Genomic DNA, 72,089 nt, shown 5'->3' on the forward strand with positions numbered 1-72,089 from the left:
CCCCCTTGGTGCCGGGTCCCTTTACCAGCTACCAGCGGCGCACTGCTCCGGACGGGACTCCCCCCTCCCCCCCCTGCCTATCAGAAAGCGTGCGTCCAGAATAAAATAAAAGGAGCGCTCTCATTCATCTATGCTCTGGAGGCGCCGGGACATACTCAGGGGTGCGGGTCCCCATTAAGCGACAGACGAAGTCCCCCCCTCACTCACCTCATCAGTGCACACCGAATTTACCTGTGGATACTGGGAGAACCTGTGTGTCCCCGACCCCTCTGCGGATACACCCACGGCTGTGGGTGGCCCATTAGAGGGAACAGGAGGGAGAAGCAGAGTCCTGCGACCCACGGGTCCCTCATATTAGATCCTGGAGCTGTGCAGAGAGTGCTCAGGAAGCACGGCAGTAGGGGCAACTAAATCAGACCAAACCTTACAATACAGCTCAGCAGACGAATCCCCCATCTAACGGGACCTCTCTTTTGCAGCAGTGCCACACTCCTGGCCCTACACTTGGTGCCACCAAGAACCTTCCCTCGGCAAGGTAGTATTATCCGTCCGGGTGGCCTTGGGCTTTATCCTGACCCTCTGCAAATTGCGTCCTAACCCTAAGTGTACCTGGGCGACCTGGAGTGCGGGACAGAAGTTCCCCCCAACGACACATAGGCACAAAGAAGAGGATGGCTAGTTACATAGCCTTGCAAGCCTTGCTCATGCCAATGTAAAGCGAGCAGTACCCCCTACCCTTGCCAATATCTACATGACATCCTGGTAATACCAGAGACAGCGGAGCCTCAACTTTCCATATCTTACGTGATCAGAACTGCCGAGCTCTCTTACCCTGGCCTTAGCATGCCTTCCAGACGCAGCAAGCCGTCTAAGCCCGCGCAGCAGCTTTCATTTTTCAAGTCATCCCCTAAGTTGCCGGGCCCTAAACCCACTGGATCCTCTGTTACAGAAACAGTACCGCAAACTCCCCCCTCTCGGGAGATACCTCCGCTTGCTTCCATAGCCGCTACAAGCCTGGATAAAGTTGGAGATGGAGATGCTCTGACTGTGGGCACTATGAAACTCCTTCTATCTCGCTTTAAAGACGAAGTGGCAGCGGAGTTCCGTACCACTTTAACAGCGTGTCAACAATCCATAGATGACCTAGGGGGACGTACTGACCATTTGGAAAATAAAATTAAAGAGGTCGTGGGGTCCCATAACGGCCTACTAGACTCCCATGACGCCTTGGAGGCAGAAGTGAAGCTTCTGCGAGACAAAGTCACAGAGCTGGAGGACAGATCACGACGCAGCAACCTTAAATTGCGGGGAGTCCCCGAATCTGTGTCACATAGCAGTCTACACGATTACGCTGTGGCCCTATTCAAAGCTCTATTACCCCAGTCCCCTTCGGCAGATTTCATTATTGACCGAATACACCGATTGCCAAAGGCGAGAGCGGCCCCAGGAGACGCGCCTAGAGATGTCCTGATGAAAATGCACTACTTTCACGTAAAGGAGGCATTACTGAAAGCATCAAGACCGACGTCGGACAACTCTTCAGCCCTTAAGGGACTTCAGCTTTTCGGGGACTTGTCAGCAGCTACTCTTTACAAACGGCGCTCCTTTCACCCCATTACGGCAGCTCTCAGGAAGGCGGATATCCCTTACCGCTGGGGCTTCCCCACCAAGCTACTGATCCATCGAGATGGCTCCACTGTCTCTATTTCTACAGCGGATGAAGGAGCAAAATTGCTCAAATCCTGGAACATTGCGGAACCCTCAGCGGACTCCTCACCCCGTCGACTTCAGCAGGACTGGTCCGCGGTGAAGTGAGGTGGCATGCTCGGAATCGGACACCGTCCGCAGAGGCTATCTCGGTAACGTAATGACTCTAGTGACTCTCCAGTTATGGGTATTGGAGTTTGAGGTATAAGATGAGTTGCTGGAGAGATCCTAACGACACTTCTGACGGCGGTGCCAGTCTATGTGCCTTGTGTCCAGACTGGACAGTTTTTGTTAAGTAATGTTTGTTCCTCATGTTCTATTTACATGCATAAGTCCCTATATGCCTTAATATTACCGGGATGATTATGTTTCTGTTTATGTTTCGGTTTATGTGTTCAGTATAGAATGCAGTATAAAATATGGCAGCGGGTAGGCGCTACGCCACTAACCCCCCCCTTAGCCTACACAGCCGCCTTATCATGGCGACTGGTTATGATCTCAAGGGAGATCAATTCAGTTTTGTTTTTTTTGTTTTTTGTCTGTCTGTCCTCCCACCCCCGGAAATGTTTCCCTTCCCCTATCAGGTATATCAGCTTAAGCACGGAAATCGGTCATCGGAACTTTTAGCTCTTTTTGTAAAGGACTATGGTTAACATAGTTTCTATCAATGCCAAAGGGCTCAATTCCCCTCACAAACGAAGAGTTGCCCTAAACTGTTTTTATAAACTTAAAGCACATGTGGTGGCGGTGCAGGAGACACACTTCCAGAGCCAAAATCCCCCCTTATTTACTAACACACGTTACCCCCTCTGTTACATGGCAAATGGGCCCGCCAAGAAAGCTGGCGTGGCTCTCCTTATAGCACAACATTGCTCGTTTGTTCTGTCCGATAAATATGAAGACCCAGACGGGAGATATTTAATCTTAGTGGGTAAATTGGATAATGTAGAGACTACCTTGGTCTCCTGTTATGCGCCTAACGCCAAACAAATCCCATTCCTTAGAACCTTCTGTAGAACTCTCAAAGAACGTATGAAGGGAGCCCTTTTGATTTTAGGGGACTTCAATATGGTACTGGATCCCGTTGTTGACCGCTCCCGTCCGACCCGGGCCCTCCGTAACAGCCCGCCTCAGGACCCCTCAGGCAAATTTGGCCAACTATTGGCTGAGTACGCGCTGTATGATGTCTGGAGGGCTAAACACCCACGAGAACGAGATTACACTTTTTATTCCCATGTCCATAGTTCATACTCTCGTATAGACTTAGCATTAGCGGATAGATGGACATTAGCGTCTATTAGCAAAATAGACATATTACCTACGTCTTGGTCTGACCACTCTCCGATCATTGTTGTTTGGGATATTAGTAAGAGGGTGGTTCCCCACGGCCCATGGAGAATGGGCCAACACCTGTTGGCTCACCCTGAGGCTCACCAGGCCATTCAGCAATATCTGGACCTATATTTGACCACCAATTGCCCCGGAGACACGTCTGTTTTTACCCATTGGTGTTCCCTGAAGGCCGTGATTAGAGGCTCTGCAATTCAAATCGCAGCTAGACTTAAGCGCGAATACAGGAGGAGACACGAATCAGCCGACAGAGAGGCTGCGCGGTTGGAAGCGGCACATAAAATAAACCCCGACAATAAATCTCTTTATAAGCAACTCCTTATTGCTCGAGACAAGGTAAACGCCTTTGCCTTAACCGAAGTACATCGCAACCTGCAGCGGCTAAATCAAAATTATTATAGGCTTGGTAATAGAGCAGGAAGGTTATTGGCGCGCAAATTAAGAGGACGCAGAGCCAAGGAACGCATACATGCTGTCCATACATCTTCAGGAGTCAAAGTAACTGACCCGGTCGAGATAGCGAACGCGTTTGCTGAATACTACTCGCAGCTGTATAACCTCAAAGATGACCCTGACACCCCCCAGCCCACGTTAGCAGACATCAAAGGTTTCTTAGACGGGCTATCGCTCCCCACTATAGACGCCCAGACCCGTGAATCCCTTAGCGCCCCCTGGTTAATTGACGAAGTCATAGCAGCCATAGATTCCTGTCCAATAAATAAGGCCCCTGGCCCAGATGGGTATCCCTCCAACTTCTACAAAACATTTAAACTAACCCTTGCTCCACTCTTATTGTCAGTATACAATGAAGCCTCTGATTCCACATGCTTCCCGAGAGAGATGTTGGAGGCCAGAATAGTCACCATCCCTAAACCAGGAAAATCCCCTACAGTGGTTCAGAACTACCGCCCTATAGCATTGCTGAACACTGACCTTAAATTGTTCGCCAAGATGGTTGCAAATAGGATCGCCCCTCTCCTGCCAAGTTTGATTAACTCAGACCAGGTAGGTTTTGTTCTGGGCAGACAAGCGTCGGATAACACACGTAGAGTTATTAACTTAATTGACCGCTGCCAGGCCCGGAACGAGCCTCTCCTGCTTCTATCTCTGGATGCAGAAAAAGCATTCGATAGGATCCATTGGGACTACCTAAGGGTTACCCTGGGTCATTTTGGATTTGCGGGTAGAATACTCGATTCTATATTGGCTTTGTACTCCTCACCCTCGGCTTCGGTTTTCACCAATGGGTACAACTCCTCCACATTTAATATTACTAATGGGACCCGGCAGGGTTGCCCATTATCACCCCTTATTTTTGTGCTAGCGGTGGAGCCCCTGGCGGAGCAAATTAGGATGTCAGATTCAATTATAGGCCCAGAAGTGGGGGGGATGCCGCATAAAATCTGTCTTTTTGCGGATGATATTCTGGTATGTCTTAGAGAGCCTGAAGCGTCCTTACCCCATCTACATACTCTATTAGACTCATATGCAGCGGTTTCCTACTACAAACTAAACACTACTAAGACCGAGGCCCTCCCCTTGAATATCTCCGACAGCACTCTTAGTCGTCTAAAGAATGATTATAAGTATGCGTGGCAACTTAGATCACTTAAATATCTGGGTGTTCATATATCTAGGGGGCGGGACTTAATAGGATGCAACTATGACCCTCTTTATCGTACGTTTGAATTGATGATTAAAGATTGGATGATGCAGGAGGTCTCCTGGGTCGGACGGGTGGCGGCGGCAAAGATGGTCCTTTTGCCAAAGTTGATGTACCTGTTTCGCACCATCCCAAGAGCTTTCCCCAAAGATGTTTGTAACAGATTCAACCGGCTTTTGACTAAATATATATGGGGGGGCTCGAAGCCGAGAATAGCGAAATCCACATTGACGGCACCTAAATGGGACGGGGGTGTCGCGTATCCAGATCTAGAGAGATACCATATCGCTTGTTTACTTACACAGGCTAAAGACTGGTTCACTCAGAGCAAGTCTAAACCATGGGTGTCCCTGGAGCAAGACACGATATCCCCCTTCACATTATCAGATTTGTTGTGGTTGCCCACCAACTCAGTTCCAACCAGAGTTGCTGAATGCCCAGCAGTACACACAACCCTGATGGCATGGAAAGAAGTAATTAGATCTCTCCCTCCTGGTGCTATCCCCTCCCCCCAGTTGTCCCTCCACACTATAGCCCTACTGATACCAGATATGCAATTATACCATTGGCAGGACTTAGGTCTCACTACTCTAAAGGATGTCCTCCGGGACGGCACCTTAGTTTCCTTCTCCCTGCTCCAAGAACAGTTTCAGATTCCCAAACAGGACTTTCATAAATATCTACAACTGCGACATTGGCTTCAAAGTTGCTTGCCACATCGAGTTCCACATACTGAGTTCCCTAAACTACTGATGTCACTCATTACACCCAGCGGCAACAGAGGAGGCATATCACGATGGTACCAGTTTCTTGTGACAGAGGCCCATCATGGAGTTTTCCCTGCACAGACCAAATGGGAAAGGGATCTCCCTGCAGCCTTCACTGAAGATGTATGGAGAGATATCTTTAAATCTTGTTTTAGAATTTCTAAATGCGTGAATCATTGTGAAATGTATTACAAATTGGTCCATAGGGTATATCTAACGCCAGATCGCCTGCACAAAATTTGGCCTGATGTCTCCGCTAGTTGCTGGAGAAACTGCGGGATGGTGGGGGATATCCTACATATATTTTGGTTGTGCCCAATAATTCGGGCGCTATGGAGGGAAGTGTTTCTACTTATTTCCCACGTACTGGGAGTGGTACTTTTGCCCGAACCTCTCTTGGCGCTTTTCCATTACTATGGGAAGGAAATGTCCAGCGGAGATAGATACCTATTAGGCCATATCCTTATAGCCTCTAAGGCCGCCATCGCCTCCAAATGGAAATCAGCAGCTGTCCCCACTATTTCTATGATAGAAAATAAAGTCCATCAACACTATGTTTTCGAAACAGCACAGGCCAAGTATTCCTCAGGAAATACCTCTATTAGCAAGAAATGGATTAAATGGTCCCTTTACAAGGAGGGTTCGGGCCAGATAGGTGCCCCTTGGGCTTCGATTTCTACTCCAGACCTCTCCGTACTTCGCTCCCCCAGTCCATTCCAGACATTAACAGGGTAAAGTGAAGTAGACCTTTTGTTTTACACTCTACTGTGTTCTCATTGTTACATTATGATACCCCTGATATGTACTTCCCCCCCCAATGTCTTTAATGTCTTTATTAGTTTTGTATTATGTATGTCTCTTCACCCTCATCCAGATTGTTTATACCAATTTACATATACATATTTATGTAATCTGTGTGAAAATTCAATAAAAATTTAATATTAAAAAAAAAACTGGAGCAGAAATGGTATTCTGAACCGAATCCACAAAACATACGGTACATGTGGTAGATCCATCCGGTAACACACTGCTACAGACTTTGCAATTATGCTTTTTAGTTTTTGCTGGTGCCTTACTCATTATGGCGACAGACAGTACAATACACAAAAAACAGACACTTGCACGACTCGGTAAAATAGTACGAAGGTGTCTCATATATATATATATATATATATATATATATATATATATATATATATATATATATATATATATATCTGGCCAAGTGCAGTACACGTGGCCAGTACTATGAAATGTGATCCCAAATTCCCACTAACACCCCCTGCGCCTCCGGTGGAGTAGAGATGTAGTACTGGAACGTTCTGGAATCACAGCAGGAAGACAGGAAACATGTTAAAATTGCCCCCATGCTAAGCTTACACATATAATCATAGTGCTGGTTACAAACTTACAACTGATTATAACCCTGCAAATAACCCTGCAGCCTAACATCTGCTGTTGCTGCAGTATTTTCTTATGCCGCTGTATTGCCCCCTTATTTATTGCCCCCCCCCCCCTCCGTGAGGTAATGCCTGCATGCTCTTTGAGATGCAGAGCAGCGGGCAGCGTGTGAGGCCGCCAGCGGGTATCGGCGAGCGGATCGCTGTGCTGTGAGCCGCGGGAGCCGGGTGAACAGCGGGTAAAACAGCGGTGGGACCCGGAGCAGTGCGAGCGGCCAGAGCAGCAGCGGCGGCCGGCGCAGTGAGCGGGAGAGCAGCGGCGGCCGGAGCCGTGTGAGCGGGAGAGCAGCGGCGGCCGGAGCCGTGTGAGCGGGAGAGCAGCGGCGGCCGGAGCCGTGTGAGCGGGAGAGCAGCGGCGTCCGGAGCCGTGTGAGTGAGGAGAGCAGCGGCGGCCGGAGCCGTGTGCGGCGGCGGCCGGAGGCAGTCTGCAGAGTCCCCAGTCCCCCCACCTCGGGGCGGCAGCGGGAGCTGACCGCCCCGTTCACATACCTTCACTCCTGCAGCTTGTGAGGAGGCTCCGACGGGGCTTCTGTACAAGCGCCGGCCAGCCTGAGCAGGAGGATCTGTGTGTGGCTGTGAGGAAGCTCTTTCAGAGAGGCCCGACACGCCCCTGCTGCTATCAGCAGCTGCACTATCCCTGACCCTGCCTTTTGGAAGGGGGAAAGGGATGTATAGAATAGAAAAAATAAGAATTTACTTACCGATAATTCTATTTCTCGTAGTCCGTAGTGGATGCTGGGAACTCCGTAAGGACCATGGGGAATAGCGGCTCCGCAGGAGACTGGGCACAAAAGTAAAGCTTTAGGACTACCTGGTGTGCACTGGCTCCTCCCCCTATGACCCTCCTCCAAGCCTCAGTTAGGATACTGTGCCCGGACGAGCGTACACAATAAGGAAGGATTTTGAATCCCGGGTAAGACTCATACCAGCCACACCAATCACACCGTACAACCTGTGATCTGAACCCAGTTAACAGCATGATAACAGAGGAGCCTCTGAAAAGATGGCTCACAACAATAATAACCCGATTTTTGTAACAACAACTATGTACAAGTATTGCAGACAATCCGCACTTGGGATGGGCGCCCAGCATCCACTACGGACTACGAGAAATAGAATTATCGGTAAGTAATTTCTTATTTTCTCTGACGTCCTAGTGGATGCTGGGAACTCCGTAAGGACCATGGGGATTATACCAAAGCTCCCAAACGGGCGGGAGAGTGCGGATGACTCTGCAGCACCGAATGAGAGAACTCAAGGTCCTCCTCAGCCAGGGTATCAAATTTGTAGAATTTAGCAAACGTGTTTGCCCCTGACCAAGTAGCTGCTCGGCAAAGTTGTAAAGCAGAGACCCCCTCGGGCAGCCGCCCAAGATGAGCCCACCTTCCTTGTGGAATGGGCTTTTACAGATTTTGGCTGTGGCAGGCCTGCCACAGAATGTGCAAGCTGAATTGTACTACAAATCCAACGAGCAATGGTCTGCTTAGAAGCAGGAGCACCCAGCTTGTTGGGTGCATACAGGATAAACAGCGAGTCAGATTTTCTGACTCCAGCCGTCCTGGAAACATATTTTCAGGGCCCTGACTACGTCCAGCAACTTGGAGTCCTCCAAGTCCCTAGTAGCCGCAGGTACCACAATAGGCTGGTTCAAGTGAAACGCTGAAACCACCTTAGGGAGAAATTGAGGACGAGTCCTCAATTCTGCCCTGTCCGTATGAAAAATTAGGTAAGGGCTTTTATAGGATAAATCCGCTAATTCTGAGACACGCCTGGCTGAAGCCAGGGCCAACAGCATTACCACTTTCCATGTGAGATATTTTAAGTCCACAGTGGTGAGTGGTTCAAACCAATGTGATTTTAGGAACCCCAAAACTACATTGAGATCCCAAGGTGCCACTGGAGGTACAAAAGGAGGCTGTATATGCAGTACCCCCTTGACAAACGTCTGAACTTCAGGAACTGAAGCCAGTTCTTTCTGGAAGAAAATCGACAGGGCCGAAATTTGAACCTTAATGGACCCTAATTTTAGGCCCATAGACAGTCCTGTTTGCAGGAAATGCAGGAAACGACCCAGTTGAAATTCCTCTGTAGGGGCCTTCCTGGCCTCGCACCACGCAACATATTTACGCCAAATACGGTGATAATGCTGTACGGTTACATCCTTCCTGGCTTTGATCTGGGTAGGGATGACTTCATCCGGAATGCCTTTTTCCTTCAGGATCCGGCGTTCAACCGCCATGCCGTCAAACGCAGTCGCGGTAAGTCTTGGAACAGACAGGGTCCCTGCTGGAGCAGGTCCTTTCTTAGAGGTAGAGGCCACGGGTCCTCTGTGAGCATCTCCTGAAGTTCCGGGTACCAAGTCCTTCTTGGCAAATCCAGAGCCACGAGTATAGTCCTTACTCCTCTCCTTCTTATGATTCTCAGTACCTTGGGTATGAGAGGCAGAGGAGGGAACACATACACTGACTGGTACACCCACGGCGTTACCAGAGCGTCCACAGCTATTGCCTGAGGGTCCCTTGACCTGGCGCAATACCTGTCTAGTTTCTTGTTGAGGCGGGACGCCATCATGTCCACCTTTGGTTTTTCCCAACGGTTCACAATCATGTGGAAGACTTCTGGGTGAAGTCCCCACTCTCCCGGGTGGAGGTCGTGTCTGCTGAGGAAGTCTGCTTCCCAGTTGTCCACTCCCGGAATGAACACTGCTGACAGTGCTATCACATGATTTTCCGCCCAGCGAAGAATCCTTGCAACTTCTGCCATTGCCCTCCTGCTTCTTGTGCCGCCCTGTCTGTTTACGTGGGCGACTGCCGTGATGTTGTCTGACTGGATCAGCACCGGCTGACCTTGAAGCAGAGGTCTTGCTAGGCTTAGAGCATTGTAGATGGCCCTTAGCTCCAGGATATTTATGTGAAGTGATGTCTCCAGGCTTGACCACAAGCCCTGGAAATTTCTTCCCTGTGTGACTGCTCCCCAGCCTCTCAGGCTGGCATCCGTGGTCACCAGGACCCAGTCCTGAATGCCGAATCTGCGGCCCTCTAGAAGATGAGCACTCTGCAACCACCACAGGAGATACACCCTTGTCCTTGGTGACAAGATTATCCGCTGATGCATCTGAAGATGCGACCCGGACCATTTGTCTAGCAGATCCCACTGGAAGGTTCTTGCGTGGAATCTGCAGAATGGGATTGCTTCGTAAGAAGCCACCATCTTTCCCAGGACTCTTGTGCATTGATGCACTGAGACTTGGCCTGGTTTTAGGAGATTTCTGACTAGTTCGGATAACTCCCTGGCTTTCTCCTCCGGGAGAAACACCTTTTTCTGGACTGTGTCCAGGATCATCCCTAGGAATAGAAGTCGTGTCGTCGGGATCAGCTGCGATTTTGGAAAATTGAGAATCCAACCGTGCTGGCGCAGCACTATCTGAGATAGTGCTACTCCGACTTCCAACTGTTCCCTGGATCTTGCCCTTATCAGGAGATCGTCCAAGTAAGGGATAACTAAAACTCCCTTCCTTCGAAGGAGTATCATCATTTCGGCCATTACCTTGGTAAAGACCCGGGGTGCCGTGGACAATCCAAATGGCAGCGTCTGAAACTGATAGTGACAGTTCTGTACCACAAACCTGAGGTACCCTTGGTGAGAAGGGTAAATTGGGACATGTAGGTAAGCATCTTTGATGTCCAGAGACACCATATAGTCCCCTTCTTCTCGGTTTGCAATCACTGCTCTGAGTGACTCCATCTTGAATTTGAACCTTTGTATGTAAGTGTTCAAGGATTTTAGGTTTAAAATTGGTCTCACCGAGCCGTCCGGCTTCGGTACCACAAATAGTGTGGAATAGTACCCCTTTCCCTGTTGTAGGAGGGGTACCTTGATTATCACCTGCTGGGAATATAGCTTGTGAATGGCTTCCAATACTGCCTCCCTGTCTGAGGGAGACGTCGGTAAAGCAGACTTTAGAAAACGGCGAGGGGGAGACGTCTCGAATTCCAATTTGTACCCCTGAGATACCACCTGAAGGATCCAGGGGTCCACTTGCGAGTGGGCCCACTGCACACTGAACTTCTTGAGACGGGCCCCCACCGTGACTGAGTCCGCTTGTAAAGCCCCAGCGTCATGCTGAGGACTTTGCGGAGGCGGGAGAGGGCTTTTGTTCCTGGGAACTGGCTGTTTGTTGCAGCCTTTTTCCTCTCCCTCTGCCACGGGGCATAAATGAGGCGCCTTTTGCCCGCTTGCCCTTATGGGGCCGAAAGGACTGCGCCTGATAATACGGCGTCTTCTTAGGTTGAGAAGCTACCTGGGGTAAAAATGTGGATTTTCCAGCAGTTGCCGTGGCTACCAGGTCTGATAGACCTACCCCAAATAACTCCTCCCCCTTATAAGGCAATACTTCCATGTGCCTTTTAGAATCCGCATCACCTGACCACTGCCGCGTCCATAAACCTCTTCTTGCAGAAATGGACAGCACGCTAACTCTTGATGCCAGTCGGCAAATATCCCTCTGTGCATCACGCATATATAGAAATGCATCCTTCAAATGCTCTATAGTCAGTAATATACTGTCCCTATCTAGGGTATCAATATTTTCAGTCAGGGAATCCGACCACGCCAGGCCCGCACTGCACATCCAGGCTGAGGCGATTGCTGGTCGCAGTATAACACCCGTGTGAGTGTATATACATTTTAGGATACTCTCCAGCTTTCTATCGGCAGGTTCCTTTAGGGCGGCCGTATCAGGAGAGGGTAGTGCTACCTGTTTAGACAAGCGTGTGAGCGCTTTATCCACCCTAGGGGGTGTTTCCCAACGTGCCCTATCCTCTGGCGGGAAAGGGTACGATGCCAATAACCTTTTAGGAATTATCAGTTTTTTATCGGGGGAAACCCACGCCTCATCACACACTTCATTTAATTCCTCGGATACAGGAAAAACTACAGGCAGTTTTTTCTCACCAAACATAATACCCTTTTTAGTGGTACTTGTATTATCAGAGATATGCAATACATTTTTCATTGCTTCAATCATGTAACGTGTGGCCCTAGTGGAAGTCACGTTTGTCTCCTCATCATCGACACTGGAGTCAGTATCCGTGTCTGTGTCTACCATTTGAGGTAACGGGCGTTTTAAAGCCCCTGATGGCGTTTGAGACCCCTGAACAGGCACAAGCTGAGTAGCCGGCTTTCTCATGTCGTCAACTGTCTGTCGTAAAGAGCTGACACCGTCACGCAATTCCTTCCATAAGCTCATCCACTCAGGTGTCGACTCCCTAGGGGGTGACAACTCTATAATAGGCAATTGCTCCGCCTCCATCTCATATTCCTCCTCAAACATGTCGACACAATCGTACCGACACACCGCACACACACAGGGAATGCTCTGATAGAGGACAGGACCCCACTAGCCCTTTGGGGAGACAGAGGGAGAGTATGCCAGCACACACCAGAGCGCTATATATAGACAGGAATACCACTATAAAATGTGCTTTTCCATTTATAGCTGCTGTTAGTATTAAAACTGCGCCAAATTAGTGCCCCCCTCTCTTTTTTACCCTTTTCTGTAGTGCAGGACTGCAGGGGAGAGTCAGGGAGACGTCCTTCCAGCGGAGCTGTGATGGAAAATGGCGCCCGTGTGCTGAGGAGATAGGCTCCGCCCCCTTCTCGGCGGCCTTTTCTCCCGCTTTTTGGTGAGTTCTGGCAGGGGTTAAAATACATCCATATAACCCTGGGGGTTATATGTGGTGTATTTATGCCAGCCAAGGTGTTTACATTGCTGCTCAGGGCGCCCCCCCCCCCCTAGCGCCCTGCACCCTCAGTGACTGAAGTGTGCCTGAGTAACAATGGCGCACAGCTGCAGTGCTGTGCGCTACCTTGTTGAAGACTGATGTCTTCTGCCGCTGATTTTTCCGGACCTCTTCTTGCTTCTGGCTCTGTAAGGGGGCCGGCGGCGCGGCTCTGGGACCGAGCTCCGAGGCTGGGCCTGTGTTCGGTCCCTCTGGAGCTAATGGTGTCCAGTAGCCTAAGAAGCCCAAGCTACCACCACTTAGGTAGGTTCGCTTCTTCTCCCCTTAGTCCCTCGATGCAGTGAGCCTGTTGCCAGCAGGTCTCACTGAAAATAAAAAACCTAAAACTAAACTTTCACTAAGAAGCTCAGGAGAGCCCCTAGTGTGCACCCTTCTCGGCCGGGCACAAAAATCTAACTGAGGCTTGGAGGAGGGTCATAGGGGGAGGAGCCAGTGCACACCAGGTAGTCCTAAAGCTTTACTTTTGTGCCCAGTCTCCTGCGGAGCCGCTATTCCCCATGGTCCTTACGGAGTTCCCAGCATCCACTAGGACGTCAGAGAAATATAAAAATAAAAATTCAAAGTAATTGTGACTCTTAGCCACAGAGCTGTTACTACTTCGAGCACAGAAAAAACACTGAGGTACTCTGGGATATGGAGGGGTGGAGTGTTCTAAATTTAAATATTCAGTGCTGTTCCTACGGAAGCCCGTCCATATCCCAAGAGTACTCCAGTGACCCCTAGTGGATGATAAAGAAAGGACTGTACCTGATAATACGGTGCTTTCTTTGGCTGTGAGGGAACATGGGGTAAAAATGTAGACTTCCCAGCTGTTGCTGTGGAAACGAGGTCCGAGAGACCATCCCCGAACAACTCCTCACCCTTATAAGGCAAAACTTCCATGTGCCTTTTAGAATCTGCATCTCCTATCCACTGCAGAGTCCATAACCCTCTCCTGGCAGAAATGGACATTGCACTTATTTTAGATGCCAGCCGGCAAATATCCCTCTGTGCATCTCTCATGTATAAGAGTGCGTCTTTAATATGCTCTACGGTTAGCAATATAGTGTCCCTGTCTAGGGTATCAATATTTTCCGACAGGGAATCTGACCACGCAGCTGCAGCACTGCACATCCATGCTGAAGCAATAGCTGGTCTCAGTAGAACACCTGTGTGTGTATATACAGACTTCAGGATAGCCTCCTGCTTTCTATCAGCAGGTTCCTTCAGGGCGGCCGTATCCGGAGACGGTAGTGCCACCTTCTTTGACAAGCGTGTGAGCGCTTTATCCACCCTAGGGGATGTTTCCCAACGTGACCTATCCTCTGGCGGGAAAGGGTACGCCATAAGTAACCTCTTAGAAATTACCAGTTTCTTATCGGGGGAAGCCCACGCTTCTTCATACACTTCATTTAATTCCTCAGATGGAGGAAAAACAACTGGTAGTTTTTTCTCTCCAAACATAATACCCTTTTTTGTGGTACCTGGGGTAACATCAGAAATATGCAACACATTTTTCATTGCCTCAATCATATAACGTGTGGCCCTATTGGAAGTTACATTAGTCTCATCGTCGTCGACACTGGAGTCAGTATCCGTGTCAACATCCGTGTCTGCCATCTGAGGTAGCGGGCGTTTTAGAGCCCCTGATGGCTTTTGAGATGCCTGGGCAGGCACAGGCTGAGAAGCCGGCTGTCCCATATTTGGTATGTCGTCAAACCTTTTATGCAAGGAGTCGACACTGTCGCGTAATTCCTTCCACAGAACCATCCACTCAGGTGTCGACCCCGCAGGGGGTGACATCCCATTTATCGGCATCTGCTCCGCCTCCACATAAGCCTCCTCATCAAACATGTCGACACAGCCGTACCGACACACCGCACACACACAGGGAATGCTCTGACTGAGGACAGGACCCCACAAAGCCCTTTGGGGGGACAGAGAGTATGCCAACACACACCAGAGTGCTATAATACAGGGATTAACTGAATTATTTCCCCTTATAGCTGCTATATAAGTTATACTGCGCCTAAATTTAGTGCCCCCCTCTCTTTTTTACCCTTTGTAGCTTGATACTGCAGGGGAGAGCCAGGGAGCGATCCTTCCAGCGGAGCTGTGAGGGAAAAATGGCGCCAGTGTGCTGAGGGAGTTAGCCCTGCCCCTTTTCCGGCAGACTTCTCCCGCTTTTTTCAGGAATTCTGGCAGGGGTAATTTATCACATATATAGCCTCTGGGACTATATATTGTGATGATTTGCCAGCCAAGGTGTTTATATTGCTGCTCAGGGCGCCCCCCCCCCCAGCACCCATCAGTGACCGGAGTGTGAGGTGTACATGAGGAGCAATGGCGCACAGCTGCAGTGCTGTGCGCTACCTTGTTGAAGACCGAGGTCTTCTGCCGCCGATTTTCCGGACCACTTCTTGCTTCTGGCTCTGTAAGGGGGACGGCGGCGCGGCTCCGGGACCGAACGATCGAGGTCGGGTCCTGTGTTCGATCCCTCTGGAGCTAATGGAGTCCAGTAGCCTAAGAAGCCCAAACTATCTCCAGTCAGGTAGGTTCGCTTCTTCTCCCCTTAGTCCCTCGTAGCAGTGAGTCTGTTGCCAGCAGATCTCACTGAAAATAAAAAACCTAAAATATACTTTCTTTCTAGGAGCTCAGGAGAGCCCCTAGTGTGCATCCAGCTCAGCCGGGCACAAGATTATAACTGAAGTCTGGAGGAGGGTCATAGTGGGAGGAGCCAGTGCACACCAGTTAGACCTAAAGCTTTCTTTATAGTTGTGCCCAGTCTCCTGCGGAGCAGCTATTCCCCATGGTCCTTACGGAGTCCCAGCATCCACTTAGGACGTCAGAGAAAATACGGTGCTTTCTTAGGCTGTGAGGGAACCTGAGGTAAAAAAGTCGACTTCCCAGCTGTTGCTGTGGATACGAGGTCCGAAAGACAGTCTCCAAACAATTCCTCACCCTTATAAGGCAAAATTTCCATGTGCCTTTTAGAATCAGCATCACCCGTCCACTGCCGAGTCCATAATACTCTCCTGGCAGAAATGGACATCGCATTAATTCTAGATGCCAGCCGGCAAATGTCCCTCTGTGCATCTCTCATATATAAGACTAAGTCTTTAATATGCTCTATGGTTAGCAATATAGTGTCCCTGTCAAGGGAATCAATGTTATCAGACAGGGAATCAGACCACGCTGCTGCAGCACTGCACATCCATGCTGAAGCAATAGCAGGTCTCAGTATAGTACCTGAGTGTGTATACACAGACTTCAGGATAGCCTCCTGCTTTCTATCTGCAGGCTCCTTCAAGGCGGCCGTATCCTGAGACGGCAGTGCCACCTTTTTTGATAAGCGTGTGAGCGCCTTGTCCACCTTAGGGGATGTCTCCCAGCGCAACCTATCCGTTGGCGGGAAAGGGTACGCCATTAGTAACCGCTTAGAAATTACTAGTTTCTTATCTGGGGAACCCCACGCTTCTTCACACAATTCATTTAACTCATCAGATGGGGGAAAAGTCACTGGCTGCTTTTTCTCCCCAAACATAATACCCTTTTTTGTGGTAACCGGGTTAATGTCAGAAATGTGCAACACATTTTTCATTTCCGTAATCATGCATCGGATGGCCCTAGTGGATTGTATATTTGTCTCATCCTCGTCGACACTGGAGTCAGACTCCGTGTCGACATCTGTGTCTGCCACCTGAGGTAGCGAGCGTTTTTGAGCCCCTGACGGCCTCTGAGATGCCTGGGCAGACGCGGGCTGAGATGCCGGCTGTCCCAAAGCTGCGTCATCGAACCTTTTATGTAAGGAGTTGACACTGTCGGTTAATACCTTCCACATATCCATCCACTCAGGTGTCGGCCCCGCAGGGGGCGACATCACACTTATCGGCACCTGCTCCGCATCCACGTAAGCGTCCTCATCAAACATGTCGACACAGCCGTACCGACACCGCACACACACATAGGGAATGCTCTGACTGAGGACAGGACCCCACAAAGTCCTTTGGGGAGACAGAGAGAGAGTATGCCAGCACACACCACAGCGCTATATAATCAGGGATTTACACTAACAAAAGCGATTTTCCCTATAGCTGTTTTTATATATAGTTTTGTGCCTAAATTTAGTGCCCCCCCTCTCTTTTTTACCCTTGATGTCTGGAAACTGCAGGGGAGAGCCTGGGGAGCTGTCTTCCAGCGGAGCTGCCATAGTGACCCCCACTGCTCGGGGGTGCACCTGGGTGACCGCTCTATCTGCCCTCTTCTAAATCCAGCGCTGCCAGAATAGGACACTTTCCTGCTGCTTCGGGTAATTACCGTCCCACAAACACTTCTCCAGCCGCAGATTGAAGACTGTGGTGACTCCACTTTCAAATGTTTGTGGTTACCAAAAGCTATATCATAAAAACTTCCTAGCAGAATCCTGGGGGAAGAGGTGGTGGTGATGGGGAGATGGGGGGGGGGGGGGGTTGTAGTTCACCATTTTTAACTTACATAGACCACAGCTGATATTATATTGCAGTATTAGTGTAGGCACGGGATTAGACCAACCTGCAGCCGATCAGAACATTAGCGCACTCACAGGACTAGACCAACCTGCAGCCAGAGCATTAGAGCAGTCACGGGACTAGACCAACCTGCAGCCAGAGCATTAGCGCAATCAGAGCATTAACGCGCTCACAGGACTATGAAAATGAACAGTTAAAAAAAACAGTTAAACATTGAACAGCATCAAGAAAGAAATCTGGAACATTATGTGGCCTCTCCTCACCTCTGCCATGAGAACACCAGGACCAATGCCTACTACTTCTGTGTCCAAGAACATCATGACTGCCCCCGGGACTACCCCTCAAGCTCAGCAGGGAACTGAGGGACGTGCGCATCAGGACCAGACTTTGCTGGGTCAGTTCCATTGGACATTAGTGTGCACCCCACATTCTCACACCCACCCGCACTGCTCTCATGAGACCAGGACATTTATCTTTTTCACAAAATAATGTTAGTACAGTTTTCCTGCAAATGTGTTTTTCTCTTCTCTTTCTTCTTACACGGTACTACCACCCCACTGTGTGCTATTCCCGTAATGTGTACCGCCATTGGTTGCACACCCTGCCAGCAGTAACCTATGCAGTGCGCCCCACATGGCTGCCTCGGATGGTTCCTCCGTGGGCGGGGTGTGCTTCATTTGGATCTTTCCATGCAGGGTATAGCATACTCCTACACACGTGTCAGTTCTCCCATACATGCATTTGGCCCCTGTATGGCTCATCTCCCACTGTGTAATCTTGTAGTGCGCCCAACATGGCTGCCTTATCTGGTGCGCTTGTGGATGGGATGAAAAATGCGTGGACCTGATGTTTTTATTGGAACCCTACTCTGAACTTAAGGACTCTGCAATCTCCCCATTTTGTGTTCTCTTCTAGGGGTGGACTATTCCACCCTGGGTAATCCTACGCAGTGCGCCTAAGATGGCTGCCGCACCTGGTGCCTTGTGATGGTGGAATACACAACCCCTGGAGGTTATTACTCAAAATGCCTACACCAATCATGCATTATTCTTTCTGTGTCTTTGTCTGTGTGGTTTATCTTTTGATGTAATACTTAAATCTTCTGTATTATGTGCATTGTGTGAGTTCTAGTTGGCGCCGCGGATGGCTGCCTCGGTGCTGCTCTGCCAAGCAGCCTTAGTTTTTAGTCTTAAATGTATAATATGTCTACTGTACAGTTGCATATGTGCAGTATGAACTCATATGTGTAATGTTTGTAATGTATGCTACGTTTTTTTCCTCCATGTTGCTGCTTGGCGATGCATTGTACCACAAAGAATTCCTAGTGTACTTGAGTACACCTGGCCAATAAAGCTGATTCTGAAGAGAAAATGGCGCCGGTGTGCTGAGGAAGATAGCCCCGCCCCCTTCTCCCGCTTTTTTATCTGTATAATGGCGGGGGATTATGCACATATACAGCTTAAAAGCTGTATTGTGTGTCAATTAGCCATGTATGGTACTCTAATTGCTGCCCAGGGCGCCCCCCCCCCCAGCGCCCTGCACCGATCAGTGACCGGAGTGTGTGGTGTGCATAGGGAGCAATGGCGCACAGCTGCAGTGCTGTGCGCTACCTTAATGAAGACCGAAGTCTTCAGCCGCCGATTTCCTCCGGTTTCTTCCGTCTTCTGGCTCTGCAAGGGGGACGGCGGCGCGGCTCCGGGAACGGACGATCGAGGTCGGGCCCTGTGTTCTATCCCTCTGGAGCTAATGGTGTCCAGTAGCCTAGAAGCACAAGCTAGCTGCAAGCAGGTAAGTTTGCTCCCCTCCCCTAAGTCCCACGTAGCAGTGAGTCAGTTGCCAGCAGATCTCACTGAAAATAAAAAACCTAACAAATACTTTTCTTTCTAGGAAGCTCAGGAGAGCCCCTAGAGTGCATCCAGCTCTGGCCGGGCACAGATTCTAACTGAGGTCTGGAGGAGGGGCATAGAGGGAGGAGCCAGTGCACACCAGATATAGTGCCTAATCTTTTCTTTAGAGTGCCCATTCTCCTGCGGAGCCCGTCTATTCCCCATGGTCCTTACGGAGTACCCAGCATCCACTAGGACGTCAGAGAAAATTTTTAAATACCTTTTCTGTCTTGGTTCACATTTATCCAACAAGCATGGCCATACTGCAAGTCTAATCTCTTACTGTGGTGTCGGCATTCCCCGCATATTGTGACTGCAGCTGTTTTGCTATTATCCAACATCACTTTCTTTAGCGTGCTTCTTACCATTTATTTACTTGATAACTGCTTTTCAAATGACCTAGCATAACATATACTATACCCAGGATCGAGGAAAGATCAAAACTACACCGTTATGTGCTAAGCAATATCCGGTACATGGTTACTATTCACCATAGGTTACGATCGGTCTTGCTTCTTTTACTTAATACAAAATCACCTGTTCACATTTAAAATAAATAATATTCTAAAAGTTAAGAAACATGAATATCTGGAATAATTTATTTCTTTAATAATCGCATTCATTTATTGTAGAAAGGAGTCATAACAATGGTTTAAATAATTTAAGCCATACATTACAATACAGAGTGATAAATTCCCTTAAAAAAAAATAAAAAAAAAAATTCTACCGAGTTCATCATAAGTGATAAAGCACTGGGAGGCTATGAAATGCACATATCTTCTATCTATGGAAGGCCAAGATACAATTTCCAGTGAACGTTTAAGTTTTAAACATCCAATTACACTTTTGCAGTATGTTATAGTGGAACAGGTCAGAAGAGGTCTATGTCCAAGGTTAATTTAAATACAAAAAGTACTTCCTGAAATTCACTAGCTTCGATTCTACAAACTATAAGCGTAGAAAGAACAAAAACATTTTTTTTTTTTTTTGCTCAAACAGAAGATGGATAAACTGTCTTGCAAAAACACCTCCAAGTTAAAAAAGCAAAAATCTATAGAAAAAATAAAAATTCACATTGAAGTTTGGCAAAATGCTAAGAGATCTATGCAGATGAGCAGAATATTTAATTTACATTTATATTGTAAACTAGCCTTATGAAGCCCCATTTAGTAGATTAAAAGAAAAAAAAAAAAAAACTACTAAATTTTTAGGTAATAACCCACAAAACTGATAACCATGCATCAATGCAAAACTAAATTAATCTTAAATTCTGATAGAAAATGGCAAAGTGTCAAAAGCCCATAAAACGACATTATAGGATTAGACGCCAATTTGTTATCGGCGCCCAATGTTGGCCATAATCCCCAATGGTTCCCTCAGCATGCACGAGCCAAAATGTAAGGCCAAAAAAAAACCCAACAAAATTTTGCAAGAAAGTCAATTTTTGATATTTCAACATTCTTGTTAAAAAATAAAAAATCACCTGCATGGTTGACAATTTTACAGAAACTGTTGTGCCCTAGTATACAAAGAATATAAAAATAACTTAATGTATTCAGCCTGTGTACTACAGTCAAAGTATATCAAATGACTAAAAACGGAAATTTGAAATGATACAAGGTGGATTCGCAGCAGGGTCACTTGGGTCCTTCCTAGTAGAATTCACATGTTGGGTTGTAATGCCATTCTTCATTATTAGACTGGCGGCTGGAAATTCAGATGGACATAGTGCACTGCAAGAACTTCATGAGGAAAGAAACAAAAACCAAAAACACATTATTGCTTTTATAAAAGACAGGGAGGCCTGGTTTACAAAAACATATACTGAAAAAGTTAATAAACTGCAGTTATCAGCACTGGAGTCCAGTGGCTAGAAAAGGGATTTGGGAGCAAAGCAAAAATAACTTTGGACCTGGACCACCATGTTGCACTACTAGGGAAGCAAATACATTTTGCCATATTGCATGCAGAGTAGATACTGGCTGTTTTTGCATGCAGTCCACAAATAACAGACAGCATTATTTTTACTCTAATTTAGACACGCCCCTCCCAAATCTAAATCTTTCTGCACATCTTAAACCACTCTTCCCCTGTCGGGTTTTGAAGTGCCCGGGATCCCGACGTCGGTTATGTGAGCAGCGGGATCACATAACTACATCCCTCTGTCAGAAACAGTGATGTGTACAGGCAGACAGCTTCTGGTTTTATAATGGAGACATTCCAACTGCTCTACAAATACAACACACATCGTGTACTGCATACAGAGAACGCAACGCACTCCCAGCAGCCTGTAACAGGCTGTTCTAGTAGAAAGGGTGTAATCTGGATGGGAAAGTCTACTAGAAACTCTTCCTCTATCTAGTCTATCAAGTAAGAAAGAGTTTCAGGACAAGGCTGCAGATTAATCTAATCAGACATTCCTAGGGGTCGATTCAAGTATCTCGACCCTGTACTTGCAGGCTGCATACAATACTCAGCAAGTCCTGGGTGAAATCCGGCTGCGAGATGAGGTGCCGTTGCAACAGATCAGAAACGTGCTTGTGCGAAATTCTTTTTCCAGCAATCCTCTCTCACAGAGCAGCTACCCAATAACCTTACAGTAGCCCACGGAGAGTGAAATCTCCCAGATTCTGTCTCTGGAGCAAACTAAGCATAGTTCAGTGACCTGTAAATATCTAGAAGTCTCAAACATTTTATTAAAACTGTCCTGCAAGTTTAAGCGTTGCCAGTAACTTTGCTGGTAGATACTTACATCATCATACACAAAGTTGACATATCCTTGCTGCATGCCATCTCTTCGCCGAAAGGCATCTGTATTAAAAAAGACAGAGAAAAAAAATTGCAAATATTCTGCTTTCACTGCACATAAAAACAAGACGACTAGAGACTATGCACTGGGTCACGCAGTTCTCTCAATCAAGCCAGGCTGTGGCTGCGAGTGGCACTTCAGCTGCTGCAAAATATAGATCCCGGCATGACATGCAACAGTTGCCGTTAGGGCAGACTAATCCTGTTGGGAACATATTAGGATGTTTAGTTCAACAGCAGCTAAAGAGCCACATGTACTAGGTTGCTGAAAGCAGAGCTAGGCAACGAAACATTTTTACTGGAAGGTTGAGAACAAGTAATTTCTGCACAGGATTATTTCCATATACCAACTACTGAATCTACTGGGACATCTGAATGGCTCAGACTTGTCTGGATGCTGAAATACCAACTAATTACCAATATTCTAAGCTTGAAGTTTGTTTTTAAATAAGACAGAATACTTGAGTAACTCCAGTTGGAAGAAGCTTTTTCCAATTCCGCCGGTTTCTACTGGAAAGCTGAACTGAACCCAATCTCGGGAGCTACAGAAGACAGCATCAGGGCTCTTCATGGAGGTTGTTGCATTACCAAGAACACTAGCATCAGCATTAAAGAGGATGCCTCACATTACATTATCTAAAAAGCCTATACTATCTGCTGTCATAAAGGCAGTGTCACATGATTCAGTGGGTTCATTCACATCCTGCTGTGAGGATGAAATCTGAATACCTGTCGCATAAGGTGTATAGCAGAAATGGGGACAGGCTCAACTGATCGGCTGAATAGAAAATACTGTAAGTTTTACTACATTACAGAACTGCACCAGGTGCGTGTTTTGGATACATGGTACTGTACAATGTGGGAGGTAAATGCCTGCAGAAAGGGCAGCGTCATTGGTACTGCATAAAACTGCAGTGAGAAATGTATTCCATATACTTATGTTCTATCAGCTATAATGGAACACATTTTAGGATTTTCCAGTTTAACACATTACACTGAGTATGTTTTGGAATTTAGCATGCAATTTTAATGTTAGTAGGTGCACTTTATATTTAATTCATAAAGCTACTACGTATTGAAAGTTTAAAATACAAACCGTGACATTGCCAAAAGAGGAATAAACCAATCCCACACGTTTCTGTGCGACAGATTTGAAACCACTATTGTTCAGTATATATAAATACTAACAATGGCTTCTCACACCTGTAGCTTCCGTCTAGTGACCGGGAGCTACTCTATGGTTTTGGGTTCCCATCACTGACCATGGATTTCTGTTAGTACCCTCCTGAGGTTCGAGCAGAACTCCCAGGAAGCAGGGCTTGTGACCTGGGCGCAAGGGCCGGCACACCTTAACTGCCGCACGCCAGGCACTTAGTACGTGAAATGCCACTTCAATCCCATTGCTTTTGGGTGCGAGAATGCGGCAGTCACAGCCAATGCAGGGCTGGCTGGCCAAACAATTAAATAGCTCCCAGACACTTTAGATGAGAGCTACAGGTGCGAAAAATAACTCTGAATCCTAATACACTTGTTATGATTCCCAGAAACTGTTTGACTTGTCAATGTAGGTTTCCTTTGAACCACACAAATTAATATTACCTGTTAAAGCACGAAGCTTCACACAGCATGCAACATAGTCGTCAAAATATATCCTGCCGTTCTTACTGTAACGCTTCATTACTGCATTCAAAGTCTGTGGGTTTAGTCTGTAACCTAGAAGAGATTGAAAAGGAAACAAAATCATATGCAGACTTCTAAAAACAACCATGGACATTACACAGGTTAACAAGTCTCAATGCTCTGCACATCAGCTGGCATCACAAGTTGGGTATGTGTTACCGGCAGCCCAGAGCCTGGCAGTCAGTATCCAGACGCTGAGATCCCGGACGCAAAATGCCGGCGGGGGCGAGCGCAGCGAACCCCCTTGCAGGCTCGGTGGTAAGCAACCCTCACCACCGGTTCTATTCCCACTCTATAGGTGTCGTGGACACCCACGAGTGAGAATTGTCCCTTTTAGTCAGCATGCGGACTTTCTGGATTGTCAGTGTTCGGGATGCAGGGGGAGGTATTGTGACCGGCGGTCTATTTTCCCCATTGAGCAAAAACAAGAAAAGCGTAAGAAAGGAAGCTACATTTTATGCTTTGGACAACAGGTGTTTTGCTTAAAATGGGACAGCAAGAATACTACTGGACACCAAATTTCCTAGGCCGTAGAAACGCTCTGACAGATGATTATCACACATTACTTCTTACAGACGTTTCCACAACCCCATCTTCCCACAGACAAGTGTACATGGGAGGCCCTTTTGCTTGTGACCCATGCAGTGCACATAAAGGGACGCTCCCTACTGCAGTGTTTACCATCCTCCTGATATGCCATGTGGAGCACTATGGGGTTGCTCCAAGGTAGGTAGCTCTTAGCTTAGATAACTAAGGAGCCATTATCATGTGGCTCCTTGCTGGATAATCATAGACTCAGATTGAGGTAATGCGAGTTGTGGGTTGCGGTGCCCATGGATTGGCTGGGCTAGATGGCTCTGATGTGGTATACCTTTACATTCTATTAACACTTATCACTAACAATCTTTATTTTAATTACAATTACATTAATTTTTGTATTAACTTTCTGTATATAGCTTTGGCTTCCGAACACTAATTTATTAACACTAGTTTTTTCACTGGTATACTGCCCTGGGCTTACTGGCTTATGCCGATTTTTGGGGTGCTACACCATGCACCTAGATATAGCGCTAGGGACCCCCAATATACAGAGTCCTTGACACGGCTTGGGGGCTTATTCATACATTTGTGCAAATATATGTAACCAAGATCTCTGAATTCTAATATTGTGCAGGATGTAAATCTGGTTACTCTTATCATTGAGGGTGCTGGGGGAAACTAAATGCTTTTTTTAGCGCTTAGAAATACCACTCCCGTGCAAGCACCTGGGTGATATCACTAAGCTAATTGAGCATCTACCACTATATGCCATGCAGTGCACATAAAGGGACGCTCCCTACTGCAGTGTTTCCCATCGTTGGCCCTCATGGAACACTAAGAACACTAGAACAATCTCAGCATGACAGGTAATTTACTGCCAAGTCAGTAAGACATTGTCCAGATCATTCAGTATGTACCTGCGATTGCACACTCCCGTGGCTCACGTGACATCTTCTGGTTGACTGTACTGCACGGCAGGCCATGCTAATTTTGCACTGCACCGTTTTGTCCTGCATTTTTCAAGTGTGTATGCATGGTACGTTGTAAGGCCCTGTCACGTCAGATCAGCCGGGAACACATCACTCCAGGTTTTAATGCTAACATGCTTGAGTACAGATGGTTAAATCAAAACAAAAACGAAGTACTAGTTACATCATCTGTGCTCAAGTATAGCTATCCTTAAAACATGGACTGTTATTGTGCTTTGAGGGTCGTGGATGGGAACCCTGACCTACTGCATAAAGCAGAGGTTCTCAAACGCAGTCCTCAAGGCACCCCAACAGTGCAGGTTTTAATTATATCCATGCTTGTCCACAGGTGACTTAATTAGTAACTCATTCAATTGGATTTAACCATCTGTGCTAAGCAATGTATATATTTAAAACCTGGACCGCTGGGGTGCCTTGAGGACTGCGTTTGAGAACCTCTGGCATAATGATTTGTATTGAAAAATCGCTGTACAAAGGCTTCCCGATACAATATATCAGGATTTTGGTACTTACCGATAAATCCCTTTCTCCGATTCCACAGGGGCCACTGGAGTGTAGTTACAATGGGGAAATAGTAGGTAGTAATTGGGAGCTGGCACTTTAAAAATTCTCACATTGTGGCTAGCTCCTCCCCTACTATCTCCCCTCCAAGCCAGTCTACGTAAAACTGTGCCCGAGGAGAGCTGTAATGAACAAACCTTAAGGTAGAGGAGGTTAGCGACGCCCTGTAAACCAGGCGAACACAAACTAAACCTGGAACAGAACCTGACAAAAACCAGGCTAGCCTGAACTCAACAAGCAGTCATGTGGTGATCTGCAAACCGTTAAGCAAAAAAACAGGAGGAACAGCGCTGGGCGGGCATCCAGTGGCCCCTGTGGAATCGGAGAAAGGGATTTATCGGTAAGTACCAAAATCCTGATTTCTCCTTCATCCACTAGGGGCCACTGGAGTGTAGTTACAATGGGGACGTCCCAGAGCTCCCAAAAACGGGTGGGAAAGCGCTGAGAGTCCTGTAAAAACTGCTCGGCCAAACAGTGATGCAGAGGCCGTAAAAGTGTCAAACTTGTAGAATTTGACAAAACGAATGTCGGTTTGACCAAGTAGCCGTCCGACAAAATATTCATGGAGACCCCGCGGGCAGCTGCCCACGAAGGTCTTACAATGCGCGTAAAGTGCGCTGAAATGGAAAAATGGAGGCTCCCTAGTAACCGCCAAGAAGACTGTCTGATGGTCAAATGTATCCAACTGCCCAGCGTATGCTGGGACCCGGGCTATTTAGTACAGGAGCATCGTACAGAACAAAGAAGAAAAACACTTCATCGAATAGCCTGAGACCTCTGTAGAGAGAGTTGGCGAGCCCTGACAACATTCAGAGAGGACTGAAAAACACTAGTGTCAGGTTTATATGAAAAATGGACATCCCCTCTGGAAGAAACGACCGCTGAGGCCGAAGCACAGCCAGGGGAGTTGCCAATAGAGTACTCCCTGAAAAAGAGGCCGAACTTACGGCCGCTAGGCTAATCTCATTTGGAAGAAAACCGAAAAAGGCAGAGACCTAAAATTCCGGTCAGTGTGGTTTGAAGCGCAGCGGAGCAAAACCTCCCAGAGAAACCAAAGATGAATGGTAACTGGAAGAAGGGGGAAAAACCCCTTTTATCCTTATTATGTCCCATAAAGTTTTCCAAAAGTGGCAAAAGCGAGAAGAGGTAACAGACTTCTGAAATCGGGGCCCAGTAGGCCTAACCGAACTAGGGAACTCCTCCCTTCTGAGGTCTCGTGAACAGTCACACGGGTAAACGAAACCAGTGTAAGATTGAACAAGGAGAAAAAAAAAAGGAGCCTGTTGAAGTAGACAGTCCAGTCGAGGTAGGAGCCAAGGCTCCTCTACTGACAACAGGCGTATCTGTATCTTCAAGTCATGCGTGACCCAACCAGCGCCTCCACGAGTACTAGCACGCATAATCCCCTCCTGTGTTACTGAACATGAGGTAGATATAGAAAAGGAGGCAGGATAGAATATCCAGAAAACTCCCCGGAGCCCTGAGGGCCTCCTCGCCTACTGCCGCCGGACGAGAGTAATAAAGGGTTAAAGAGTCAGTCAGAACGCCCTGAGGTCGATCCGAAATTTCCGCCCACAGCGGACCAGCTGACAAAACTCCGGGGAGTGTTCCCTCACCCAGGAGTCTGACCTGGTCGCTTGACCTGGAAAGAAGATTGTTGTCCCCCGCTCAGAGAGGAATGGAGGCGACCGACCACTCATTGCGTCGCAACTTGACTGAAGGAATAGAGTACCTGGTGCCGAGGAATGAAAAATCCTCTGACGGACCGTGTTGAGAAACGTCTATGCGGAGCATAAAGTGGATCTGTGTCGAATCAGAAGCTCCTGGATCCTCCGGATATTCAGAAGCCACCTAATGTACAGAGTGGGATAGTAGCAGTAAATTGTCCCATTAGGGAACCAACGTCACTCACTGCCCTTGAAAAAGAGTTATTCTGTGATCTTCCTAAATTCTGTGGGAGCGGAAGAGAGACCGAGAGGAAAGGACTGACAGTGAAAATGAGAATCCTTTAATGCGAATCTGAGAAAAGCCTGTCCAACGGAAATTAGTAAACAGGCATCTCTGAAGACAAGGGACACGTAAAACTCCCTTTCTTGTTCAAACTAGCAATCACAGACTAAAAGGATTGTAAGGCCAGAATAGGCCTGTCCGAGCCACTTGGCTTCGGAACGTGAAAAGAAAACAAAGGCCTGAAAACTGTCCTAATTCAAATGATATGTGAAAAACAGGGATCAATACCCTTTGCGGTTAGAAACCTATGGAGCGCAGCCTGCAGTATGACTCTCTTGTCATCGTAAATTGACCGACCCATGCCGAGGGACTCCTGAGACGGTTGTAACCGCCCAAGCCTTCTCCCATCGGCCTGCGCCTACCCTGGGACCCTCCAGGTGGTAGGAAAGTCTGTATAATGGGTGTATAGGATGACATAAAATCAGACTGGACCGAGGATGTTGAACCTCTGCTTCAGCCTTTTAACCCTGAAAACCCCTGGCGACGAAGATATCACCCGTGTGGAGTCGAAAGCCTGAAAGGGCACGGAAAAATCTAAAGGAAAGACCAGTAAAGGTCGGTCTTGGAGCTGGGGCAGTAGTAGGAGAAAGCAAAGTGGACTTACCTCCAATGGTTCAAGAAATCCTGCAGAAAGTTCCTTCCCCAGAACCATCTGCCCCGTAGGATTTCATGTTCACCTGTCACTGTCGCAGCCCCAGAGGTCGTCGGGTTAAGACAGCCAAGCGAAGATGCAGGGTCCGAGTCTGCAGACGTGGAGACCTCCAAAGAACGTAAAGCAGAATCGTGATTCTGACCTGTACCAAAGTATCAATTGTTCCTGATGCGAAGCATCCTGTAACCTAGAGGGCAATTGTTCCCCAACCTACCTGCTCCGGACACGGTAGAACCGCGCTGCCGCATATGTCGATGAATCCCTGAGCAAGGTTGCCTCAGGAAAACGGCGGCTTGTTGGACTGGCGATACATCGAGGGGTATACCCTAGAGAGGTTCTGATACCATCTCCTGCCATTTGCGGGGAAAGGATAGGAAAACAAACATTGTTTGATACCTGATATTGTGTATTCGGGTGTCTGTCGGCCGCCTACCGGAGCCTGCCCAGCTCATCCGAAACTGGACCAGTCGCTGTCATTTCGTCATTGGCGTGGAACCCTGATGGACTTGACGTGTCCGCCTCCTTTACCTGCAGTATCAGATGAACTGCTGTATAATGCACCTGGATATTCTGAGACAATGGTTCAGATCCACAGAAAACAGACATCATCAGTAATGCATGGAATGTTAGCAAGGTTCCCTTTGGAAAGGTGAAATGACGTACAAGGTCTCTGGTTAACAGTGACATTACCTGCATAATCTGAGCTGTTCAAACAGGAGTGTCCTGCAGGTGTGTGGAGGGCTAAGCAGATGGCTCCACCGCATACTTCACACCTAAGAGGGAATTCTTTGACTATCCCAGGCGAGACAAACGAAAGGAGAAAATAAGAATTTACTTACCGATAATTCTATTTCTCATAGTCCGTAGTGGATGCTGGGACTCCGTAAGGACCATGGGGAATAGCGGCTCCGCAGGAGACTGGGCACAAAAGTAAAAGCTTGAACTAGCTGGTGTGCACTGGCTCCTCCCCCTATGACCCTCCTCCAAGCCTCAGTTAGGATACTGTGCCCGGACGAGCGTACATAATAAGGAAGGATATTGAATCCCGGGTAAGACTCATACCAGCCACACCAATCACACCGTACAACCTGTGATCTGAACCCAGTTAACAGTATGATAAACGAAGGAGCCTCTGAAAAGATGGCTCACAACAATAATAACCCGAATTTTGTAACAATAACTATATACAAGTATTGCAGACAATCCGCACTTGGGATGGGCGCCCAGCATCCACTACGGACTATGAGAAATAGAATTATCGGTAAGTAAATTCTTATTTTCTCTAACGTCCTAAGTGGATGCTGGGACTCCGTAAGGACCATGGGGATTATACCAAAGCTCCCAAACGGGCGGGAGAGTGCGGATGACTCTGCAGCACCGAATGAGAGAACTCCAGGTCCTCCTCAGCCAGGGTATCAAATTTGTAGAATTTAGCAAACGTGTTTGCCCCTGACCAAGTAGCTGCTCGGCAAAGTTGTAAAGCCGAGACCCCTCGGGCAGCCGCCCAAGATGAGCCCACCTTCCTTGTGGAATGGGCTTTTACAGATTTTGGCTGTGGCAGGCCTGCCACAGAATGTGCAAGCTGAATTGTACTACAAATCCAACGAGCAATCGTCTGCTTAGAAGCAGGAGCACCCAGCTTGTTGGGTGCATACAGGATAAACAGCGAGTCAGATTTCCTGACTCCAGCCGTCCTGGAAATATATATTTTCAGGGCCCTGACTACGTCCAGTAACTTGGAGTCCTCCAAGTCCCTAGTAGCCGCAGGCACCACAATAGGCTGGTTCACGTGAAACGCTGAGACCACCTTTGGGAGAAATTGAGGACGAGTCCTCAATTCTGCCTTATCCGTGTGAAAAATCAGGTAAGGGCTTTTATAAGATAAAGCCGCCAATTCTGAGACACGCCTGGCTGAAGCCAGGGCTAACAGCATTACCACCTTCCATGTGAGATATTTTAATTCCACAGTGGTGAGTGGTTCAAACCAATGTGATTTTAGGAACCCCAAAACCACATTGAGATCCCAAGGTGCCACTGGGGGCACAAAAGGAGGCTGTATATGCAGTACCCCTTTGACAAACGTCTGGACTTCAGGCAGAGAAGCCAGTTCTTTTTGGAAGAAAATCGACAGGGCCGAAATTTGAACCTTAATGGACCCTAATTTTAGGCCCATAGACAGTCCTGTTTGCAGGAAATGTAGGAAGCGACCCAGTTGAAATTCCTCTGTAGGGGCCTCTTTGGCCTCACACCACGCAACATATTTTCGCCAAATGCGGTGATAATGTTTCGCGGTTACATCCTTCCTGGCCTTTATCAGGGTAGGGATGACTTCTTCCGGAATGCCTTTTTCCTTCAGGATCCGGCATTCAACCGCCATGCCGTCAAACGCAGCCGCGGTAAGTCTTGGAACAGACAAGGTCCCTGCTGGAGCAGGTCCTTTCTTAGAGGTAGAGGCCACGGGTCCTCCGTGAGCATCTCTTGAAGTTCCGGGTACCAAGTCCTTCTTGGCCAATCCGGAACCACGAGTATAGTTCTTACTCCTCTCCTTTTTATGATTCTCAGTACTTTTGGTATGAGAGGTAGAGGAGGGAACACATACACTGACTGGTACACCCATGGTGTTACCAGAGCGTCCACCGCTATTGCCTGAGGGTCCCTTGACCTGGCGCAATATCTGTCTAGTTTTTTGTTGAGACGGGACGCCATCATGTCCACCTTTGGTTTTTCCCAACGGTTTACCATCTCTTGGAAGACTTCTGGATGAAGTCCCCACTCCCCCGGGTGAAGGTCGTGTCTGCTGAGGAAGTCCGCTTCCCAGTTGTCCACTCCCGGAATGAACACTGCTGACAGTGCTATCACATGATTCTCCGCCCAGCGAAGAATCCTTGCAGCTTCTGCCATCGCCCTCCTGCTTCTCGTGCCGCCCTGTCTGTTTACGTGGGCGACTGACGTGATGTTGTCCGATTGGATCAATACCGCCTGACCCTGAAGCAAGGGTTTTGCTTGAGTTAGGGCATTGTAAATGGCCCTTAGTTCCAGAATGTTTATATGAAGAGATGTTTCCATGCTTGACCACAAGCCCTGGAAATTTTGTCCCTGTGTGACTGCTCCCCAGCCTCTCAGGCTGGCATCTGTGGTCAACAGGATCCAATCCTGAATGCCGAATCTGCAGCCCTCTAGTAGATGAGCACTCTGCAGCCACCACAGAAGAGACACCCTTGTCCTTGGCGACAGGGTTATCCGCTGATGCATCTGAAGATGCGATCCGGACCATTTGTCCAGAAGATCCCACTGAAACGTTCTTGCATGGAATCTTCCGAATGGAATCGCTTCGTAAGAAGCCACCATTTTTCCCAGGACCCTCGTGCACTGATGCACTGACACCTGGCCTAGTTTTAGGAGATTCCTGACTAGCTCGGATAACTCCCTGGCCTTCTCCTCTGGGAGAAACACCTTTTTCTGGACTGTGTCCAGAATCATTCCTAGGAACAGGAGACGTGTCGTTGGAATCAGCTGCGATTTTGGAATATTTAGAATCCACCCGTGCTGACGTAACACTACCTGAGATAGTGCTACTCCGACTTCTAACTGTTCCCTGGACCTTGCCCTTATCAGGAGATCGTCCAAGTAAGGGATAATTAAAACGCCTTTTCTTGGAAGAAGATTCATCATTTCGGCCATTACCTTGGTAAAGACCCGAGGTGCCGTGGACAATCCAAACGGCAGCGTCTGAAACTGATAATGACAGTTTTGTACTACAAACCTGAGGTACCCTTGGTGAGAAGGGTAGATTGGGACGTGGAGATAAGCATCTTCGATGTCCAGAGACACCATATAGTCCCCTTCTTCCAGGTTTGCTATCACTGCTCTGAGTGACTCCATCTTGAATTTGAACCTCTTTATGTAAGTGTTCAAGGATTTTAGATTTAAAATTGGTCTCACCGAGCCGTCCGGCTTCGGTACCACAAACAGCGTGGAATAATACCCCTTTCCCTGTTGTAGGAGAGGTACCTTGATTATCACCTGCTGGGAATACAGCTTGTGAATGGCTTCCAAAACTGCCTCCCTGTCGGAGGGAGACTTTGGTAGAGCAGACTTCAGGAACCGGCGAGGGGGAGACGTCTCGAATTCCAGTTTGTAACCCTGTGATACTACCTGCAGAATCCAGGGGTCCACTTGCGAGTGAGCCCACTGCGCGTTGAAATTTTTGAGACGGGCCCCCACCGTGTCCGAGTCCGCTTGTAAAGCCCCAGCGTCATGCTGAAGACTTGGCAGAAGCAGAGGAGGGCTTCTGCTCCTGTGAAGAGGTTGCCTGGTGCAGTCTTTTTCCTCTTCCTCTGCCCCGGGGCAGAAATGAGTGGCCTTTTGCCCACCTGTACTTATGGGGACGAAAGGACTGAGTTTGAAAAGACGGTGTCTTTTTCTGCTGAGAGGTGACCTGGGGTAAAAAGGTGGACTTTCCGGCCGTTGCCACCAGATCCGATAGACCGGCCCCAAATAACTCCTCCCCTTTAAACGGCAATACTTCCATATGTCGTTTGGAATCCGCATCCCCTGACCACTGTCGCGTCCATAACCCTCTTCTGGCAGAAATGGACATAGCACTCACTCTTGATGCCAGGGTGCAAATATCCCTCTGTGCATCACGCATATATAGTAATGCATCCTTCAAATGCTCTATAGTTAGTAATATACTGTCCCTATCCAGGGTATCAATATTTTCAGTCAGGGAATCCGACCACGCAACTCCAGCACTGCACATCCAGGCTGATGCGATTGCTGGTCGCAGTATAACACCAGTATGTGTGTATATACCCTTCAGGATATTTTCCAGCCTTCTATCCGCTGGTTCTTTGAGGGCGGCCGTATCAGGAGACGGTAACGCTACTTGTTTAGATAAACGTGTGAGCGCTTTATCTACTCTAGGGGGTGTTTCCCAACGCGCCCTAACCTCTGGCGGGAAAGGGTATAGTGCCAATAATTTATTAGAAATTAGCACTTTTTTATCGGGGGAAACCCACGCTTTATCACACACCTCATTTAATTCATCTGACTCAGGAAAAGCTACTGGTAGTTTTTTCACTCCCCACATAATACCCTTCTTTGTGGTACTTGTAGTGTCAGAAAAATTCAATGCCTCCTTCATTGCCGTGATCATGTAACGTGTGGCCCTACTGGACATTACGTTTGTCTCCTCACCATCGACACTGGACTCAGTATCCGTGTCTGGGTCTGTGTCGACCCACTGAGGTAACGGGCGTTTTATCGCCCCTGACGGTGTCTGAGACGCCTGGACAGGCACTAATTGATTTGTCGGCTGTCTCATGTCGTCAACAGTTTTTTGTAAAGTGCTGACATTGTCACGTAGTTCTTTAAATACAACCATCCAGTCAGGTGTCGACTCCCTAGGGGGTGACATCACTAATACAGGCAATTGCTCTGCTTCCACATCATTTTCCTCCTCATACATGTCGACACAATCGTACCGACACCCAGCACACACACAGGGAATGCTCTGATAGGAGGACAGGACCCCACTAGCCCTTTGGGGAGACAGAGGGAGAGTTTGCCAGCACACACCAGAGCGCTATATATATATCAATAGGGATAACCTTATATAAGTGTTACTCCCTTTTATAGCTGCTGTTTATAATTTAGCTGCCAATAGTGCCCCCCCTCTCTCGTTTTTTACCCTGATTCTGTAGGGACTGCAGGGGAGAGTCAGGGAGCCGTCCTTCCAGCGGAACTGTGAGGGAAAATGGCGCTTGTGTGCTGAGGAGATAGGCTCCGCCCCTTCACGACGGCCTTATCTCCCGCTTTTTTCTGGAAAACTGGCAGGGGTTAAATACATCCATATAGCCCAGGAGCTATATGTGATGTATTTCTTTTGCCATCCTAAGGTATTTCTGTTTTTATTGCGTCTCAGGGCGCTCCCCCCCAGCGCCCTGCACCCTCAGTGACCGGAGTGTGCTGAGAGCAATGGCGCACAGCTGCAGTGCTGTGCGCTACCTTAGTTGAAGACAGGAACGTCTTCTGCCGCCGATTTCACCGGACCTCTTCGTTCTTCTGGCTCTGTAAGGGGGCCGGCGGCGCGGCTCCGGGACCCATCCAGGCTGAACCTGTGATCGTCCCTCTGGAGCTAATGTCCAGTAGCCTAAGAAACCCAATCCACTCTGCACGCAGGTGAGTTCGTTTCTTCTCCCCTTAGTCCCACGATGCAGTGAGCCTGTTGCCAGCAGGACTCACTGAAAATAAAAAACCTAAAATAAACTTTTACTCTAAGCAGCTCAGGAGAGCCACCTAGCATGCACCCTTCTCGTTCGGGCACAAAAATCTAACTGAGGCTTGGAGGAGGGTCATAGGGGGAGGAGCCAGTGCACACCAGCTAGTTCAAGCTTTTACTTTTGTGCCCAGTCTCCCGCGGAGCCGCTATTCCCCATGGTCCTTACGGAGTCCCAGCATCCACTTAGGACGTTAGAGAAAAGGTGGGTTAAATAAACACAGCCCTACGTAAGGTCTGCACTATAACGTGTGACCGACACGATTCAACTAAACTTTCTGGAGCAGCGGAGACCTGAACCAGTAGCGCTGCGCTGTGGGACAGGAGTCTTAGCCCTAGGCTATAGGAGCTCTCCTTAAAGTTTTGTTTGGATTCAAACCCCTGTTCAGATACCCGCTACTAGCGTACTGAGCCACAGCGCTATTTGTCTGATGCCTTACACACATTCCCCAATTACAAATAGCATTAGTAACTAGTGACACCCAGGAATAATAAAGGGAAGGCAACACCCCGCCCTGTATGTAGTGTACCGCTAATTAAGGTGCACCAGATGTTTCTCTGAGGTTCCGCTGGCTTTTCAAAATGGTGACCAGTCTGTGAGAAAAGATGGGGGAAAATGTTCTGTGGCAAGGTGGGGTATTCTGTTATTAGAAAACATTGCGGAAGTGTTTGTTTTATCCCCTATATCTGGCATTTTATGGATATATCTATATACATACCCACACGCGCGCGCGTGTGTGTGTGTGTGTGTGTGTGTGTGTGTGTGTGTGTGTGTATGTATGTATGTATATATATATATATATATATATATATACACACATACATATATACACATACACACAAACATAACTATATATGTATATATACACACATACACACAAACATAACTATATATGTATATATACACACATACACACAAACATAACTATATATGTATATATACACACACACACACACACACACACACACACCACCGTGAAACCAACCGGGTAGATAAATACTGTCTATGTGAACCCAATAGGGTAGATAAATAATGTGTATTTGTAGGTAAATAAATACTGCACAGTAGATTTTTAAATTATTAATGAGCTGAGTTCCAGCTACTGTAATAGAGCAGGTTCCCTGATTTGCATGTAGGGAAATGCCGGGTAGAGGACTCTACTGCAGGGAGGAATGTAGCTATATTTCAGCAGCAGCATGAAGTATGGAAAAGCTAAAAAACCCCAGAGACAGGGTCTGTTGCCTAGCGACAGTGAGACCTGGGAGCCTGCTGAGTAAAGCGGGTTATAAGCCTTTACTCACCCCTCCTTGCAAAGAAATCCTCCCTGCACAGCCAGGAGAGGAATGAGCCTTCAGTGCGAGACCCCACACACACTGGAGCGGCGTGCTGCAGCGGCGCGGGGAGCGGAGAGAGCCCGCCGTACAGAGCGGGAGTTAGCTCCGCCCCCCCTGCCATGTATCCCCCGGCCGCCTTGCTGCGGTCGGGGTGCGGGTAAATAGAACCCCCGGGCGCCTGTTTGCTGCTGCCGGGGAGCGCCTGTATATTGTAAATGTAACCCCCCGGCCGCCTTGTATATGCTGCGGCCGGGGAGCGGTGTGTAACCCCCCCGGCCGCCTTGTATATGCTGCGGCTGGGGAGCGGTGTGTAACCCCCCCGGCCGCCTTGTATATGCTGCGGCTGGGGAGCGGTGTGTAAACCCCCCGGCCGCCTGTATGCTGCGGCCGGGGAGCTGAGAGTCTGAGCCCGCCGCCGGACGGAGCGGGAGTAAGCTCCGTTCCGACGCCACTTTTAAATTTAAAAACCCACTATGTAGTACCCGTCTTGTAAGCTTGTATGCTGCGGCCGATGTAAATGTATCACCCGGCTGCCTGCCTGCTGCAGCCGGGGATTGAAGAGCGCTGAGCTCGCTTACAGAGCGGGCTGAAGCTCCGCCCCCACCTAATGGCGCCAAGTTCAAACTAGTAAGTGCGCCCTCTTCTGCTGATGCACTGCAGCGTTATAAGGGGGTTAGAGGTTATGCAGGACACAACACAGTAAAGACCATCACATCTAAGAGTCTCACTCTGCACATGTAAAATCACACCAGTCTGGAGGGGGGGAGATTGTACTCACCACTGTCCTCCTTCTGATGGAGTGGCCCCGACACGCGCCGCACGCAGCGGTGTCCGGCCGGAATCTTCTGTGATGGAGTGGTCCCAACACGCGCCGCACGCAGCGGTGTCCGACCATTTTTGATACTCACCGCTGCCATGCTGCCGGAATCTTCTGCTGGATGGAGTGGCCCCTACACGCGCCGCACGCAGCGGTGTCCGCCAACTCAGGAGAGCTCAGTGTCTCCCTCAGCCGGGGCCCATCCCGAGCCGCACGCAGCTGCGATGGGACCCCGCCGGCAGCTCCCGCGGTGCAGACTGGCAGTGGCAGAGCTGCCAGTCTGTGAGTGTGTGAAAGAAAAATAAAATAATAAAAGAAAAAGAAAAAATTCTTCAGCTAAACCCAAGTGAACCAGCTCACCTCGGGCACTAAACTAAGACTGGCTTGGAGGGGAGATAGTAGGGGAGGAGCTAGCCACAGTGTGAGAATTTTTAAAGTGCCAGCTCCCAATTACTACCTACTATTTCCCCATTGTAACTACACTCCAGTGGCCCCTAGTGGATGAAGGAGAAAGCTGATTAATAAAGGAGGTTTCTGACTGGATGAGTGAATGTAGCTATCCAAGGAGCTGCACCTTATTTCCAGTACATGTCTATTTTGATTACTTACCCATGGACATAAGGGCCTGGCTCATTTCAAGAGGCTCCACTGTGCCACTTCTGTCTTGATCAAATGCAGAGAAGTTTTGCTTCCAGGCGCTCAGTGCACCCCATAATTCTTTAAATTCATTGAATCCCATTTTGCCAGTATGATCCACCTGGTTTGATTTTGTTAAAGGAATTAAGATCTGCTACTACCATGAATATCTCTGAGCTCACTGGTGCACTGTACACAAGTGATGGTATTACTGGTAGGCCCTTTAAGCCGTAAGAGGAACACACCTCACCCCTGCAGAAAAGTATCAGGTTACACATAATAGCAGGTGAAAGTAAGGCTGGTTTGTCAAGCCGGTAAGGAAATATCACCATGTAATTACAGTCTATCCAGCAACATCGACTATGTAGACATTCCATGCACTATTCCATGCACTCTCACCAGAGTCACTATGACGAGGGTAAAACAGACTTTACGGTAAGAATGCTAAAGTCGTATAGCTTTGTCAGGCAGATTCAGGGTGGATTTAGGTTTTCTTTGTTGTTGCCTACGAGCACATAAGAAGCCAGATATAACGTAGTGCAGGAGATTACCATATAGCACCATATAGCACAATGATAGCTAGTAAGGCATACATGGAGTAAGAAGCCAGCTATAACGTAGTGCAGGAGATTACCATATAGCACAATGATAGCTAGTAAAGGCATACATGGAGTAAGAAGCCAGCTATAACGTAGTACAGGAGATTACCATATAGCACAATGATAGCTAGTAAGGCATACATGGAGTAAGAAGCCAGCTATAACGTAGTGCAGGAGATTACCATATAGCACAATGATAGCTAGTAAGGCATACATGGAGTAAGAAGCCAGCTATAACGCAGTGCAGGAGATTACCATATAGCACAATGATAGCTAGTAAGGCATACATGGAGTAAGAAGCCAGCTATAACGCAGTGCAGGAGATTACCATATAGCACAATGATAGCTAGTATGGCATACATGGAGTAAGCAGCCAGCTATAACGCAGTGCAGGAGATTACCATATAGCACAATGATAGCTAGTAAAGCATACATGGAGTAAGAAGCCAGCTATAACGCAGTGCAGGAGATTACCATATAGCACCATATAGCACAATGATAGCTAGTAAGGCATACATGGAGTAAGAAGCCAGCTATAACGCAGTGCAGGAGATTACCATATAGCACCATATAGCACAATGATAGCTAGTAAGGCATACATGGAGTAAGAAGCCAGCTATAACATAGTGCAGGAGATTACCATATAACACGATGATACCTAGTAAGGCATACATGGAGTAAGCAGCCAGCTATAACGCAGTGCAGGAGATTACCATATAGCACCATAAAGCACAATGATAGCTAGTAAGGCATACATGGAGTAAGAAGCCAGCTATAACGCAGTGCAGGAGATTACCATATAGCACAATGATAGCTAGTAAGGCATACATGGAGTAAGAAGCCAGCTATAACGCAGTGCAGGAGATTACCATATAGCACAATGATAGCTAGTAAAGGCATACATGGAGTAAGAAGCCAGCTATAACAGTGCAGGAGATTACCATATAGCACAATGATACCTAGTAAGGCATACATGGAGTAAGAAGCCAGCTATAACGTAGTGCAGGAGATTACCATATAGCACAATGATAGCTAGTAAAGGCATACGTGGAGTAAGAAGCCAGCTATAACGCAGTGCAGGATATTACCATATAGCACAATGATAGCTAGTAAGGCATACATGGAGTAAGAAGCCAGCTATAACGTAGTGCAGGAGATTACCATATAGCACAATGATAGCTAGTATGGCATACATGGAGTAAGAAGCCAGCTATAACAGTGCAGGAGATTACCATATAGCACAATGATAGCTAGTAAGGCATACATGGAGTAAGAAGCCAGCTATAACATAGTGCAGGAGATTACCATATAGCACAATGATAGCTAGTAAAGGCATACATGGAGTAAGAAGCCAGCTATAACTTAGTGCAGGAGATTACCATACAGCACAATGATAGCTAGTAAAGGCATACATGGAGTAAGAAGCCAGCTATAACATAGTGCAGGAGATTACCATATAGCACCATATAGCACAATGATAGCTAGTAAGGCATACATGGAGTAAGAAGCCAGCTATAACTTAGTGCAGGAGATTACCATACAGCACAATGATAGCTAGTAAAGGCATACATGGAGTAAGAAGCCAGCTATAACGCAGTGCAGGAGATTACCATATAGCACCATATAGCACAATGATAGCTAGTAAGGCATACATGGAGTAAGAAGCCAGCTATAACTTAGTGCAGGAGATTACCATACAGCACAATGATAGCTAGTAAAGGCATACATGGAGTAAGAAGCCAGCTATAACATAGTGCAGGAGATTACCATATAACACGATGATACCTAGTAAGGCATACATGGAGTAAGCAGCCAGCTATAACGCAGTGCAGGAGATTACCATATAGCACAATGATAGCTAGTAAGGCATACATGGAGTAAGAAGCCAGCTATAACGTAGTGTAGGAGATTACCATATAGCACAATGATAGCTAGTAAAGGCATACATGGAGTAAGAAGCCAGCTATAACGCAGTGCAGGAGATTACCATATAGCACCATATAGCACAATGATAGCTAGTAAGGCATACATGGAGTAAGAAGCCAGCTATAACGTAGTGCAGGAGATTACCATATAGCACCATATAGCACAATGATAGCTAGTAAAGGCATACATGGAGTAAGAAGCCAGCTATAACGTAGTACAGGAGATTACCATATAGCACAATGATAGCTAGTATGGCATACATGGAGTAAGAAGCCAGCTATAACACAGTGCAGGAGATTACCATATAGCACAATGATAGCTAGTAAGGCATACATGGAGTAAGAAGCCAGCTATAACGTAGTGCAGGAGATTACCATATAGCACAATGATAGCTAGTATGGCATACATGGAGTAAGAAGCCAGCTATAACATAGTGCAGGAGATTACCATATAGCACAATGATAGCTAGTAAAGCATACATGGAGTAAGAAGCCAGCTATAACGTAGTGCAGGAGATTACACTATAGCACAATGATACCTAGTAAGGCATACATGGAGTAAGAAGCCAGCTATAACGCAGTGCAGGAGATTACCATATAGCACCATATAGCACAATGATAGCTAGTAAGGCATACATGGAGTAAGAAGCCAGCTATAACGCAGTGCAGGAGATTACCATATAGCACAATGATAGCTAGTAAAGGCATACATGGAGTAAGAAGCCAGCTATAACGCAGTGCAGGAGATTACCATATAGCACAATGATAGCTAGTAAGGCATACATGGAGTAAGAAGCCAGCTATAACGTAGTGCAGAAGATTACCATATAGCACAATGATAGCTAGTAAAGGCATACATGGAGTAAGAAGCCAGCTATAACGTAGTACAGGAGATTACCATATAGCACAATGATAGCTAGTAAGGCATACATGGAGTAAGAAGCCAGCTATAACGTAGTGCAGGAGATTACCATATAGCACCATATAGCACAATGATAGCTAGTAAGGCATACATGGAGTAAGAAGCCAGCTATAACGCAGTGCAGGAGATCACCATATAGCACAATGATAGCTAGTAAGGCATACATGGAGTAAGAAGCCAGCTATAACGCAGTGCAGGAGATTACCATATAGCACCATATAGCACAATGATAGCTAGTAAGGCATACATGGAGTAAGAAGCCAGCTATAACGCAGTGCAGGAGATTACCATATAGCACCATATAGCACAATGATAGCTAGTAAGGCATACATGGAGTAAGAAGCCAGCTATAACGTAGTGCAGGAGATTACCATATAGCACAATGATAGCTAGTAAGGCATACATGGAGTAAGAAGCCAGCTATAACGCAGTGCAGGAGATTACCATATAGCACAATGATAGCTAGTAAAGGCATACATGGAGTAAGAAGCCAGCTATAACGCAGTGCAGGAGATTACCATATAGCACCATATAGCACAATGATAGCTAGTAAGGCATACATGGAGTAAGAAGCCAGCTATAACGTAGTACAGGAGATTACCATATAGCACAATGATAGCTAGTAAGGCATACATGGAGTAAGAAGCCAGCTATAACGCAGTGCAGGAGATTACCATATAGCACAATGATAGCTAGTAAGGCATACATGGAGTAAGCAGCCAGCTATAACGCAGTGCAGGAGATTACCATATAGCACAATGATAGCTAGTAAAGGCATATATGGAGTAAGAAGCCAGCTATAACGCAGTGCAAGAGATTACCATATAGCACAATGATAGCTAGTAAGGCATACATGGAGTAAGAAGCCAGCTATAACGTAGTGCAGGAGATTACCATATAGCACAATGATAGCTAGTAAAGGCATACATGGAGTAAGAAGCCAGCTATAACGTAGTACAGGAGATTACCATATAGCACAATGATAGCTAGTAAAGCATACATGGAGTAAGAAGCCAGCTATAACGTAGTGCAGGAGATTACCATATAGCACAATGATAGCTAGTAAAGCATACATGGAGTAAGAAGCCAGCTATAACGCAGTGCAGGAGATTACCATATAGCACAATGATAGCTAGTAAAGCATACATGGAGTAAGAAGCCAGCTATAACGCAGTGCAGGAGATTACCATATAGCACCATATAGCACAATGATAGCTAGTAAGGCATACATGGAGTAAGAAGCCAGCTATAACGTAGTGCAGGAGATTACCATATAGCACAATGATAGCTAGTAAATGCATAAATGGAGTAAGAAGCCGGTATAACGCAGTGCAGGAGATTACCATATAGCACCATATAGCACAATGATAGCTAGTAAGGCATACATGGAGTAAGAAGCCAGCTATAACGCAGTGCAGGAGATTACCATATAGCACAATGATAGCTAGTAAATGCATACATGGAGTAAGAAGCCAGCTATAACACAGTGCAGGAGATTACCATATAGCACAATGATACCTAGTAAGGCATACATGGAGTAAGAAGCCAGCTATAACATAGTGCAGGAGATTACCATATAGCACAATGATAGCTAGTAAGGCATACATGGAGTAAGAAGCCAGCTATAACGCAGTGCAGGAGATTACCATATAGCACAATGATAGCTAAACTAGTAAGGCATACGTGGAGTAAGAAGCCAGCTATAATGCAGTGCAGGAGATTACCATATAGCACGATGATAGCTAGTAAAGGCATACATGGAGTAAGAAGCCAGCTATAACGCAGTGCAGGAGATTACCATATAGCACAATGATAGCTAGCAAGGCATACATTGAGTAAGCAGCCAGCTATAACGTAGTGCAGGAGATTACCATATAGCACAATGATAGCTAGTATGGCATACATGGAGTAAGAAGCCAGCTATAACATAGTGCAGGAGATTACCATATAGCACAATGATAGCTAGTAAGGCATACATGGAGTAAGAAGCCAGCTATAACGTAGTGCAGGAGATTACCATATAGCACAATGATAGCTAGTAAGGCATACATGGAGTAAGAAGCCAGCTATAACGTAGTGCAGGAGATTACCATATAGCACAATGATAGCTAGTAAGGCATACATGGAGTAAGAAGCCAGCTATAACACAGTGCAGGAGATTACCATATAGCACAATGATACCTAGTAAGGCATACATGGAGTAAGAAGCCAGCTATAACGTAGTGCAGGAGATTACCATATAGCACAATGATAGCTAGTAAGGCATACATGGAGTAAGAAGCCAGCTATAACGCAGTGCAGGAGATTACCATATAGCACAATGATAGCTAAACTAGTAAGGCATACGTGGAGTAAGAAGCCAGCTATAATGCAGTGCAGGAGATTACCATATAGCACGATGATAGCTAGTAAAGGCATACATGGAGTAAGAAGCCAGCTATAACGCAGTGCAGGAGATTACCATATAGCACAATGATAGCTAGCAAGGCATACATTGAGTAAGCAGCCAGCTATAACGCAGTGCAGGAGATTACCATATAACACGATGATAGCTAGTAAAGGCATACATGGAGTAAGAAGCCAGCTATAACGTAGTGCAGGAGATTACACTATACCACAATTATAGCGAGTTTTTCGCCATTGCACCTAGAGACTCCATAGTGTATAGACCAGGGGAGGGCTGGGTAAGAGGCAACTGGTCATCTTACAAATGTGGTAAGCAAACTGTTAGAGCAGCTGTTTTATAAAGGATACGTCCAACATGGCAACCATAATGCGGCAGGTTTCCAGGCTGAAAGCTAAAATAGAAAAGAACAAATGAATAGTCAATACACATTCAAATTAACCAGTGTAGTTCAGAGTAATTTAAGGTAACAGTACTTCTACATTATACTTCACATTCACTGGCAGATTACACAACCCAGTACAATTTACAAATTTAGACACCTTTAAAAAGCCATTTCATTCAACAAGAGACTAATTTTAGCAAATAGCTCATCTGCATGGTTCCACAGTGCATACCATACCTCACAACTTTAGAAAGTTGGGAGGAGGGACACAGACGCACGCTGAAGGTGCTCGCCCGAAAATAGGAGGCACTGCCTCACAGAAGTACCGCCATCATGGGTCACGCCTGTTTTCGCAGCGGTGGGCGGGCATGCCAAGCGCTCTGAGCTGCTGGCTTGCCCCTGTTCCACTCTCCCAGTGAACAAAACGCAGCATCTATTCGCCGCTGTTTTGCTTGGCAAAGCAGCGAGTGAGGGGATCTCCCAACTGCAGGACACTGCAACTAGCTGGTGTGAGAACGGGACAGTCCCGACAAAAATCGGGACAGTTGGGAGGTATGATAATGTAATGGGGCATACACACGGGGTGACTTGTGCGGTGTGCTAAGCGATCTAGGTTAGCACAGATCGCTCAGCACACAGCGATATGTGCTAATCAGTGTTTTTTGCACATGCTAGGCAATCGAACTATATCTTGTCTGCATGTGCTAAAGATCTGAGCGGGGGATGGCGACGCGCGGGACCACGCACCGCCACTGCTATGGGGTATACACACTGAGCGATCAGTGCTTAAATTCTACGTGATCTACACAGGATTGCTTAAAAAAATAAAAAAAAATAATAATAATAATTATAGGCAAAAAATAAAAATCGGCCTGTGTGTATGCCCTATAAGAATCTAAAGCAACATTTCACAATCCCTGTAGTTAGGAAAAGAAGATGTAGTTTTGAATAGATTACCAGGCCTGAGCCGGGGGGCTGGGGGAAGCAGTTTATTCAGTGCTATTTAAGAGGAGGGGGCACAATAATCTATTTATTCAGTTCTATTTAAAAAAAAAAAAAAAAAAAAAAAAAAAAAAAAAGAGACCCAACTAGCTGCTATGGGAAAAACCACCCCTATACCCCTGTTCCACATAAAGGTGCAACAACACAGGATTGTGGTCATTGGAAACCGACCTACCCGTGTAACTAGCAGGTTTTACAAGGAAAGATCCCAGGTAGTGGAAACTGGTAAACCAGGTTGTCCGACCCAGCGCCGGTACTGCACCAGTGTGCAGTATGAAGGCGCCGACCCAGGAATAGCCCAGGTCAACGCTGCACTGTGATAGGGTTGTCTCAGGTCTCGCCTGGTTTGGAACAGTCTTCCAAATCCTGCCCAGACCCGGGACTTGTGGAAAAAGGGGTATAGGTTACCTATAGAACATTTTTCAGAAGCGACCTCATCCCCTTTATCAATAAAGCTGTCAATTTCCAACAAATGGTTTAACAGAAATACCAGCCTTACTATTAAAAAGCACACATGCTGTGCAGGACATGAGCAATGCAGCTGACTGGACAAACAACAACATTCAGTCCAATCAGATGCATCAACATTCAACTTCTTCAAGATGCCTAGAGAAACTCTGGACACCAAAACTAGGCTTAGGGGCATATTCAATTAGCTGCAGTGCTTACTACTCAAATGTAAGCCCATTTCCTCCCATGGTAAGCTTACATCTAACGCAGTTAACCCACAGATTCCGGGTTAATTGTCTGCAGCTATGTGTTACCACACTCGCAAATAACCCAACTTAACACCATTCTGAGGTGCGAACAGAAATCTTGGTTAACAGAAATCCAGTGCAAGTGGAGCCTGCAACTGAACCGCCCCAAGTAATGCTACAAGCCCACAAGAAGCACCGTGGCTAATTAAATATGCCCCTTAGGTTAAAAGTTTTGCCAACATCTTAAGAAGGTAAAAAAATATCAAGAGAATTTAAAAACTCCAATTACACAACAAAAATATGACATACAATGGTGGACAGGATAGTCTAGATTTAAACACAACATTCCAAATGTCCACGGCCTATGACCAGAGATTCTGCTGTTGCCTTGCACTAGGTTATAATGTTTACGTCAAGTGCCCTGTAAACAAGACAGGGTTATCACACCCTTATCCTAGAGAAACTAAAATTAGAAAGTTAGTGTTTGAGTCTTGCATGACTAGTTAGCCATGTATGCGGGCCTTGCAAACTCTTACATCACGAACAGGATTAAACCTCAAGATCCTGCTTGTGCTAAGGTTGTTAGACATATTGCAGCTGCAGTCTTCACTTGAGATTCAGTACACATTATATTAGGGGGATATGTACTAAGCAGTGAAAAGAGCGGAGAAGTGAGCCAGTGGAGAAGTTGCCCATGGCAACCAATCAGCATTGAAGTAACATTCATAATTTGCATTCTTTAAAATTATACAGAGTAGCCGATTGGTTGCCATGGGCAACTTCTCAACGCTTATCACTGCTTAGTACATTCTCTCCATAGTTGTGCAGATTACAGCATTTCCCATACAATGCCATCACAATGTAACATACATTCTTAAGACCACTGAAGCAGCCAAACTATACCGACAGGTCACCTGTCCATTCACAGAACAAACGCAAGGTTAATGCTGTATATGAAAACAACAGTAATCATACATGGGATTCTGTAAACTATGTCCTGACCATATTAGGACCATAAAAAGAAAAACTGGTAGATAATCCTAAATCATGTATTGACAGTGGGGGCACAGTAGATTTTCTTTGACTTACGAGTATAGGACCCATGGATTCCAGCCTGTGTTAAACATCTCTGTAGTTCTTCAGCATCTACTTCACCATCCTACAGAACAACATTTATTTAACATAACACACAATGTAAGGGTAGATACCGAACAAGTACAGAATGAAGACTACTAAATTGTCACTTTGGCAAAAATAGGATTTTAATACCTACCGGTAAATCCTTTTCTCGTAGTCCATAAGGGATATTGGGGGAAACTAGTACGATGGTGTATAGACTGGGTCCAAAGGAACCAGTGCACTTTAAATTTCTTCAACTGGATGTGCTGGCTCCTCCCCTCTATGCCCCCTCCCACAGGCAGTTCTAGGTAAAAACATGCCCGAGGGAGAAAGGACATGAGAGAAGGAACACTATAAACAGAAAAAGGTGGTGAGATTTACACACCAGCACACCACTAACCAACAAACTATAGAACAAGAACCTGCAGAAAAGTCCACGCACAATATCCCTTATGGACTACGAGAAAAGGATTTACCAATAGGTATTAAAATCCTATTTTATCTAGCGTCCATAAGGGATATTGGGGGAAAACTAGTACGATGGGGACGTCCCAAAGCGGGAATATGCGGAGACCGCTGCAGCACCGCCTGCCCAAACTGGGTATCCTCTTTGGCCAGGGTATCAAATTTGTAGAACTTCACCAAAAAAAAAAAAAAAAAAAAAAAAAAAAAGTGTTCTTCCCTTACCAGGTAGCAGCTCGGCATAGTTGCAAGGCCGAGATGCCACGGGCAGACGCCCAGGAAGAGCCCACTGAACTTGTAGATTGGGCCTTTAGAGAATTAGGAACAGGTAAGGCTGCAGACACATAGGCCTGTTGGATAGTAAGCCTAATCCAACAAGCAATGGACTGCTTTGAAGCAGGGCAACCCTTTTTCTGTGTATCATAGAGCCTCTGGAGGAGCAGAAGCGTCAGAACTGGACGAAACCATAATAGATTGATTCAGATGAAACGCGGAGACAACCTTCGGCAGGAACTGTTGTCTAGTCCGGAGCTTCACTTTGTCCTCATAAAAGACCAAGGCCCTCATTCAGAGTTGTTCGCTCGCTAGCTGCTTTTAGCAGTATTGCACACGCTAAGCCGCCGCCCTCTGGGAGTGTATCTTAGCTTAGCAGAATTGCGAACGAAAGATTAGCAGAATTGCGAATAGAAATTTCTTAGCAGTTTCTGAATAGCTCCAGACTTACTCAGCCATTGCGATCAGTTCAGTCAGTTTCGTTCCTGGTTTGACGTCACAAACACACCCAGCGTTCGCCCAGACACTCCCCCGTTTCTTCAGACACTCCCGCGTTTTTCCAAGAAACGCCAGCTTTTTTTGCACACGCCCATAAAACGGACAGTTTCCGCCCAGAAACACCCACTTCCTGTCACACTCCGATCACCAGAACGATGAAAAAATAAGAATTTACTAACCGATAATTCTATTTCTCATAGTCCGTAGTGGATGCTGGGGACTCCGAAAGGACCATGGGGGATAGCGGCTCCGCAGGAGACTGGGCACAAAAGTAAAAAGCTTTAGGACTACCTGGTGTGCACTGGCTCCTCCCCCTATGACCCTCCTCCAAGCCTCAGTTAGGATACTGTGCCCGGACGAGCGTACACAATAAGGAAGGATTTTGAATCCCGGGTAAGACTCATTACCAGCCACACCAATCACACCGTACAACTTGTGATCTGAACCCAGTTAACAGCATGATAACAGAAGGAGCCTCTGAAAAGATGGCTCACAACAACAATAACCCGATTTTTGTAACAATAACTATGTACAAGTAATGCAGACAATCCGCACTTGGGATGGGCGCCCAGCATCCACTACGGACTATGAGAAATAGAATTATCGGTAAGTAAATTCTTATTTTCTCTAACGTCCTAGTGGATGCTGGGGACTCCAAAAGGACCATGGGGATTATACCAAAGCTCCCAAACGGGCGGGAGAGTGCGGATGACTCTGCAGCACCGAATGAGAGAACTCCAGGTCCTCCTCAGCCAGGGTATCAAATTTGTAGAATTTAGCAAACGTGTTTGCCCCTGACCAAGTAGCTGCTCGGCAAAGTTGTAAAGCCGAGACCCCTCGGGCAGCCGCCCAAGATGAGCCCACTTTCCGTGTGGGATGGGCTTTTACAGATTTTGGCTGTGGCAGGCCTGCCACAGAATGTGCAAGCTGAATTGTACTACAAATCCAACGAGCAATCGTCTGCTTAGAAGCAGGAGCACCCAGCTTGTTGGGTGCATACAGGATAAACAGCGAGTCAGATTTTCTGACTCCAGCCGTCCTGGAAACATATTTTCAGGGCCCTGACTACGTCCAGCAACTTGGAATCCTCCAAGTCCCTAGTAGCCACAGGCACCACAATAGGCTGGTTTAAGTGAAATGCTGAAACCACCTTAGGGAGAAATTGAGGACGAGTCCTCAATTCTGCCCTGTCCGTATGAAAAATTAGGTAAGGGCTTTTATAGGATAAAGCCGCCAATTCTGAAACACGCCTGGCTGAAGCCAGGGCTAACAGCATTACCACTTTCCATGTGAGATATTTTAAGTCCACAGTGGTGAGTGGTTCAAACCAATGTGATTTTAGAAATCCCAAAACTACATTGAGATCCCAAGGTGCCACTGGAGGCACAAAAGGAGGCTGTATATGCAGTACTCCCTTGACAAACGTCTGAACTTCAGGAACAGAAGCTAGTTCTTTTTGGAAGAATATTGACAGGGCCGAAATTTGAACCTTAATGGACCCTAATTTTAGGCCCATAGACAGTCCTGTTTGCAGGAAATGCAGGAATCGACCCAATTGAAATTCCTCTGTAGGGGCCTTCCTGGCCTCGCACCACGCAACATATTTACGCCAAATACGGTGATAATGTTGTACGGTCACATCCTTCCTGGCTTTGATCAGGGTAGGGATGACTTCATCCGGAATGCCTTTTTCCTTCAGGATCCGGCGTTCAACCGCCATGCCGTCAAACGCAGCAAGTCTTGGAACAGACATGGTCCCTGCTGGAGCAGGTCCTTTCTTAGAGGTAGAGGCCACGGGTCCTCCGTGAGCATCTCTTGAATTTCCGGGTACCAAGTCCTTCTTGGCCAATCCGGAGCCACGAGTATAGTCTTTACTCCTCTCCTCCTTATGATTCTCAGTACTTTTGGTATGAGAGGAAGAGGAGGGAACACATACACTGACTGGTACACCCACGGTGTTACCAGAGCGTCCACAGCTATTGCCTGAGGGTCCCTTGACCTGGCGCAATATCTGTCCAGTTTTTTGTTGAGGCGGGACGCCATCATGTCCACCTTTGGTTTTTCCCAACGGTTCACAATCATGTGGAAGACTTCTGGGTGAAGTCCCCACTCCCCCGGGTGAAGATCGTGTCTGCTGAGGAAGTCTGCTTCCCAGTTGTCCACTCCCGGAATGAACACTGCTGACAGTGCTATCACATGATTTTCCGCCCAGCGAAGAATCCTTGCCACTTCCGTCATTGCCCTCCTGCTTCTTGTGCCGCCCTGTCTGTTTACGTGGGCGACTGCCGTGATGTTGTCCGACTGGATCAACACCGGCTGACCCTGAAGCAGAGGTCTTGCCTGACTTAGGGCATTGTAAATGGCCCTTAGTTCCAGGATATTTATGTGAAGTGACGTTTCCATGCTTGACCACAAGCCCTGGAAATTTCTTCCCTGTGTGACTGCTCCCCAGCCTCTCAGGCTGGCATCCGTGGTCACCAGGACCCAATCCTGAATGCCGAATCTGCGGCCCTCTAGGAGATGAGCACTCTGTAACCACCACAGGAGAGACACCCTTGTCCTTGGAGACAGGGTTATCCGCTGATGCATTTGAAGATGCGATCCGGACCATTTGTCCAGCAGATCCCACTGAAAAGTTCTTGCGTGGAATCTGCCGAATGGAATCGCTTCGTAAGAAGCCACCATCTTTCCCAGGACCCTTGTGCATTGATGTACTGACACTTGGCCTGGTCTTAGGAGGTTCCTGACTAGGTCAGATAACTCCCTGGCTTTCTCTTCCGGGAGAAACACCTTTTTCTGTACTGTGTCCAGAATCATTCCTAGGAACAGCAGACGTGTCGTCGGAATCAGCTGCGATTTTGGAATATTTAGAATCCATCCGTGCTGTCGTAGTACTACTTGAGATAGTGCTACTCCGACCTCTAACTGTTCTCTGGACCTTGCCCTTATCAGGAGATCGTCCAAGTAAGGGATAATTAAGACGCCTTTTCTTCGAAGAAGAATCATCATTTCGGCCATTACCTTGGTAAAGACCCGGGGTGCCGTGGACAATCCAAACGGCAGCGTCTGAAACTGATAGTGACAGTTCTGTACCACAAACCTGAGGTACCCTTGGTGAGAAGGGCAAATTGGGACATGGAGGTAAGCATCCTTGATGTCCAGAGACACCATATAGTCCCCTTCTTCCAGGTTCGCTATCACTGCTCTGAGTGACTCCATCTTGAACTTGAACCTTTTTATGTAAGTGTTCAAAGATTTCAGATTTAAAATGGGTCTCACCGAGCCGTCCGGCTTCGGTACCACAAACAGCGTGGAATAATACCCCTTTCCCTGTTGTAGGAGGGGTACCTTGATTATCACTTGCTGGGAATACAGCTTGTGAATGGCTTCCAATACCGCCTCCCTGTCGGGGGGAGACGTTGGTAAAGCAGACTTCAGGAACCGGCGAGGGGGAGACGTCTCGAATTCCAATTTGTACCCCTGTGATACTACCTGCAGGATCCAGGGGTCCACTTGCGAGTGAGCCCACTGCGCGCTGAAATTCTTGAGACGGGCCCCCACCGTGCCTGAGTCCGCTTGTAAGGCCCCAGCGTCATGCTGAGGACTTGGCAGAAGCGGGGGAGGGCTTCTGTTCGTGGGAAGAGGCTGTCTGCTGCAGTCTTTTTCCCCTTCCTCTGCCCCGGGGCAGATATGAGTGGCCTTTTGCCCGCTTGCCCTTATGGGGACGAAAGGACTGAGCCTGAAAAGACGGTATCTTTTTCTGCTGTGAGGTGACTTGGGGTAAAAAGGTGGATTTCCCAGCCGTTGCCGTGGCCACCAGGTCCGATAGACCGACTCCAAATAACTCCTCCCCTTTATACGGCAATACTTCCATATGCCGTTTGGAATCCGCATCACCTGACCACTGTCGCGTCCATAACCCTCTTCTGGCAGAAATGGACATCGCACTTACTCTTGATGCCAGAGTGCAAATATCCCTCTGTGCATCACGCATATATAGAAATGCATCCTTTAAATGCTCTATAGTCAATAATATATTGTCCCTGTCCAGGGTATCAATATTTTCAGTCAGGGAATCCGACCAAGCCACCCCAGCACTGCACATCCAGGCTGAGGCGATTGCTGGTCGCAGTATAATACCAGTATGTGTGTATATACTTTTTAGGATATTTTCCAGCTTCCTATCAGCTGGTTCCTTGAGGACGGCCGTATCAGGAGACGGTAACGCCACTTGTTTTGATAAGCGTGAGCGCCTTATCCACTCTAGGGGGTGTTTCCCAACGCGCCCTAACCTCTGGCGGGAAAGGGTATAATGCCAATAATTTTTTAGAAATTAGCAGTTTTTTTTATCGGGGGAAACCCACGCTTCATCACACACCTCATTTAATTCATCTGATTCAGGAAAAACTACGGGTAGTTTTTTCACACCCCACATAATACCCTTTTTTGTGGTACTTGTAGTATCAGAAATGTTCAAAACCTCCTTCATTGCCGTGATCATGTAACGTGTGGCCCTACTGGAAAATACGTTTGTTTCCTCACCGTCGACACTGGAGTCAGTGTCCGTGTCAGTGTCTGTATCGACCTGAGGTAACGGGCGTTTTATAGCCCCTGACGGTGTTTGAGACGCCTGTACAGGTATTAACGGATTTGCCGGCTGTCTCATGTCGTCAACAGTCTTTTGTAAAGTGCCGACACTATCACGTAATTCTTTCCATAAGACCATCCAGTCAGGTGTCGACTCCCTAGGGGGTGACATCACTAACACAGGCAATTGCTCCGCCTCCACACGTCGACACAGCGTACCGACACACAGCACACACACAGGGAATGCTCTGATAGAGGACAGGACCCCACTAGCCCTTTGGGGAGACAGAGGGAGAGTTTGCCAGCACACACCAGAGCGCTATATATATATATATATATATATATATATATATATATATATATATATATATATATATATATATATATATATATATATATATATATATATATATATATATATATATATATACACACACACACACACAGGGATAACCTTATATAAGTGTTTTTCCCTAATATAGCTGCTGTATATATTTATATGCCAATTTAGTGCCCCCCCTCTCTTGTGTTACCCTGTTTCTGTAGTGCAGGACTGCAGGGGAGAGTCAGGGAGCCTTCCTCCAACGGAGCTGAGAGGAAAAAATGGCGCCAGTGTGCTGAGGAGACAGGCTCCGCCCCCTTCTCCCGCTTTTTTAGGAAAAATTGGCAGGGTTAAATGCATCCATATAGCCCAGGAGCTATATGTGATGTATTTTTTGCCAAAAAAAGGTGTTTTATTGCGTCTCAGGGCGCCCCCCCCAGCGCCCTGCACCCTTAGTGACCGGAGTGTGAAGTGTGCTGAGAGCAATGGCGCACAGCTGCGGTGCTGTGCGCTACCTTATTGAAGACAGGACGTCTTCTGCCGCCGATTTTTCGGACCTCTTCACTCTTCTGGCTCTGTAAGGGGGCCGGCGGCGCGGCTCCGGGACCCATCCATGGCTGGGCCTGTGATCGTCCCTCTGGAGCTAATGTCCAGTAGCCTAAGAAGCCCAATCCACTCTGCACGCAGGTGAGTTCGCTTCTTCTCCCCTTAGTCCCTCGGTGCAGTGAGCCTGTTGCCAGCAGGTCTCACTGAAAATAAAAAACCTACTTTAAACTTTTACACTAAGCAGCTCAGGAGAGCCCCTTAGCCTGCACCCGTCTCGTTCGGGCACAAAAATCTAACTGAGGCTTGGAGGAGGGTCATAGGGGGAGGAGCCAGTGCACACCAGGTAGTCCTAAAGCTTTTTACTTTTGTGCCCAGTCTCCTGCGGAGCCGCTATCCCCCATGGTCCTTTCGGAGTCCCCAGCATCCACTAGGACGTTAGAGAAATCCTTGTTATGCAGTGAGTAAAATACCTAACTTGTGTAAAATAACTAACCGCATGCGCTCAGCGATCCTTGCGCATGCGCAGTAAGCGACTAATCGCAATATAACGAAAAACGGCAACGAGCGAACAACTCGGAATGACCACCCAAGTACGGACTTTTACACGATAAAGCCCCCAATTCTGAAACACGTTGAGCAGAAGCCAGGGCCAGTAACATCACAGTTTTCCACGTGAGGTACTTGTCTTCTACAGTCAGAGGTTCAAACCAGGAGTACTGCAGAACTGCCAACACTACATCCAAATCCCAGGGTGCCGTAGGCGGCACAAAAAGTAATTGTATGTGGCGTACCCCTTGAAAGAAGGTCTGAACTTCTGGCAACATCGCCAATTTCTTCTGGAAGAAAATGGAGGGCTAAAATCTGGACCTTAATGGAACCCAGACGCAAGCCCTTATCCACACGAGCCTGCAGGAAACGTAGAAAACGTCCCAAGTGAAATACTGCAAGCTGATACGTGCAGTCCTCGCCTAAAGAGACACATCTACTCCAGATAGGATGGTAGTGTTTTGACGTCACAGGTTTTCTGGCCTGAACCATGGTAGCAATAACCTTTTTGGAAAGGCCCTTGTGAGCTAGGATGTTTCCGCTCAACCTCCATGCCGTCAAATTAAGCCATAAGTCCGGGTAGACGAACGGTCCTTGTTGAAGATCTCCTTAGTGGTAGAGGCCAAGGGTTTTTAACAAACATGTCCAGAAGATCTGCATACCAAGCCCTCCGAGGCCAATCCGGTGCTATCAGAATTGCCTGGACACCCTGATGCCCGATTTGCTTTAACACCCTTGGGAGCAATGGTATTAGATGAAACAGGTTGATCAGCCGGTTCGGCCAAGGCGACGCCAGGGCATTCACTGCCCTCTCCTGAGGGTCCCTGGTCAGTGAGCAGTACCAGGGAAGTTTCTTGTTGAGCCGAGAAGCCATCATGTCTATTTGGAGGGCAAACCCTCTAGTCGATGATCTGTTGGAACACCAGATGGTGGAGCCCCCACTCCCCCGTGTGAAGAGCGTGACAACTCAGGAAATCCACCTCCCAGTTGTCCACAACCGAAATGAAGATTGCTGACATTGCTCTTGCATTTCTTTCCGCCCAGAGGAGTATTTTGACACTTCTAGCATGCAGGCTCTGCTTTTGGTCCCTCCTTGACAAGTGCTATATGTCACTGCCGTGGCGTTGTCCGACTGTACCTGGATCACGTGATCCCCGAGCAGAGGAGAGGCCTGAAGCAGAGCATTGGGGGGTAATTCTGAGTTGATCGCAGCAGGAACTTCGTTAGCAGTTGGGCAAAACCATGTGCACTGAAGGGGAGGCAGATATAACATGTGCAGAGAGTTAGATTTGGGTGTGGTGTGTTCAATCTGCAATCTAAATTGCAGTGTAAAAATAAAGCAGCCAGTATTTACCCTGCACCGAAACAAAATAACCCACCCAAATCTAACTCTCTGCACATGTTATATCTGCCTCCCCTGCAGTGCACATGGTTTTGCCCAACTGCTAACAAAGTTCCTGCTGCGATCAACTCAGAATTACCCCCAAAGTTCCAGAATGTTGATCGGAAGGAGGGACTCGTGGGCTGACCACCTTGGGTGACAGCTCCCCATCCCCGTAGACTTGCATCAGTCGTGAGGAGGGTCCAATCCCGAATCCCCGGCCCTCCAGGAGATTGGAGGACTGTAGCCACCACAGGAGGGAAATTCTGGCCTGAGGTGACCGCCGAATTAACCAGTGCATCTGGAGATGCGATCCGGACCACTTGCTCAGGAGATCCAATTGAAATGTTCTGGTATGGAACCTCCCATACTGGATCGCCTTGTAAGAGGTAACCATTTTTCCCAGCAATCTTATGCAAAGATGGATGGATACTCGAGCAGGCCGGAGAACCATGCGGACCATCTCCTGAAGTGTTTTCGCCTTGTCCTCTGGTAGAAACACCTTCTGGGCCACAGTATCCGGCAACATCCCCAGGAACAGGAGCCTACGAGTTGGCTCCAGGTGGGACTTCTGCAAGTTGAGGATACACCCACGGTCCGAAAGAAGATGGTGCGGTCGATATGGAGCAACAAAAGCTCCCTGGATTGTGCCTTTATTAGAAGATCGTCCAGATAAGGGACCACATTGACCGGGAGTTGGAACATCATCTCCACCATCACCTTTGTGAATACCCTCGGGGCTGTGGACAGGCCGAAGGGTAGTGCCTGGAATTGGAAGGGATTGTCCAGTAGGGCAAACCGCAGGCATGCCTGATGAGGCATCCAGCAACCCGCAATGACCGGTCTTTGTGCTATACCGGCTGCTGAGTATTTAGATTTTAGGGTAGTCTCAATCTTCCTATCCCCTGGATCCTTCATGGTAAAGGAGCCCGGGGCGGGCTGCACCGGACTTTAGACAGAAGAGATACTGAGACATCCACCCCAGTGGATTCCTCCCAAAATTTTCTACCTTCATGAGCAAATGGGAAAGTGTGCAAAAACTTTTTGGACACTTTGAATTTGTCTGGATTTTTCCAGGCCTGTTTGAATAAGTCATCTAACTCTGTAGAATCAAGGAAAGTGACATTAGGCTTGTTTTGTACAAAGAAACACGACTGCTGTGACGCAGCATCCTCTAGAGGGAGCTTTAACACATCCCTTATAGCCAAAATGAGGGGTTCAATACCCTAAACAGCATCAGGATCCCCACTAATGGGGTCCAGGACATCCCCATCATCCTGTATATCATCTGTGTCAGATAGAATAGCAGGTAAACCACGCTTCTGAGGACCTGCATGGGGGGGGTTTGGTGCTATGCATCTGCCCTAGCAGCTAAATCTGCAACAGTTTGTTGCAGTAGCTGAGTTTTCTGCATATTAGCATTGAGCGGAGATAACATATCAGACATCACAGTCTTAAGAGACCCTAACCAGTGGTGCCCTGGACCATCTCCCCCAGCCCCTTCACTGATTTGTGAAGATTGACTGCATTGTTCACAGGAAACAGTTATTAGATAAGGAAGAGAATCTAGTGTGACTAACTGCACAGCTTGTGTTTACCCATATTCAAAGTAAGCACAATAGCACACATACAGTTATAATGAGAGAGAGAGAGAGAGAGACCAGCACACCATAAGCTGCACAGCCCCAGTGAGGCTGTGCGCTCCCTATAATACAGTAAACACTAACAATTATTGTCCTAGATAGGATCAGGATAGTGTACACAAGCAGCTCTCCCCCTTTGCTACACACTGTACCAGATTTCCAGCGTGTCTGAGGATCAAGAGGCGCCGTCTGTGCTGCAGTAAGCAGAGGAAGGCGCCAAAACGCCTCAGGCCCTGCTCTGAGGTAGCGCCGCACCTTTCTATGGCGCTGGAGTTACATACATAGATTATACTGGCAAAAAAAAAAAAGTCCCCATGTAAGCTCAAAAGATCACACAAGTGCTAGTCAAGCCGTTTTGTGCCAGTTCTACACGGGAGATCTTAGCGGGGAACCACCCCCCCGGGAGGGTCCCGAATGCCGTGCCTATGGTCAGCTGCACTTTGAACCGGGGGACCCCCCTAGCAGGGCCCCCGGTTGAACTCACTACCGATGTCACTTTCAGGCAACGTTAGGGGTGTGCTGAACAACCACTCCTCGGGATGGTGGTCCTGCAGCAGGGAAGCAGCTCTGTACCTCGTAAGGCTGGTGACCCCTTCCCCCCTAACTCCCACGGTGCAGGTATGCCGTTGCCCAGACAGCATACTGAAAATAAAAGATTAAAAAGAAATTGAAGAAAACTCTCTGGAGCTGCAGAGATGTGCATCCTCTCCTGAGGGCACTTTTTTCTAAACTGCCTGTGGGAGGGGGCATAGAGGGGAGAAGCCAGCACACCCAGTTGAAGAAATTTAAAGTGCACTGGCTCCTTTGGACCCAGGCTATACCCTATCATACTAGTTTCCCCCAAAATCCCTTATGGATGCTAGAGAAATATTAATACGCAAGATAGGGAAGGGCCAACAGAAGAGGGCTATTAGCAGTGGTGACCATTCATGAGGCACTAAAAGAAAAGTGCTTTGTTTGCAAGTGATAGCTCCTTGGATAACATACCACTCCTCCGTTCCAAGATGGGCAATTTCCTAGGACAACAATTGTAGCTTCTATTATCAAAAAGCAGATCTGTATGGTTGTACAATACAGCCAAAATAGATGAATAACTTTGCAATACAACTCTGTGATGTGCCACGGAGGGGGAGAATTGTTACAGGGTACTGCAGCTACCGTCTAAAGTGACTGGAAGTTATTCAATTATTTTACACGAACAGCTGCAAGGGAGCACTTAACTCGTGCGATCGCCCCTTTTTCTCGGTTTAATGCACAGGATTAGCTGCGTTAAGTGCTGGGAGCATTGCAGTTAGGGGTACACCCAGCAACCATGCTTTATGCAGATTTCTGCTCACACCTCAGGATACTGCTAGTAGAAATCCACAATAAATGCAGCCTCAGGGATGGTCGTGCAGAACAACTGAATTGCTCTCGACCACTTTAGACTGGAACTACAATACCCAGAAACAATTAAAACATTGTATCTTCGATAACCAGTTATAAGTGGTCATTTGTGCATCCCAACAGCACAGAGAACTGAACAGACTTCTAATATAAACAAATATTAATGCCTCACCTATCCCTCAACACAAGAGACCTTTGTGGTTGGGATACGGCTGTAGAATTCTCTAGCGGGTTCAATGGGAAAGTAGTTATGAAGTCCGTGCCTAACCCTCAGTACGTGACTTAATTACGACAATCTGACAGCACTAAAAGTAAATAAATGCATTTAAAAACACATAGATCTATATATACATAGATATATCTAGATATATCTAGATATATATATATATATATATATATATATATATCTCTCTCTCTCTCTCTCTCGTCCAGAATGATCCGGCACTCCATCCGTCCCCACGAAATCCAAATATTGCTCCTGTGCCCTCCTCCTTGAGTGGCAAGCAGCCCCTCACATATGTATTCCAGAAAGCGGCGGCACTCGGAGACTTAGAATAAAGTGCATAAGACATTTAATGTAAGTTTCTACGTTTCAGGGTACGCAGCCCCTGACGATATTCTAAGTCTCCGAGTGCCGCCGCTTTCTGGAATATATATATATATATATATATATATATATATATATATATATATATATATATATATATATATATATATATATATATATATATATATATATATATATATATATATATATATATATATATATATATATATATATATATATCCTTGCAGCAACAGTCGGCACTCACAAGCTCTCCACAACAACGTGCTCCGTGCCAGTTCCAAAAGTAACATGCAACTCCAAAGGATGAACGGCACTGGAGACAGGTATTTGCAATAAAAGTTGACTGAATACAACTTTTATTGCAAATACCTGTCTCCAGTGCCATTCATCCTTTAGAGATGTATGTATGTATGTATGTATGTATGTATGTATGTATGTATGTATGTATGTATGTATGTATGTATGTATGTATGTATGTATGTATATATATATATATATATATATGTGTATATATATATATATATATATATATATATATATATATATATATATATATATATATATATATATATATATATATATATATATATATATATATATATATAAACCTGGCGATCTGATGGCAGTTGCATGCACGGGAGGCAATCGGGATGCCGGTGGACAGCGCAATGAGCCACCATGCCCGCAAGGGGCTTGCCCCGCTACCGGCCAGGTTGCCGCTGTTGACATCTTGACAGCCAGCATCCCGGCCGCCGGTAAATAGTATGTATTCCGTATACACATACCTGCCCAGCTACCGCTGTGAAGTACCCCCACATTGGATCACTTGTAGCATACTGGGTTTGTCCAAAGTAGCCACCATGTACATTTTGTGCCATTGCCTGTCCCATCATTTGCATTTGGGGGTTCATGTTTCCAAACTGAAAAAAAAAAAAAAAGAAAAGAGAAAGTTGTTATTTCAAGCAGTACAACAGATTCTGCCTCTGAACATAAGCAGCTTTTATATAATAAAGGTAGCACAAACACGACAGTCTTTGCAACCAAAGGACTAAAGGGAAAAGGACAATCCTTGATACCACACTATATGTATGACATTTATTCTTAGGCTTACCGTACTATCCCTTTACACTGGAACACTCATGAATTTCACAGGAACTGTGGCTGGCTTCAAGCCTGAATTTCACCTGGTTTTAAATCAGCTAGAGAACCCGTGTAATTCATGAGTGTCCCGCTTTAAAGGGATAGTATGGTAAGCCTATTTGTTCCTGACCTCTCACCATCCACTTTTATAGCGCAGACTCATTGTGATAGCAGCTGTTATGGCAGATATAGCATCAATGAACAGCTTCCCTGCATTTCAGGATCAAGCCGGGTCTGTGCTTCCTACACCACATTCAGATCAGGCATGTTTACAAGCCTCCTGTAATGCTTGCCATGGCTTTCAGCTCATCCAATTGCTAGTCCTTTGAAATTAAGCCATCAAAAGTCTTCTGTAAACGAACCATTTATTGTTTATTTCTGAATTTTAGCACCTTCCAGAAAATCGTACTTATACTCTTACTTAACCATTTTCGTGCGCTATATTTCCGCTTTTTTAAATTTGAGTTTATTTTTTTTTGGGATGGGGGGGGGGGGGGGGACGGGACATGAAGGGGCTCTGGACTTAAATGTTATTTGCACGCCTGTAAGTAATGGTCGCCCAGCAGAGCTCACACCTTCCTCCTGCACAAGAGGCATATTTTGAGTACGTTTGTATTGTTTAGTCCTTGTTTAATACCTACTTTTGTTTAGTCATTTAATAGTATGTCGTCAGCAAATAGCTATAGAGCATACAGCCTAAAGAACAGAAAATGCTGGCTGCCTATCAATATACTGGGACATCATTACTAGCTGCAGAATTTGCTCTATTAGAGAGTAAGCACACAATGTATATTCATGCAGAAAAGTTGTGTTTGCTTTAGTAAAAAGTCTGTATGCTATTGTGACTGCCCGGGTCGCTTTCCAGCTATGGATCAAATTTAGCACAGCAGGTTTGTGTGTAACCATCGTCCAAATGACCAAGTGAAGCACGTGCTCATGGTCGAGGGTCAAACGCAATTAAGCTTTGCAGCTTGTTTTCAGCCACAGCGCACACAAGTATGGCTAATGCAGTGGTAAGGATGTAGCTGGGTGTTCGCACACAGGTTACGCTCAGAGAGGGAGTGCTGATGGGAATGTGGACTATGCAGTGATGTAAGTGTAATTACACCTTTTTCTATACAGCTCTTTTGCACCAGGTATAGAGCTGGTGTAAGTATCGGGGCGAACCGGACTCCATAATACATCCAGCTCCGCATGCAGTACCACTGACGCATTCAATTCTGCATCGGTACTAAAATCACAACAGACCGATTTGTCCATTGCATGAATATACATATATTTGTACCCCTTTCAGACCTAAATCCTGGGTGTGAGCCGGATTAGTGTACCTGTATAACCGCTGCACAATGCACATTGGACCCAGGGAAATGCCTTTCACGCTGCACCCGTGTCTGCCTTGCATAACACGAGTGAGTCATTTAAGGTTGGATGTTACAGGTTCATAAAGAGGACTCATGAAAAGTCAGCACCAATAAGCACTTTTTAAACATAACCCAGGTCCCCCCTTTGACATCACGGCACATCAGGCTCAGATTGGGGAATAACATGTCATGACCAGGGTCACCCCTTTCACTCCAACACAGAACTTGTCCCATGTACAAGGTTCTGTGTGAAAGGTGTAGAAGATTGAGAAACCTGCAAGCGGCAGCCTACCAAGATATTACTTGGAGATCAAAACGGCATGCTTATAAAATGCTATGAACGCCTAATAAAAAAGGAGAATGCATGCACTAAATAGTCTTGTGGCTATAGTGACAATCCAATTAGGGGTGATCTATACGTATATATCAGCATAATGTACGTCTGCACACACACAGTGCCCATTATGGTTGCCACTGTACATTAGATGGAACTAACCCTCTTATCACCTTCAGCCTCAATTCTGTAACCTCTTATCTTGCATTACCTTACATAACTTCTATCAGTGCACATAGCCACAGTAAGATGATTCTTCTCCTTCTTATCGGCATCACACATACATCGTACAAATCTCTCTACATCTCTCTAGTATCCAAGTTGCTCAGCTTCATACACAGTGCTCAACACACGGCCCAAAAACCAACCCCACACTCTGACTCTCCTCGTTTGAAAATACAAAAAGGTGAATAACTGGATAGAAGATGACCATCCCAGTTCAAAGATATAAAATCTGTCAGTACAGGCAAAGGGCCTAAACCAAGCATCTTCTTTAGGGAAGTGGCTGAAAATAAGAGCAAACTATCCAGTGGTTCCCCAGAGACCATTAGAGCAGGTCCTGGATGACGACCACTTTCGTTGCCTGAAAAATAAGTCTCCAACTCTACGGGGAAGAAATCAATTGGTTTTTATTGCATCCTCCACTAGATGGCGCCCGATGGCAATTATATTTTTCTGCCATGCAGGTGCCCATTAGCCATGGAGGACACATTTTCTCTTGCAGCCTCCTGAGGAGCAGGCAAAAATGTGTGCAAACTCAGCACTTTGGGTGTCCAAGCATGACTTTAGACTGGTATAGATGCTTTGAGTGACTAAACCCAGAACTCTCAGCAGAGAAAAATGCCAACGGGCGTCTGATCGCAGTAACAATTTATTAGCTCTGATAAACGCCTAGCAGGGAATGCATGAACCATTTGAATCTACCCCAATGAATACTGCAGGGCTTATAAACATGCACATGTTTCGATGTTGGCAAGGAAGGCTCAAGGGACTGAACCGCTATTGGAGACATCAGAAATACATAAATCACTACAAGTTGTAAGTCCACCAATATTTCTTAGTAGTCAGTAAGGTCTTACTTATTTAGTACGGACATCCAACATTAATAAAGCAGACATTTCTCAAGTCCATTACATATGGAGGTATCCAATTAGTCCCGATGACGTTCTGGTTGAGCAAAACGGCTGGATAATCGATGACCATTATTGTGGTACCCAATTAGAGGTAGTTTTGATCTGCCGAAATCTTACCCACAATTGTGCGAGCACACATGGAATAGGACTTAAGTCCTTGATCCCATGTGTTGACGCAGCTAAGGCAAGCCACAGATTATGCTTCAGGTGCATGATCCGATAAGTGCTGGCATCGAGGGAAGGGACACACACACGCTGCATCAGGGCCAATTGGATAGCCCACGGCGATACAACCAACCACTGTCATTGACTACCCCCCATAGTCTCCCAAACTCTGACATTACAGTCCATGTTTTAAAGATATCCATTCTTGATATACAGGTGACTTAATAAGTACCTCAGTCAATTTAATTTAACCATCTGGATTTAATAAAAAAAAAAAAAAAAAAAAAAAAAGAGACAGACAGACACACACATAATAAGATTTTAAACCTACCGGTAAATCTATTTCTCATAGTCCGTAGAGGATGCTGGGGACTCCGTAAGGACCATGGGGTATAGACGGGCTCCGCAGGAGATAGGGCACCTAAAAAAGAACTTTGACTATGGGTGTGCACTGGCTCCTCCCTCTATGCCCCTCCCCCAGACCTCAGAGAACTGTGCCCAGAGGAGATGGACAATACAAGGCAGGATTTAGCAATCCAAGGGCAAGATTCATACCAGCCCACACCAATCATACCATGTAACCTGGAACATACATAACCAGTTAACAGTATGAACAGACAACAGTAACGGTCCAAGACCGATGTCAACTGTAACATAACCCTTATGTAAGCAACAACTATATACAAGTCTTGCAGAGTTTCCGCACTGGGACGGGCGCCCAGCATCCTCTACGGACTAGGAAAAATAAGATTTTAAACCTACCGGTAAATCTATTTTCTCTTATGTCCTAGAGGATGCTGGGGACTCCGTAAGGACCATGGGGTTTATACCAAAGCATCCAATCGGGCAGGAGAGTGCGTATGACTCTGCAGCACCGACTGAGCAAACGCTAGGTCCTCATCTGCCAGGGTATCAAACTTGTAGAATTTAGCAAAAGTGTTTGACCCCGACCAAGTCGCCGCTCGGCAAAGTTGTAAAGACGAGACTCCTCGGGCAGCCGCCCAAAAAGAGCCCACCTTCCTAGTGGAATGGGCCTTAACCGAATTTGGTACCGGCAATCCAGCCGTAGAGTGAGCCTGCTGAATCGTATTACAGATCCAGCGAGCAATAGTCTGCTTCGAAGCAGGAGCTCCAATCTTATTGGCCGCATACAGGATAAACAGAGCCTCTGTTTTCCTAATTCTAGCCGTCCTGGCTACATAAATTTAAGGCCCCGACTACGTCCAGGGATCTGGAATCCTCCAGGTCACTTGTAGCCACAAGCACCACAATAGGTCGATTCATATGGAACGACGAAACCACTTTAGGCAAAAATTGCGGACGTGTCCTCAATTCAGCTCGATCCACATGAAAAATCAAGTAGGGGCTCTTGTGTGACAAAGCCGCCAATTCTGACACTCGCCTTGCTGATGCTAAGGCCAACAACATGACCACCTTCCAGGTAAGAAATTTCAACTCAACCTGGTTAAGCGGTTCAAACCAGTGTGATTTTAGGAACTGCAACACCACGTTCAGGTCCCATGGTGCCACTGGAGGCACAAAAGGGGGCTGGATGTGCAGCACTCCCTTTACAAACGTCTGGACTTCTGGAAGAGAAGCCAATTCCTTCTGAAAGAAAATCGAGAGGGCCGAAATCTGTACCTTAACAGAGCCTAATTTCAGGCCCATATCCACTCCTGTCTGTAGGAAGTGGAGAAGACGACCAAGATGAAAATCTTCCATAGGTGCATTCTTGGTCTCACACCAAGACACATACTTTCGCCAGATACGGCGATAATGTTTTATCGTCACCTCCTTCCTAGCCTTTATCAACGTAGGGATAACCTCTTCCGGAATCCCCTTTTTCGCTAGGATTCGGCGTTCAACCGCCATGCCGTCAAACGTAACCGCGGTAAGTCTTGAAATACACAGGTCCCCTGCTGCAACAGGTCTTCCCTCAGAGGAAGAGGCCAGGGATCTCCTGTGAGCATCTCTTGTAGATCCGAGTACCAGGCCCTTCGAGGCCAGTCTGGGACGAGTATCGTACGTACTCTTCTTCGTCTTATGATCCTCAACACTTTTGTGATGAGAGGAAGAGGAGGAAACACGTAAACCGATTTGAACACCCACAGTGTTACCAGAGCGCCCACTGCTATTGCCTGAGGGTCCCGAGACCTGGCGCAGTACCTCTGAAGTTTTTTGTTGAGGCGTGACGCCATCATGTGTATTTGAGGAGTTCCCCAAAGACGTGTTACTTCTGCAAAGACTTCTTGATGAAGTCCCCAATCTCCTGGACGGAGATAGTGTCTGCTGAGGAAGTCTGCTTCCCAGTTGTCTACTCCCGGAATGAAGACAGCTGACAGAGCGCTTACATGATTTTCCGCCCAGCGAAGGATCCTTGTGGCTTCCGCCATCGCGACTCTGCTTTTTGTCCCGCATTGGCGGTTCACATGAGCCACTGCTGTGACATTGTCTGATTGAATCAGAACCGGTAGGTTTCGAAGAAAACTCTCCGCTTGTCGAAGGCCGTTGTAAATGGCCCCGAGTTCCAACACATTGATGTGTAGACAGGACTCCTGGTCTGACCAAAGACCCTGAAAATGTTTTCCCTGTGTGACCACTCCCCATCCTCGGAGGCTCGCGTCAGTGGTAACCAGGATCCAATCCTGAAATCCGAACCTGCGACCCTCCAGGAGGTGAGCACTTTGCAACCACCACAGGAGGGACACTCTGGTCCCTGGGGACAGAGTTATTTTCCGATGTAAGTGCAGATGGGACCCAGACCACTTGTCCAGAAGGTCCCATTGAAAAGTCCTTGCATGGAACCTGCCGAAGGGAATGGCCTCGTAGGCCGCCACCATTTTCCCCAGAACTCGAGTGCATTGGTGAACTGACACCCTTTTCGGTTTTAGCAGGTCTCTGACCATGTTCTGTATGTCTTGGGCTCTCTCTATTGGGAGGAAGACCTTCATTTGTTCCGTATCCAGTATCATACCTAGGAACGGTAGTCGAGTTGTCGGAATCAACTGTGACTTCGGTAGATTTAGAATCCAACCGTGTTGCTAGAGCACTCTCAACGAGAGCGCCACACTGTTCAGCAATTTTTCCCTTGATCTCGCTTTTAACAGGAGATCGTCCAAGTATGGGATAATTGTGACTCCATGCTTGCGCAGGACCACCATAATTTCCGCCATTATCTTGGTGAAAATCCTCGGGGCCGTGGAGAGTCCAAACGGCAACGTCTGAAATTGGTAATGACAATCCTGTACAGCGAATCTCAGGTATTCCTGATGGGGGGCATATATGGGGACATGAAGGTACGCATCCTTTATGTCCAGAGACACCATAAACTCCCCCTCCTCTATGTTGGCTATTATCGCTCTGAGAGATTCCATTTTGAATTTGAATCTTTTTATGTACAGGTTTAGGGATTTCAGATTCAAAATAGGTCTGACCGAACCGTCCAGTTTCGGGACCACAAATAGGGTTGAGTAGTAACCTCTTCCCTGCTGGTGCAGGGGAACCTTGATTATCACTTGCTGTATACACAGCGTTTGAATTGCAGCTAACACTACATCCCTTTCCGATGTGGCAGCTGGTAGGGCAGATTTGAAAAATCGGCGCGGGGGAACCTCCTCGATATCCAATTTGTAACCCTGGGAAACTATTTCCACCACCCAGGGATTCAGGTCCGAACTGACCCAGGCCTGACTGAAAAGTCGAAGACGTACCCCCACCGGTGCGGACTCCCTCAGGGGAGCCCCAGTGTCATGCTGTGGGTTTTGGAGCAGCCGGGGAGGACTTTGGTTTCCGGGGCACCTGCCGAAGCAGGTGCTCTCTTGCCTCTGCCCTTACCTCTGGCGAGGAAAGAGGATCCCCGACCTCTTTTGGACTTGTGCGACCGAAAGGACTGCATCTGATAGGGTGTTACTTTCTTTTGCTGTTGGGGTATATAAGGTAAAAAATTTGATTTACCTGCTGTGGAAACCAGGTCAGCCCATCCCCAAACAATACATCACCCTTGTAGGGTAGTACTTCCATATGTTTCTTAGAATCCGCATCACCCGTCCATTGGCGAGTCCATAAGGATCTTCTCGCTGAGATAGACATGGCATTGGCCCTAGAAGCTAGCAATCCAATGTCCCTTTGAGCATCCCTCATAAATAAGACTGCGTCTTTAATATGGGCTAGAGTTAGGAATATAGTATCCTTATCCATATTATCAAATTGATCTGTCAGCTCATCTGTCCAAGCTGCAATTGCGCTACACACCCATGCCGACGCAATTGTCGGTCTTAGCACAGCACCCGTATGAGAATAAATACACTTTAAGGTAGTTTCTTGCCTGCGATCTGCAGGGTCCTTAAGGGCTGCTGTGTCACGAGACTGTAGCGCCACTTTCTTGGACAAACGCGTCAGGGCTTTGTCCACAGTGGGGGGTGATTCCCAAATCTCCCTGTCCTGCTTGGGGAAAGGGTATGCCATATAAATTCTTTTGGGGATCTGCTGTTTCTTATCCGGAGTCTCCCAAGCTTTTCCAAAGAATTCATTTAATTCATGAGATGTGGGAAAGTTAATCGGTTTCTTTTCCTTAAACATGTGTACCCTTGTGTCGGGGACAGAGGGTTCATCCACAATATGCAACACATCCCTTATTGCCACAATCACACTGAATGGTTTTAGTCACCCTAGGGTGCAATTTTACTTCGTCATAGTCGACACTGGAATCAGAATCCGTGTCGGTAGTAGTGTCTTGTGTTAAGGGACGCTTCTGAGACCCCGACGGGGCCTGTGAGTCGGTCCAATCTGAGGATTGACCCCCTGATGTCCCCCCTAAATCAGCCTCATCAAGCTTTTTATGTAAAGATGCCACACTTGCATTCAACATATGCCACATGTCCATCCAATCTGGAGTCGGCACAACCGACGGGGACACACCACTCATTTGCTCCACCTCCTCCTTGGAAAAGCTTCAGACATGTCGACACCACGGACCGACACCCCACACACACAGGGATTAACCTATAAGGGGACAAAACCCCAACCAGGCCCTTAGGAGAGACAGAGAGAGAGTATGCCAGCACACACCCAGCGCTTAATAACACTGGAAAAATATGACCAGATAGCGTGCGCGTGTATAAAATTATATATATATATTATATATATATATATTATATATATATATATATATATATATATATATATATATATATATATATATATATATATATATATATATATATATATATATTCTCAGATTCCCACTCACTGCGCTCAAAATGCCTCAGCAGGGGAGAGACCAGGTAGCCAGCGTTTTCCTCATGCAGCTTCAGTGGAGAAAATGGCGCTGGTTAGTGCTGGGGATCAAGCTCCGCCCACCCGACGGCGGGCTTCGGTCCCGGTGATTTTTTTTTTATAGAAAATGGCGGGGGATCGTAGAATTACTGCCCAGCAGCCTAATCTACCTTGTCAGTGCCCAAATGTGAGGTTTATTGCTGCCCAGGGCGCCCTCCCCCCCCCTGCGCCCTGCACCCTTCAGTGCTGCTCTGTGTGTGTGAATGGGAGCAATGGCGCTGCGCGCCTTACCTCATGAAGATCTGATGTCTTCTGCCACCTATGTCGTCTTCTGCCTTTTCATACTCACCCGGCTTCTATCTTCGGCATCTGTGAGGAGGACGGCGGCGCGGCTCCGGGACGCACCCCAGGTGAGACCTGTGTTCCGACTCCCTCTGGAGCTAATGGTGTCCAGTAGCCTTAGAAGCAGTGCCCAACTTTACAAGCCAGCTCTGCTTCTCTCTCCTCGGTCCCACGATGTAGGGAGCCTGTTGCCAACAGGACTCCCTGAAAATAAAAAACCTAACAAAATTATTTTTCCACAGAAAACTCTGGAAGAGCTCTCTGCAGTGCACCCATTCTCCTCTGGGCACAAGATCTAACTGAGGTCTGGAGGAGGGGCATAGAGGGAGGAGCCAGTGCACACCCATAGTCAAAGTTCTTTTTTAGGTGCCCTATCTCCTGCAAAGCCCGTCTATACCCTATGGTCCTTACGGAGTGCCCAGCATCCTCTAGGACGTAAGAGATAGAATAAGAATTTACTCACCGGTAATTCTATTTCTCATAGTCCGTAGTGGATGCTGGGGACTCCGTAAGGACCATGGGGATTAGCGGCTCCGCAGAAGACTGGGCACAACTATAAAGAAAGCTTTTAGACTACTGGTGTGCACTGGCTCCTCCCACTAAGACCCTCCTCCAGACTTCAGTTAGGATACTGTGCCCGGAAGAGCTGACACAACAAGGAAGGATTTTGAATCCCGGGTAAGACTCATACCAGCCACACCAATCACACAGTATAACTCGTGATACAATACCCAGTTAACAGTATGAAATATAACTGAGCCTCTTAACAGATGGCTCAACAATAACCCTTCAGTTAAGCAATAACTATATACAAGTATTGCAGACAATCCGCACTTGGGATGGGCGCCCAGCATCCACTACGGACTATGAGAAATAGAATTACCGGTGACTAAATTCTTATTTTCTCTAACGTCCTAAGTGGATGCTGGGGACTCCGTAAGGACCATGGGGATTATACCAAAGCTCCCAAACGGGCGGGAGAGTGCGGATGACTCTGCAGCACCGAATGAGCAAACTCAAGGTCCTCCTCAGCCAGGGTGTCAAACTTGTAGAATTTAGCAAACGTGTTTGACCCCGACCAAGTAGCTGCTCGGCAAAGTTGAAGAGCCGAGACCCCTCGGGCAGCCGCCCAAGAAGAGCCCACCTTCCTCGTGGAATGGGCTTTTACTGATTTAGGATGCGGCAGTCCAGCCGCAGAATGTGCAAGCTGAATCGTACTACAGATCCAGCGAGCAATAGTCTGCTTTGAAGCAGGTGCACCCAACTTGTTGGGCGCATACAGGATAAAGAGCGAGTCAGTCTTTCTGACTCCAGCTGTCCTGGAAACATAGATTTTTAGGGCCCTGACTACATCCAACAACTTGGAAGCCTCCAAGTCATTTGTAGCCGCAGGCACCACGATAGGTTGGTTCAGAAGAAAAGCTGACACCACTTTGGGGAGAAACTGGGGACGAGTCCTCAATTCTGCCCTATCCATATGGAAAATCAGATAAGGGCTTTTACATGACAAAGCTGCCAATTCTGATACACGCCTGGCCGAAGCCAAGGCCAACAACATGACCACTTTCCACGTGAGATATTTCAAATCCACGGTTTTCAGTGGCTCAAACCAATGTGACTTTAGGAAATCCAACACCACGTTGAGATCCCAAGGTGCCACCGGAGGCACAAAAGGGGGCTGAATATGCAGCACTCCCTTAACAAAAGTCTGAACTTCAGATAGTGAAGCCAGTTCTCTCTGGAAGAAAATCGATAGAGCCGAAATCTGGACCTTAATGGAACCCAATTTAAGGCCCATAGTCACCCCTGACTGTAGGAAGTGCAGGAAACGGCCCAGCTGAAATTCTTCCGTTGGGGCCTTCCTGGCCTCACACCACGCAACATATTTTCGCCATATGCGGTGATAATGGTTTGCGGTTACTTCTTTCCTAGCTTTAATCAGCGTAGGAATGACTTCCTCCGGAATGCCCTTTTCCTTCAGGATCCGGTGTTCAACCGCCATGCCGTCAAACGCAGCCGCGGTAAGTCTTGGAACAGACAGGGCCCCTGCTGCAGCAGGTCCTGTCTGAGCGGTAGAGGCCATGGGTCCTCCGACATCATTTCTTGAAGTTCCGGGTACCACGCTCTTCTTGGCCAATCCGGAACAATGAGTATAGTTCTTACTCCTCTTCTCCTTATTATCCTCAGTACCTTTGGTATGAGAGGAAGAGGAGGGAACACAAACCGATCGGTACACCCACGGTGTTACCAGAGCGTCCACAGCTATCGCCTGCGGGTCTCTCGACCTGGCGCAATATTTTTCTAGCTTTTTGTTTAGGCGGGACGCCATCATGTCCACCTGTGGCTTTTCCCACCGGTTTACAATCATTTGAAAGACTTCTGGATGAAGTCCCCACTCTCCCGGGTGGAGGTCGTGCCTGCTGAGGAAGTCTGCTTCCCAGTTGTCCACTCCCGGAATTAACACTGCTGACAGTGCTAACACGTGATTTTCCGCCCATCGGAGAATCCTTGTGGCTTCTGCCATCGCCGTCCTGCTTCTCGTGCCGCCCTGTCGATTTACATGGGCGACCGCCGTGATGTTGTCTGACTGGATCAGTACCGGCTGGTTTTGAAGCAGGGGTTTTGCCTGACTTAGGGCATTGTAAATGGCCCTCAGTTCCAGAATAGTTATGTGCAGGGAAGTCTTCTGACTTGACCATAGTCCTTGGAAGTTTCTTCCCTGTGTGACTGCTCCCCAGCCTCGAAGGCTGGCATCCGTGGTCACCAGGACCCAGTCCTGTATGCCGAATCTGCGGCCCTCTTGAGGATGAGCACTCTGCAGCCACCACAGCAGAGACACCCGTGTCCTCGGAGACAGGGTTATCAGACGATGCATCTGAAGATGCGATCCGGACCACTTATCCAACAGGTCCCACTGAAAGGTTCTTGCATGAAACCTGCCGAATGGAATTGCTTCGTAGGAAGCTACCATTTTTCCCAGGATCCACGTGCAGTGATGCACCGACACCTGTTTTGGTTTTAGGAGGCCTCTGACTAGAGATGACATCTCTGTTCTGTGTCCAGAACCATCCCTAGGAACAGCAGGCGTGTCGTAGGGACCAGCTGTGACTTTGGAATGTTTAGAATCCAGCCGTGCTGTTGTAGCACTTCCCGAGATAGTGCTACCCCTACCAACAACTGCTCTCTGGACCTCGCCTTTATCAGGAGATCGTCCAAGTACGGGATAATTAAAACTCTTCTTTCGAAGGAGTATCATCATTTCGGCCATTACCTTGGTAAAGACCCTCGGAGCCGTGGATAGACCGAACGGCAACGTCTGGAATTGGTAATGACAATCTTGTACCACAAATCTGAGGTACTCCTGGTGAGGATGGTAAATGGGGACATGTAGGTAAGCATCCTTGATGTCCAGTGATACCATGTAATCCCCCTCGTCCAGGCTTGCAATAACCGCCCTGAGCGATTCCATCTTGAACTTGAATTTTTTTATATATGTGTTCGAGGATTTCAAATTTAAAATGGGTCTCACCGAACCGTCCGGTTTCGGTACCACAAACATTGTGGAATAGTAACCCCTTCCTTGTTGAAGTAGGGGCACCTTTACTATCACTTGTTGTGAATACAGCTTGTGAATTGCCTGTAACA

At 47.1% G+C, this 72,089-nt stretch overlaps 1 protein-coding gene across 1 annotated transcript; it reads right to left on the reverse strand.

Annotated features, from left to right (window-relative positions):
• Positions 1-19,706: 19,706 nt before the first annotated feature.
• On the reverse strand, positions 19,707-59,612 carry GCA (grancalcin). Its single transcript, XM_063933626.1, has 7 exons — positions 59,481-59,612; positions 46,454-46,523; positions 43,630-43,673; positions 37,403-37,550; positions 23,529-23,642; positions 21,874-21,932; positions 19,707-20,863 (listed from the first exon to the last, which is right to left on the reverse strand). The coding sequence occupies exons 1-7, from the start codon at positions 59,604-59,606 to the stop codon at positions 20,837-20,839; spliced, it is 588 nt and encodes a 195-aa protein (XP_063789696.1). The 5' UTR covers positions 59,607-59,612; the 3' UTR covers positions 19,707-20,836.
• Between the last annotated feature and the right edge of the window lie 12,477 nt (positions 59,613-72,089).

The sequence above is a fragment of the Pseudophryne corroboree genome, chromosome 7 (assembly GCF_028390025.1).
Source record: "Pseudophryne corroboree isolate aPseCor3 chromosome 7, aPseCor3.hap2, whole genome shotgun sequence".
In the NCBI taxonomy this organism is placed as follows: Eukaryota; Metazoa; Chordata; class Amphibia; order Anura; family Myobatrachidae; genus Pseudophryne; species Pseudophryne corroboree.

Bases quoted from the DNA above. Each gene is read 5' to 3' on its own strand.
- GCA (XM_063933626.1), bottom strand. From the start codon at position 59,606: ATGAACCCCCAAATGCAAATGATGGGACAGGCAATGGCACAAAATGTA. The intron at 46,524-59,480 runs GTATGTGTATAC...GTTGTTCTGTAG, and splicing joins TCACAGCGGTAGCTGGGCAG to GATGGTGAAGTAGATGCTGA. The intron at 23,643-37,402 runs GTAAGTAATCAA...AATCTCTTCTAG, and splicing joins CCAGGCCCTTATGTCCATGG to GTTACAGACTAAACCCACAG.